Consider the following 72089-nt stretch of genomic DNA (forward strand, 5'->3'; position numbering starts at 1 on the left):
ATCATTAAATACATTTTAGTCTATAGATATATGCAATGCTTTAAAGAATATGCATTTGCATGAATATGCAAATTATGTAAATATTGACCCCTAAACTGCCATAACCTACATAACCTAAAGCTATCAATCAAACATCATGTGCGAATCAGACAATCTTATCCAAGGAATATGTGCACTACAGTATATCAGGGTACTCCATTTGGAAAAAAGCACCCAACTGTGCTTATTGAAGCAGGACCAGATATCTTTAAGGTGTATCAGCTCACCAACTCCTGCTTGCAGGAACAATCCCAGGTGCCTTAATAGATAACCAGTAAAGACATGCTGTATTAAACAGGCATACTAAACACTACTTGTTAAAATTATTTATTTAAAAACAGTTAAAACAAAGTATACAAAGAGAGAAGCGCTCTACCAGGAACGAACAACAGCTCATTAGCTAGTTCTATGGTGATTTACCACCCGGAAGCAGCCTCTTTTCCTTAAGTATATCAGTCTGATCCCGCCAAGTAAGGTCAGTCCCAGCCCCGAAATACCAGGCAATTCTCCTCTGAACAAGGAACATGACAACCCCAGACGATCGTTTCGGCCTCCTATGGGCCTCGTCAGTGAGGTGCATCCACATTCCTCTAAGCACACTGGGCAAGGAGTCCACGTCTGGTTTCCCCCATCACCCATAGGGAGACTTCCCCAGGGTCATATTAATTTGCATACAAAGAGGAGAAGCTCTCTACCAGGAACGAACAACAGCTCATTAGCTAGTTCTATGGCGATTTACCACCCGGACGCAGCCTCTTTTTAGACCAGTGTGCTTTTCACAAAGGAAAACTTTCCTTAAGTATATTAGTTTGATGCCGCCAAGTAAGGTCAGTCCAGCCCCAAAATACCAGGCAATTCTCCTCTGAACAAGGAACATGACAACCCCAGATGATCGTTCATCAGCCTCATATGGGCCTCGTCAGTGAGGTGCTGCCACATTCCTCTAAGCACACTGGGCAAGGAGTCCACGTCTGGTTTCCCCCATCACCCATAGGGAGACTTCCCCAGGGTCATATTAATTTGCATACAAAGAGAGGAGCGCTCTACCAGGAATGACAACAGCTCATTAGCTAGTTCTATGGCGATTTACCACCCGGAAGCAGCCTCTTTTAGACCAGTGTGCTTTTCACAAAGGAAAACTTTCCTTAGTATATCAGTCTGATTCCGCCAAGTAAGGTCAGTCCAGCCCTGAAATACCAGGCAATTCTCCTCTGAACAAGGAACATGACAACCCCAGACGATCGTTTCAGCCTCCTATGGGCCTCGTCAGTGAGGTGCAGCCACAATCCTCTAAGCACACTGGGCAAGGAGTCCCACGTCTGGTTTCCCCCTTCACCCATAGGGAGACTTCCCCAGGGTCATATTAATTTGCATACAAAGAGAGAAGCGCTCTACCAGGATACGAACAACAGCTCATTAGCTAGTTCTATGGCGATTTACCACCCGGAAGCAGCCTCTTTTAGACCAGTGTGCTTTTCACAAAGGAAAACTTTCCTTAAGTATATCAGTCTGATCCCACCAAGTAAGGTCAGGTCCAGCCCCGAAAATACCAGGGAACATGGACAACCCCAGACGATCGTTTCGGCCTCCTATGGGCCTCGTCAGTGAGGGCAGCCAAATTACTCTAAGCACACTGGGCCGAAAAGATCGTCTGGGGTTGCTGTGTTCCTTGTTCAGAGAGGAATTGCCTGGTATTTTGGCGCTGGACTGACCGTAATACTACAGGAAAGTTCTACTCTGTGAAAAGCATTACTGTGCTAAAAAGCTGCACCCAGGTGGTAAATCGCCATAGAACAGGCTAACAATGGATTGAGCCAGTTGTTCGTTCCTGTGAGTGCACTTCTCTCTGTATGTATTTAGTCTCCCTATGGGAAAAAGGGGCAACCAGACGTGGACTCCTTGCTCAGTGTGCTTAGAGGAATATGGCTACACCTCACTGACGAGGCCCAATGAAGGCCGAAACGATCATCTGGGATTGCTGTGTTCCTTGTTCAGAGAGGAATTGCCCTGGTATTTCGGCGCTGGACTGACCGTAATAGGCGGGATCAGACTGATATACTACAGGAAAGTTCTACTCTGTGAAAAGCATTACTGGGCTAAAAAGCTGCACCAAGGTGGTAAATTGCCATATAACAGGCTAACAATGGTATTGAGCCAGTTGTTTGTTCCTGTGAGTGCACTTCTCTCTGTATGTATTTAGTCTCCCTATGGGAAAAAGGGGCTACCAGACATGGACTCCTTGCTCAGTGTGCTTAGAGGAATATGGCTACACCTCACTGACGAGGCCCAATGAAGGCCGAAACGATCATCTGGGGGTTGCTGTGTTCCTTTTTCAGAGAGGAATTGCCTGGTATTTCGGCGCTGGACTGACAGTAATAGGTGGGATCAGACTGATATACTACAGGAAAGTTCTACTCTGTGAAAAGCATTACTGGGCTAAAAGCTGCACCCAGGTGGTAAAATCGCCATAGAACAGGCTAACATTGGTATTGAGCCAGTTGTTCGTTCCTGTGAGTGCACTTCTCTCTGTATGTATTTAGTCTCCCTATGGGAAAAAGGGGGCAACCAGACGTGGACTCCATGCTCAGTGGCTTAGAGGAATATGGCTACACCTCACTGATGAGGCCCAATGAAAGGCCGAAACGATCGTCTGGGGTTGCTGTGTTCCTTGTTCAGAGAGGAATTGCCTGGTATTTCGGCGCTGGACTTACCGTAATAGGCGGGATCAGACTGATATACTACAGGAAAGTTCTACTCTGTGAAAGCAATTACTGGGCTAAAAAGCTGCACCCAGGTGGTAAATTGCCATAGAACAGGCTAACAATGGTATTGAGCCAGTTGTTCGTTCCTGTGAGTGCACTTCTCTCTGTATGTATTTAGTCTCCCTATGGAAAAAAGGGGCAAGCAGACAGTGGACTCCTTGCTCAGTGTGCTAGAGGAATATGGCTACACCTCACTGACGAGGCCCAATGAAGGCCGAAACGATCGTCTGGGGTTGCTGTGTTCCTTGTTCAGAGAGGAATTGCCTGGTATTTTCGGTGCTGGGAACTGACCGTAATAGGCGGGATCAGACTGATATACTACAGGAAAGTTCTACTCTGTGAAAAGCATTACTGGGCTAAAAAGCTGCACCCAGGTAGTAAATCGCCATAGAACAGGCTAACAATGGTATTGAGCCAGTTGTTCATTCCTGTGAGTGCACTTCTCTCTGTATGTATTTAGTCTCCCTATGGGAAAAAGGGGCAACCAGACGTGGACTCCTTGCTCAGTGTGCTTAGAGGAATATGGCTACACCTCACTGACGAGGCCCAATGAAGGCCGAGAACGATCATCTGGGGTTGCTGTGTTCCTTGTTCAGAGAGGAATTGCCGGGTATTTTGGTGCTGGACTGACCGTAATAGGCGGGATCAGACTGATATACTACAGGAAAGTTCTACTCTGTGAAAAGCATTACTGGGCTAAAAATCTGCACCCAGGTGGTAAATCGCCATAGAACAGGCTAACAATGGTATTGAGACAGTTGTTCGTTCCTGTGAGTGCACTTCTCTCTGTATGTATTTAGTTAAAACAAGTAGTGTATGCCGGTGGAGGCCCACACAACAGGTGTCTTTCCTTATTTATGCAACATGTTTTCCCGTCTAAACAAGGCATAAATTACTGTTGCAACTCTGTCTTTAAAAATACAGCAATCTCCAATCAAAATGGTGTTTGTCTTAATCAGAGGGGCGTGTGTGGCCCTTATTTAACCTTTTTACATACAAACAAAAAATGTATACATACATTTATATATTCATAAAAATGTAAATACAATTTGAGTGTATAATTTCCATATACGTATGTATACACACATTGATACACATTGATAAATGTAAAGACATGAACATTCATCACCTATTTTAAATATGATAACCAATTATTTTTAACATTGACATTTATAACACTTTTAAATACTTATATAGGCTTATATATTATTAAATGCAATATTATCCAATAGCATGAGATTTATCTGCATAAGTATATCACACATCGACCACCTGTGTCTCACAAAATGATCATGCCCATATACTCATCCAAATAGTGGGGATTAAATCTTCAAAACCCTCCCATTATCCAACTCCAATTAAGGAATATTATGAATAAAATTTACCTCCAACCACTGTGTGTCACAACACACCTTCTAAAACAGAGCTGACACTTCCTGGTAGTGTTTGTGTCACGTGACGGATAAGGGACCCATCCTCATCTCTCTACATTAGACGGATCCAGATAGAACCAATCACTAAATGTTTCACAATACTGGAATGACTGACAATCATAACTCCTATCCTACGAGTTACATTGTAACTCCAATATTAATCTCTGTCTCTATATAAAATATATACTTGCTGATGAAGAATAGGCATTCAATAAGCAATTATGTTGGATCCATTCATGTTCTAAAACCAAACCTCTTGGGTATTATTTCAATATGGACTACCTATCTCGTATGTATATATGACGTGGTATGAAAAAATATTTTCCCATATTTTACACACGTGAGTCAATAAAAAACAACTACCCTATGTGTGTGCTTCCTATATTAGGGAAATGTGAATAAAACTAATTACTAATATATGACCATGCCCCTAAAAAATAGCAACAAATATAACAAAGTTAGTACATAGTAATATGATTGCAAGGTAAAATTACTATGTATTTCTCTTCTGATGTGTTCTTAAATGATATATAATGTGATATGGCATAATAATTAAAATAGTAAAACATATACTGTATGTGCAGATATAATAAATCTATTTGGGGAAAAAAACTAGTGTTAAACATGTGGTGGACGTATGGCAGTTTATTAGTAATGAAGAATAAACATGAAAAATATGATTATATTAGACTAGTTGATAAGTCTGCCCAGAGGGCAGTCTTTATGTGAAAAATTAAACCCCTTAAGCTACAAAAAATAAAAAAGTAAAAATACAGAAAAAAATAAACAAAGCTATCCAAAATAATAAAATTAAACCTAAACTAATACCCCTATAAAAATAAAAAATCAGCCCCAAAATAAAAACACCCCTAATCTAATACTAAACTACCAATAGCCCTTAAAAGGGCCTTTTGTAGGACATTGCCCTAAAGAAATCAGCTCTTTTAAGTCCCACCTAACAGTAAAACCCCCCACCCACCAAACCCCTCAAAATAAAAAATTAAAAGGGCATTCAGCTCTTTTTCACTGCCCTTAAAAGAGCATTCAGCTCTTTTGCAATTTGCCCAAAAAAAACTTAATCTAAAAAACAACCCCCCCCAAAAAAAAACTAACACTAAAGCCCCAAAGAAGTCCGACGGAGAAGGTCTTCTTCCAGGCAGGTCTATCATCTTCATCGACAGAGAAGGTGTCATGGAGCGGAGGTCCAGAGCAGTCTTCCCAGATGTGGCGATCGTCAGCGGTGGTCATTTGTTGCGGCTTCGACGGTCCTCAGCAGCGGCAGTCCTCAGCGGCAGCAGTGGTCCTCGGCTGCATGGAGGCTCCTCTTCATCAGATGTCCTTGGTATACTAAATATTGAATGCAAGGTACCGCAATCAATTTGGGGTACCTTTCATTCCTATTGGCTGAATTTTTCAAAACAGCAAATAGGATTAGAGCTACTAAAATACTATTGGCTGTTCAAATCAGCCAATAAGATTTCAGTAGCTCTCAATCTATTGACTGCTCAATTTTCAAAACAGCCAACAGGATTAGAGCTACTGAAATCCTATTGGCTGTTCAAATCCGCCAATAAGATTTCAGTAGCTCTCATGCTCCATTGGCCTTCGCTGCATCCTGGTGGATTCCGAAAATGGCAGGGTGGATCCTGGTGGATTCCGAAAATGGCACCACCCTGCCATTTTGGAATCCAGCTGGATGCAGCTTCACTGCATCCAGGTGAATTCTTTTGGCTGCGCTCGCAGCCAACATTATTTTGAGGATGCGTGCACAACTGCCGACAGCAAAGGACATGTTACAAATGCAATTATAGTATAAGTAGACCCACTATGATAACATATAGCTAACAAATCTATGGAGGTTGTTATCATGCATATGGATTTACAATCTCTCAATACAATCTGATATAATCATTTTACTGAAAAACTGCAGAATCAGTTACTTTATTTAATCCATTGGGAAATAGTGACTGGAAATGATATATCCAGTATGTCTCCCTCTGGCATAATCTGGTATATCTACTGTATTATGTTTATGGGATATAGGAATAGTTTCATTGGGAGTTATATTGAACATGCATTGGTTGTCCTTCTGTTATATTGCATTATGTCTGGAAACACTATGTTTAAGGGAGCCTTTTTTGATATTTCTGAGGTGTTCGATACACCTCATTCATACTTTTCTTGATGTGCACCTTAAATATTGGAGACCACACTTACAAGTAAGTACGTATATTACAAAGCAAGTATTTCAAGTAATATTTGTTTTGATCTCAATCTTCTCTCCTGTTCTTTTGGATATAATATAGGATGTTTTATGAGTTATAAATTGACACATTGAACATCTTGTATGGCCACATTTATGGAAACCTATTTTGTTATATGATTTTTTTAGATAAAATGTTTATTTATCAAAGAAAATTTCTTAGAAGCTACCACCGTACTAGGGGTTAGTTTCTATTTTAGTGTACATGCTCTTCTATATACTATCTTGGGGTGAGTCTATAAGTTGTTTTTTTTTCTTCAAAAAAGGATCTTTCAATAAAATGGGCCAATGTTTTCTAAGAATTTGTTTGACCAATCTATGGTTAGAATTATATTGTGTCATAAACAAAGGGGCCGTAATTGTATCATCTGATTTACAATCATATTTTTCCTTTGTATTTAACATATAGGGCCTGCATTACAAAGTACAGTTACACTCATAATAACACGCATACAATGCAATCCTGTACACAGAATACATTGCCCTAGAATGAACACAAAACACCAGTGTGGAACACTATATTGAAAGAATATGGGCCAGATTACAAGAGGTGTGCTATTTTTTCCAAGCAATAACACAACCAGAAGTAAAGGTTTTAGCGCACGTATTAGAAGTTGAAAGTAAAACTTTGGCAAGCAGAAGGCAAACCCGGTGTGCTCTAACTATCTTTGGATATGGCAATCTTGCTTATATTCTCCTCATAGACTTAAATAAAGAGTGCAAAAGAAAAACCTAACACTTACCTCTCGATAGCTGACATGGGTTATTAATATTTTACATTCCAATGTTCTTCACATACAGGAAAATTGTATTTTTATTTTAAATAGATATTTCTATATATTTATATCTATATATACACCTATACCTGTTTATATATACATACATATATACTATAAGCTTTCACTGTGAAAAGGAATCACAAAACAAAGGCGCCTCCTAGTGTGATATAGTTGGTACAAATGGATGTGATGTGAATACAGATATATAGGTATAGATATATATTTTTTCATTAAAAGTATCTGATATATCTAGAAATATATATTTTAAAAATAAAAATAAAATGTTTTTCTATGTGAAGCACAATGGAATGTAAAATATGCGTGTAACGCTTTGGATTGCACGCTGTGGGTCTAACATGGTGTCGGGTTAGCGCACATGAACAATAAGTTATCTTAAGGCATGTTATGTATATAGTAAATATTTATATAATATATATATATATATATATATATATATAATTAAAATAATTATTCATAAATATTATAGTTAGTGTAACAAAGTGCCTTGCAAATGTATTCACCCTGATATTTTTTCCAGTTGTTTTGCATTACAACCTGGAATTAAAATGGATGTATCATTTAATTTAAACAACATGCCTACCACTTTAAAAATGCTAAATATGTTTTTATTGTGATACAAGCAAGAAATAAGACAAAAAAAAAAAGAAAATCTGAGCGTGCATAACTATTCACCCCCTCAAAGACAATACTTTCTAGAGCCACCTTTTGCAGCAATTACAGCATTACAGATGAAAGTCTCTTGGGGTACATCTCTATAAGCTTGGCAAACCTAGCCACTGTGATTTTTGCACATTCGTCAAGGCAAAACTGCTCCAGCTCCTTCAAGTTGGATGGGTTCCGCTGGTATACAGCAATCTTTAAGTTATACCACAGATTCTCAATTGGATTGAGGTCTGGGCTTTGGCTAGGCCATTCCAAGACATTTAAATGTTTCCCCTTAAACCACTAGAGTGTTGCTTTAGCAGTATGCTTAGGGTCTTTGTCCTGCTGGAAGGTGAACCTCCGTCCCAGTCTCAAATCTCTGGAAGACTGAAACAGGTTTCCCTCAAGAATTTTTCTGTATTTAGCGCCATTCATCTTTCCTTCAATTCCCAGTCCCTGCCAATGACAAACATCCCATTCTCTGATTTAAGCTTAAGTAACTGAACAAAAAAAGCAATACTTTATAAGCACTCATATTGAGACCCAGGAAGACATGTTATAACATGTGTGCGTGTGTGTCATACACTAACCATATTCCATTATGGTTAAGATATATTGATGATGTGGTCTTCCTGTTGGAAGGTCCCCAAAATAAATTGGAAGAATTCTTGAATATATTAAACAATAATAACTTCAATATTAAATTAACCTGAGAGAAAAATTCAGAGACTGTAACTTTTTTGGATTTAAAAATCTCAAAAAATACTTAGGGGGAAATTAGTACTAACATGTACAGAAAAAAGACAGCCACAAATAGTCTCTTACATTCCACCAGCGTACACGGTCCGCACACAGTAAAATCATTACTGATAGGGAAATTACTACGCACTAAGAGAAATTGCTCTGATAACCAAACCTATCAGAAAAGAGCAAATAATTACAAAACAGATTGAAATTGAGAGGCTTTAGCAGTAGAAGCATCAAGAAGGCCAGACAAAGAGCTGAGGCCACAAATAGGAAAAAATTGCTATTCAAAAATAAGAAAACTAAGGATGAAGCTACAAGGCTAATTCTAACTTACTCCCCTCATACAAAAGAGATATTAAACATCCTAAATAAACATCTAGGAATACTGATATCTGATCCAATCTTGGTAAGATTATAGGAACCAGAATACAAGTTGGATACAGAAGAACAAACAATCTAAAGGATATGTTAAGCTCAATTCATTTTGAGTAGAGGAGAAAAAAGCTTAATCCTCTCACATCTGGGAATTTTAAATGCAGGAATTGCTCAATCTGTAAACATATATTGCCATTTAAATCAATAACTGATAGATTTGGGAAGACCCATAAAATGTAATCACACATAAACTGCAATACTGAAGTGGTAATTTATGGAGTTACATGCAGCTGCAATGTGTTCTATATCGGAATGACCTCAAGAAAATTGAGAGTAAGAATGCTAGAACATATGAGCATTATTAGAAATGCAAAAAAAGACTCAAAAGAAAAGAAAAATCTTACTAATGTAGCATCACATTTTCTCAAGTACTATCAAGCAAAAACTTTGGAATTTCGCTGTTTTGGAATTCAAAGTCGCTGGATATATCTCTTAAATTCAGTACAAACAAATGGACTTAATGAGAACAACAATTTCTTTGCATATGTTACGTATAATCTCCAAGAAATTATGAAACATCCATGTATTGTTTTTTGAATACCAAGGAATGTATTCTTCCATCTTCTATGTATAATAAACTTCTCAGACTATCACTATTATTATATCATATTTTTTTAATTAAAATTTTCCTTTTCACTTTATCTTCACTTTTGAACAAACATTTCTCCACATAAGCACTTCACTCTCACAATTGTAATTATAAAACGTCACATTGGCATAAAACGTACACATCTTCTCATTCACACTTTTATTACTTTTTGACTGATTAGCTACAACACATATTAAGACACAGGCGCCATGTACTAAGGCGTCAATTTTTTTGCAAAAAACGTATCGAATTAACCCGCCGGCATTCGCACCATGCGGATGTAACTTCGTTACATGAATGTACTAAAAACCAAGCCGTAAAATTTCGCGTCTACTGTGTGTCGAAGACAATCGGATTATTGATAACTTTGAAGCTTCGTTCGGCGCGAAAGAGCAAAGTTAAGAAGCAGTCTGCGACCTGATTTGTTTAGTTCTCTATCCACGTGACGATCTAGGTGTCATAATCGTCAGACAAGCAGCAACGTCTGGCTGCTGACATGTATAAGAATGTGCATTTTCCCAGAAATCTTAGAATATTGTTTATTTACTTTTCGGTATTCACTTTGACAAGATGGCTTGCTGAATGAACCGGTGGCAAAAAAATGTAAGGCTGCCAACAGTTTTAATAGTCCGGGTATGGCTTGTGAACGCGCTGTCATAGGTTCCAGGTATTCTGCTATTTCATTGTAAAGTTCCATAATAGCTTCTCTGTCTAAACGGAATCTCTGGATAATCTCCCGATCAGAAATGCTTTCCAAACCCATACATGGAAGGAAAACTCTAGGGACTCGGATTCTTCTACCTCTCCTACTTTGCAATCCATTGTTGTCAACCGGTGCCTGTATAGCCCTTCTTCCTCGTAATTGAATCAATCGGAAAAGAAACATGTGTAAAAGTGTCTCCATCTTCATTCAGTGATCCAAAAACCAATAATGATACAATAGTAGTCAAGTCCTTTCACTTATATACTTCTACCTGGGGTCCGGTTAATACCCCCTATAGTTTTCTATTGTATTCGCTACCTAAATAGTCGCGAAGCAAATCACGCGAAGTTACAGTGAAAGTTGGAGCGGACGGATTAGTTGTAACATTCATAATTTCCGATTACAGCGAATTTACGTGCGATTGAACATGTAGTAAGTGGAAAAACGATCAGTTGCGTAAAATTACGATAGCTGAGGAAAATAGTGTTTTTTCGACCCGATCGCAGATTGGTACATACGAGAAGCAGATCGAGAGCGAATTTTGACGCGGAAATACAGTCGGACGGTCACTTCGAAGCTTAGTACATGGCGCCCACAGTCATATTTTTAAAATACCATGAGTATTTTTCCATATAGTATATTTACTATACTATAATAATTATTTAAAGGCACTTTTAGACCCTGCATTTACTTATAGGCTGTTAAAATGGATATATTAATCACTTATATATCACTTCCATATTCTCACTTATTTCCCTGTTCAATATATGTCTCACACACTATAGTGTTATTTTTATTCTTTATTTTGGTTTCTATTACCAATCTAATAACCTGAGTTTGCTCAATACTTATAAGCTAGGATAAATCATTTGTAATATCTAGATTTTCTATATATCTCCATATTTCCAGGATGATATACCAACTAATATGGATAGAACATAATTCCTCACATTTAGTTAATGTCCCCTATATCTGTCAATGATATGTCAATCATAGGATCGCTTGGATATCCTAAAGATCCGATTTGCCATATGCAAATGAGGAGGTGGGACCGACGTCATAAAAAGCAGATGCGGCGCCTCGTCTTTTTATAAAGCCGAAACATCTCAAGGAGGGGAGCGAGCTATTGGGAGCTCCAATGTTGTTTTTTAAACTTGCAACAGTTACCTACCTATACTTATAATTTAAAATTATTTATACGTATTTACCTTGATCTTGGCGCCTTAGCCACGGGTAATAGTCACAATAAATTCCCAAGAAGCACTATTCTAATAATAGAATTAACTAATTTACCAAGTCAGCAACTATTATTATATATGTATGGCGGTTCAGCCTAACTTAATGTGATTTAGTATCTGATGTGTGGTATCTATATATAGGAGCAAATGGTCGCTCACATATACCCATTTATGTAATATAAGTTTTCCATGTAAAATACAGATTACTAGACTGTCAGTAAACTTTATTGTTATAGCTCCACTGGGACTAATTGCAACAGTGTATTTAATGAGCTAACAGAACATGATACTTGATGTGACATTACACTGGATAACTTGTCTCAAAGTAATAATATCTATGCAGTCCTACTACTACAAGACAGTTAATAGTGGAAACTATCTATTTTGATTGTATCATAGCTGACAGTCAGTACCTTTTAGTATACACAAGTGGAAATTAACTATTTGATATTTAAGTGAGGCTTTATTATTTAGCGGTCCTTTTTCCATATTTGTGCAGCTTGATACATACTACCATTGTATTCCCTTACTACTGGGGCTCATATAGTTAAGGCTGAGTAACTGCAAGCATTTTAGTTTTAACATGAACCCATTGTTTTAATATTTTTCTAATAAAGTTTTACGTTTAAATTCATTCATGACGCACAAGTACATATGTTATAACATGTCTTCCTGGGTCTCAATATAAGTGCTTATAAAGTATCGCTTTTTTTGGGGACAATAAACCTACCAAATAATGTTGTATAATTCTGCACTTTAACCCCTTATACTGTTTCGTGCAGTTTTTTATTAAAAATATAAAGATGTTTATATTTTTATTTATAGTTACTACTCTCCTCTTTATGTTGGGGGCAATTGGGGCAATGTTTTTTCATCAATCAGAGATCTGATCCCTGGTTAATGATTTCTAGTGCAAAGTGAAACCACGAGCTTGCAGTCACATTAACCAGCCACTTTTATAGGCTGGTTATTTAACGCTCGCCTTTAAAGAGGCAAATTTGCATTCCTCTTGTAATAATAATAATATTATAATATAATAATAATTATAATAATAATAAATATAATAATAATATATAATATAATAATAAATAGTTAATTTTTTAAACAGGGATTGGCAAATATTTATATTTCATTAGGAAAATAACTGGGAAATTTTATTTGGCAATCCTGAGGAGAGCTGTCTTCAGTATCAACTTACTAAGTAGGCCACTTACAGCGGAGATTGTTAAAGAAGTTTCATTCATTACAATTCATGAGCTAGGTAAGAAGACTATATTTATTTATTTTCTGTGCCTTGGCTTCTTTTCATTTTTTAAAATTTGCAATATGATTTCAATTATTGATGTAGAGGTTTGTGAAATTAGTAAATCTTTTGTATGGCTAACACTGAGAATATAAAGTATAGCATTATTAACAGAACTAGTTGGTAAGCCTGCCCAGAGGGCAGTCTATATGTTGTAAATACAACCCCCCAAGCTACAAAAAAATAAAAAATAGAAATGTAGAAAAAAATAAACACATTATCCAAAATAAAAAAATTAAACCTAATCCCTATGAAAATAAAAAATCCCCCCCAAAATAAAAACATCCCCTAATCTAATACTAAACTACCAATAGCCCTTAAAAGGGTTTTTTGTAGGGCATTACCCTAAGTTAAACAGCTCTTTTAAGATTAAAAAATACTAAGCCCCCCTAACAGGAGAAAAAACCCCTCCACCCACCAAACTCCCCAAAATAAAAAAAACTAACACTAAAAAAACCTAAACTTCCCATTGCCCTGAAAAGTTAATTTGTATGGGCATTGCCCTTAAAAGGTCATTTAGCTCTTTTTCACTGCCCTTAAAAGATCATTCAGCTCTTTTTTAAAGTGCGCAAAAAAATAAAAAAAAAATAAAAAAAAAAACCTAACACTAAAGTCCCAAATATGTACTCACTTTTCCTGAAGTCCGGTGAAGAAGGTCTTCTTCCAGGCGGGCCCATCATCTTCATCCACAGTGAAGGCGGCGCGGAGCGGAGGTCTGAAGTGGTCTTCCCAGATGTGGCGATCCTCGGAGGCAAAATGCAAGGAACCACAATCAATTTGGGGTACCTTGCATTCCTACTGGCTGAATCCTATTGGTTGTTCAAATCAGCCAATAAGATTTCAGTAGCTCTCATTCTATTGGCTGCTGAATTTTTAAAAACAGCCAATAGAATGAGAGCTACTGAAATCCCATTGGCTGTTGAAATCAGCCAATAAGATTTCAGTAGCTCTCAACCTATTGGTTGATTTTGAAAATTTCAGCCAATAGGAATTCAAGGTACCCCAATAAATATGGGGTATTTTGAAATCTTTCTTCAGTGTGCGGCGGACGATCGCATGAAGTGGAACCTCCACGCTGCCAACATTCCTTTGAGGATGCGTGCGCAACTGCCGACGGCGACAAACATTACAAACGCAATTATAGTACAGATTAACGTTATGCTATTGTGAAGCAAACAGAATTTTGGAATTCTTCTGAACACTTTTTATACTGACAAACAGACCAACTTATTCTGCTGATGCACATGCCCAATACAGAAGTAGTTTACTGGACCATGACACCAACAAAAGAGAGCTACTGAATCTAAAAAAAATCCTAAGGATCAAGTAGTTGCCCAGTATTTCCCTGACCTTGTTCACCTTTTATTTTGTCTTTTATATTAAAAGGAGATAGCTCTTTTTTAATTTATAATAGAGATGAAAAATTAATAAAGCCTAGTTTACGAGTGGAGTGCAAACGATATTGAGTTTTCTTGGCTGTTTGCTCGCAAGTTAAATTTAACTCATATTACAAGTAAAAAGTAAATGCGAATGCGGGAGCGCAATCGTGATTTATGCTAGAATGATTACCGGAACTTTAGAGCTCTGGTTAACTGTTACGCTTGAATAAAATACATTGCAAAGTACAGTTACACTTATAATAACAGTATCTAGAAAAAAAATGTTAAAAAAAAGCTATAAAAAGTTATAAGGGTGCAAACATATGAGTTCTCAGGTGTTAGAGAAAAAAAATAGACTGTAAAGGGCTTTCACATAGAAATACCTACATATACATGTCTAAATGTGTATATGTATGTGTATATATGTGTGTACATATGTATTTATATGTGTGTCTATGTATGTACAGATATATATGTAAACATTTAGCACACATGTATACAAATATATATGTGCTATGGAGACTTTTGAAGTCAAGTAGATGAAAACATGAATAATCATTTATCTAATACTCATATTTAATAAAGTGTAATAATGTGTATTTAATGTATATATTTCACATTCCAATGTTCTGCACATAGCAGAAAATGTTCTAAGTATTTTAAAATAGATATTCCTATATATATCTGTATACACATCTATGCCTATATATAGTCATGTATATAAATTAGTATATATATATATATATATATATATATATATATATATTTAAATATTTCTTTAAAAATGAATAGAACATATTCTGCTATGTGGATTATGAAATAAGCAATATTATCTTCTTATGTTGCGCTTTTAAATAACCACGATCATGTTTGCGTGACTTGCAAGTGTTTTTTCAACTTTTCAAATGTGAGATTGTAATACAAGCGCAAAAAAAATACTTCTAGCAGTGTTAACACTCAAACACAAGTGCAAACTACCGCTCCACACGTAATCTGGCCCTAAATTAGATGTCTACCCATGTCCCATGGATGGAAAGATTAAACTTCTGCGCATGAGTTTCAGTTCCCCAAAACAAACACTAGCTTTATAAAAGCTTAGATTATGCTCTACTGTTTAAAGACTAGCCTGGTAGCAGTATCTCTGTGATCTAAATTCATTTTAGATATAAAATATAATACATTTTATTTTGATTCTTGAAAAATTATTCCATGTTTACTTGGAACCTATTTAAAACATAGAATTAATATAACATGGGAGTCGATCACAATCTATCAGAGATTTGCTCCTGAAATGTCTTTTTGTCTTTTCCACCTCATTGGCCGTCAAGTGATCACAATGTAATATTATTTGTATGTAAAAAGACCACAGCCACCAACTGATTTTCATCAAAAAAGTTCCTGAAAAAATCTTTTCGTGTGTAAAGTAAAATAGAAAGTGGGATGTTGCCCAAAACTGACTGATACAATAACTCACTCACACCTTTTAAGGTTACAGAAAATGTCTATTCATGTAACCCCTTTGTTCACTGGGCAAGCAAAATACTTTTTTACATGTGCTACATTAAAGTATTGTTACCTAAATCCATCCTCAACATTTAAAAATAAACCATATAAATGCCATATCTATCTTGGCATGATGGGCATACTTCTACAGTCACTTCAGGACCCCAACAAACAATTTTTAATTTTTATTTTAATATTTTATTATAAGTCACAATCCACTGTTGTGAATATCACAAACAGTACTGGTGTCTTTAAAATCAGATATTAAAAGCATAGCGCACAAACCAAACTTTCTTAGAAAACTATTGTATTCCTTTCCATCCATATTGGATTTTATTATACTATTTATCCACATTAATTTTTAATAGAATTTGTAATATCACTACTATTTCAAGCTTCTATGTTCTAATATATATAATTGTTTTATTGCAATTGTATTTATCTTTTCGCTTTTGGTTATATTTCAACCCATCTTCCTGTTCCAATTAATCATGTTAGCAGTACTTTTGTGCCAACCTATTTCAGCAGTTTTGAAAACACACACTGACTTCTTTCAATAGGCATATCTCTTTTTTACCATTTTTTTTAATGCCAATATTTTTGCACAGAAAATTGCACACCCATACACACAAAATATATAAAAATACATGTATAAAATATATATAAACAAGACCACTTTATTTACATTTGCCTATATATATATAACAGCCACACAATGCAAGCTTTCAAATCCAAACAAACTGAAAACAAAAAAAGGGTGCACAGGAATATGTAATCACCCTAGACATATACAAAACACGGAAGGGAACTGCACTCTCATACCGGACCGGGTACACATCCTATGACCCTGCAACATGCTCAGCCCTGGGTGCCACTGGCACTCACAGGAAGCTGTGCTGTCCCCAGAGCCACAAGCAGTTAACCCCAGACAGGTCTGGGTGCAAGAACCATAGGGAAAATTACAAAACAAATTAATACAACACACAGAGAAAACCCAGCACTCACTTACAAGCTCTCAGCTAAGATTTAAAAGCAAAAATGGAAAGGTTAGTCACCGCATCTGGCCAAATGGGACAAGCTCAGGTACCACGTCAAGGTCCTCTCCAATACCTGAGACCCTAAAACAGCCACACAATGCAAGCTTTCAAATCCAAACAAACTGAAAACAAAAAAAGGGTGCACAGGAATATGTAATCACCCTAGACATATACAAAACACGGAAGGGAACTGCACTCTCATACCGGACCGGGTACACATCCTATGACCCTGCAACATGCTCAGCCCTGGGTGCCACTGGCACTCACAGGAAGCTGTGCTGTCCCCAGAGCCACAAGCAGTTAACCCCAGACAGGTCTGGGTGCAAGAACCATAGGGAAAATTACAAAACAAATTAATACAACACACAGAGAAAACCCAGCACTCACTTACAAGCTCTCAGCTTTTCGGGTCTCAGGTATTGGAGAGGACCTTGACGTGGTACCTGAGCTTGTCCCATTTGGCCAGATGCGGTGACTAACCTTTCCATTTTTGCTTTTAAATCTTAGCTGAGAGCTTGTAAGTGAGTGCTGGGTTTTCTCTGTGTGTTGTATTAATTTGTTTTGTAATTTTCCCTATGGTTCTTGCACCCAGACCTGTCTGGGGTTAACTGCTTGTGGCTCTGGGGACAGCACAGCTTCCTGTGAGTGCCAGTGGCACCCAGGGCTGAGCATGTTGCAGGGTCATGGGATGTGTACCCGGTCCGGTATGAGAGTGCAGTTCCCTTCCGTGTTTTGTATATGTCTAGGGTGATTACATATTCCTGTGCACCCTTTTTTTGTTTTCAGTTTGTTTGGATTTGAAAGCTTGCATTGTGTGGCTGTTTTAGGGTCTCAGGTATTGGAGAGGACCTTGACGTGGTACCTGAGCTTGTCCCATTTGGCCAGATGCGGTGACTAACCTTTCCATTTTTGCTTTTAAATCTTAGCTGAGAGCTTGTAAGTGAGTGCTGGGTTTTCTCTGTGTGTTGTATTAATTTGTTTTGTAATTTTCCCTATGGTTCTTGCACCCAGACCTGTCTGGGGTTAACTGCTTGTGGCTCTGGGGACAGCACAGCTTCCTGTGAGTGCCAGTGGCACCCAGGGCTGAGCATGTTGCAGGGTCATAGGATGTGTACCCGGTCCGGTATGAGAGTGCAGTTCCCTTCCGTGTTTTGTATATGTCTAGGGTGATTACATATTCCTGTGCACCCTTTTTTTGTTTGGATTTGAAAGCTTGCATTGTGTGGCTGTTTTAGGGTCTCAGGTATTGGAGAGGACCTTGACGTGGTACCTGAGCTTGTCCCATTTGGCCAGATGCGGTGACTAACCTTTCCATTTTTGCTTTTAAATCTTAGCTGAGAGCTTGTAAGTGAGTGCTGGGTTTTCTCTGTGTGTTGTATTAATTTGTTTTGTAATTTTCCCTATGGTTCTTGCACCCAGACCTGTCTGGGGTTAACTGCTTGTGGCTCTGGGGACAGCACAGCTTCCTGTGAGTGCCAGTGGCACCCAGGGCTGAGCATGTTGCAGGATCATGGGATGTGTACCCGGTCCGGTATGAGAGTGCAGTTCCCTTCCGTGTTTTGTATATGTCTAGGGTGATTACATATTCCTGTGCACCCTTTTTTTGTTTTCAGTTTGTTTGGATTTGAAAGCTTGCATTGTGTGGCTGTTTTAGGGTCTCAGGTATTGGAGAGGACCTTGACGTGGTACCTGAGCTTGTCCCATTTGGCCAGATGCGGTGACTAACCTTTCCATTTTTGCTTTTAAATCTTAGCTGAGAGCTTGTAAGTGAGTGCTGGGTTTTCTCTGTGTGTTGTATTAATTTGTTTTGTAATTTTCCCTATGGTTCTTGCACCCAGACCTGTCTGGGGTTAACTGCTTGTGGCTCTGGGGACAGCACAGCTTCCTGTGAGTGCCAGTGGCACCCAGGGCTGAGCATGTTGCAGGGTCATTGGATGTGTACCCGGTCCGGTATGAGAGTGCAGTTCCCTTCCGTGTTTTGTATATGTCTAGGGTGATTACATATTCCTGTGCACCCTTTTTTTGTTTTCAGTTTGTTTGGATTTGAAAGCTTGCATTGTGTGGCTGTTTTAGGGTCTCAGGTATTGGAGAGGACCTTGACGTGGTACCTGAGCTTGTCCCATTTGGCCAGATGCGGTGACTAACCTTTCCATTTTTGCTTTTAAATCTTAGCTGAGAGCTTGTAAGTGAGTGCTGGGTTTTCTCTGTGTGTTGTATTAATTTGTTTTGTAATTTTCCCTATGGTTCTTGCACCCAGACCTGTCTGGGGTTAACTGCTTGTGGCTCTGGGGACAGCACAGCTTCCTGTGAGTGCCAGTGGCACCCAGGGCTGAGCATGTTGCAGGGTCATAGGATGTGTACCCGGTCCGGTATGAGAGTGCAGTTCCCTTCCGTGTTTTGTATATGTCTAGGGTGATTACATATTCCTGTGCACCCTTTTTTTGTTTTCATTTTGTTTGGATTTGAAAGCTTGCATTGTGTGGCTGTTTTAGGGTCTCAGGTATTGGAGAGGACCTTGACGTGGTACCTGAGCTTGTCCCATTTGGCCAGATGCGGTGACTAACCTTTCCATTTTTGCTTTTAAATCTTAGCTGAGAGCTTATAAGTGAGTGCTGGGTTTTCTCTGTGTGTTGTATTAATTTGTTTTGTAATTTTCCCTATGGTTCTTGCACCCAGACCTGTCTGGGGTTAACTGCTTGTGGCTCTGGGGACAGCACAGCTTCCTGTGAGTGCCAGTGGCACCCAGGGCTGAGCATGTTGCAGGGTCATAGGATGTGTACCCGGTCCGGTATGAGAGTGCAGTTCCCTTCCGTGTTTTGTATATGTCTAGGGTGATTACATATTCCTGTGCACCCTTTTTTTGTTTTCAGTTTGTTTGGATTTGAAAGCTTGCATTGTGTGGCTGTTTTACGGTCTCAGGTATTGGAGAGGACCTTGACGTGGTACCTGAGCTTGTCCCATTTAGCCAGATGCGGTGACTAACCTTTCCATTTTTGCTTTTAAATCTTAGCTGAGAGCTTGTAAGTGAGTGCTGGGTTTTCTCTGTGTGTTGTATTAATTTGTTTTGTAATTTTCCCTATGGTTCTTGCACCCAGACCTGTCTGGGGTTAACTGCTTGTGGCTCTGGGGACAGCACAGCTTCCTGTGAGTGCCAGTGGCACCCAGGGCTGAGCATGTTGCAGGGTCATAGGATGTGTACCCGGTCCGGTATGAGAGTGCAGTTCCCTTCCGTGTTTTGTATATGTCTAGGGTGATTACATATTCCTGTGCACCCTTTTTTTGTTTTCAGTTTGTTTGGATTTGAAAGCTTGCATTGTGTGGCTGTTTTAGGGTCTCAGGTATTGGAGAGGACCTTGACGTGGTACCTGAGCTTGTCCCATTTGGCCAGATGCGGTGACTAACCTTTCCATTTTTGCTTTTAAATCTTAGCTGAGAGCTTGTAAGTGAGTGCTGGGTTTTCTCTGTGTGTTGTATTAATTTGTTTTGTAATTTTCCCTATGGTTCTTGCACCCAGACCTGTCTGGGGTTAACTGCTTGTGGCTCTGGGGACAGCACAGCTTCCTCTGAGTGCCAGTGGCACCCAGGGCTGAGCATGTTGCAGGGTCATTGGATGTGTACCCGGTCCGGTATGAGAGTGCAGTTCCCTTCCGTGTTTTGTATATGTCTAGGGTGATTACATATTCCTGTGCACCCTTTTTTTGTTTTCAGTTTGTTTGGATTTGAAAGCTTGCATTGTGTGGCTGTTTTAGGGTCTCAGGTATTGGAGAGGACCTTGACGTGGTACCTGAGCTTTTCCCATTTGGCCAGATGCGGTGACTAACCTTTCCATTTTTGCTTTTAAATCTTAGCTGAGAGCTTGTAAGTGAGTGCTGGGTTTTCTCTGTGTGTTGTATTAATTTGTTTTGTAATTTTCCCTATGGTTCTTGCACCCAGACCTGTCTGGGGTTAACTGCTTGTGGCTCTGGGGACAGCACAGCTTCCTGTGAGTGCCAGTGGCACCCAGGGCTGAGCATGTTGCAGGGTCATAGGATGTGTACCCGGTCCGGTATGAGAGTGCAGTTCCCTTCCGTGTTTTGTATATGTCTAGGGTGATTACATATTCCTGTGCACCCTTTTTTTGTTTTCAGTTTGTTTGGATTTGAAAGCTTGCATTGTGTGGCTGTTTTAGGGTCTCAGGTATTGGAGAGGACCTTGACGTGGTACCTGAGCTTGTCCCATTTGGCCAGATGCGGTGACTAACCTTTCCATTTTTGCTTTTAAATCTTAGCTGAGAGCTTGTAAGTGAGTGCTGGGTTTTCTCTCTGTGTTGTATTAATTTGTTTTGTAATTTTCCCTATGGTTCTTGCACCCAGACCTGTCTGGGGTTAACTGCTTGTGGCTCTGGGGACAGCACAGCTTCCTGTGAGTGCCAGTGGCACCCAGGGCTGAGCATGTTGCAGGGTCATAGGATGTGTACCCGGTCCGGTATGAGAGTGCAGTTCCCTTCCGTGTTTTGTATATGTCTAGGGTGATTACATATTCCTGTGCACCCTTTTTTTGTTTTCAGTTTGTTTGGATTTGAAAGCTTGCATTGTGTGGCTGTTTTAGGGTCTCAGGTATTGGAGAGGACCTTGACGTGGTACCTGAGCTTGTCCCATTTGGCCAGATGCGGTGACTAACCTTTCCATTTTTGCTTTTAAATCTTAGCTGAGAGCTTATAAGTGAGTGCTGGGTTTTCTCTGTGTGTTGTATTAATTTGTTTTGTAATTTTCCCTATGGTTCTTGCACCCAGACCTGTCTGGGGTTAACTGCTTGTGGCTCTGGGGACAGCACAGGTTCCTCTGAGTGCCAGTGGCACCCAGGGCTGAGCATGTTGCAGGGTCATGGGATGTGTACCCAGTCCGGTATGAGAGTGCAGTTCCCTTCCGTGTTTTGTATATGTCTAGGGTGATTACATATTCCTGTGCACCCTTTTTTTGTTTTCAGTTTGTTTGGATTTGAAAGCTTGCATTGTGTGGCTGTTTTAGGGTCTCAGGTATTGGAGAGGACCTTGACGTGGTACCTGAGCTTGTCCCATTTGGCCAGATGCGGTGACTAACCTTTCCATTTTTGCTTTTAAATCTTAGCTGAGAGCTTGTAAGTGAGTGCTGGGTTTTCTCTCTGTGTTATTTATATATATATATATATATATATATATATATATATATATATATATATATATATATATATATATATATATATATATATATATATATATATATATATATATATAAATAAACACAGCCACTTTATTTATATTTACTTCTTTGCAAATCCATCTGGCAATGTGTATATAAACACGCCTTGCCATTGAAATTCAAATGAATAAATACTTTTAATGTACCTGTACATTAACTACATTAAAAATGCTAAATTTTACAAATATATGTTTTAGCATTTATAAAATTAGTTTTCTTAAATCACTGTTGCCTTTTAGGACATTTTAAAGCTATGCTTTATAATGTGATATTTATATGGGAAGTGAGCATTGTACAGAATGGGTAAAAGGGCTGAGCCCGGATGACAGAGAGGAGCAAAAGGGGTTGATCCTTATATAGAGACTGGGATGGTAAGAGGGAAAGGTGATAAGAAATAGCTTTTGTCATAAGTTGCACCAGGGTGAGAGAAAGAGAGTTTGAGAGATACAAAATATTTTATAGGGGCTGAACTAGCACAAATTATAGATAGTAGATAGTGTCTAGATAACCTTAAATAGACAGTATATTCTGAGTAGAACCAAGATATTTAGATGGTGGTTGGATCATAAGCCTCAAACCACCTTAAAGGGACATTTAACACTAAGCAAATTTATTGCACATCCCTCCTTACCTTTTGGCTCCGGTTAAGGGTCAGCTTAATGCTACAGGCTACAAAGATATTTTAGACATTTGAGTGGTTCCAATTGTCTGGCAAGAGCTGGGGAAGTGTCAGGGTTTTTTCCTGTTTTCTTTGCCATGTGCTGCTTGCAGCCATTTTACTCACCTCTCTTGCTGACTCTGGTGCATACTGTGTGATGCTGCTCAATTTCTGCACTTCCTTTTATGGCCAGACTGGTGTACATCATCAGTGTGAGACAGGATACAGTCTCAGAATTGTGATGTCATCACATACTATTTAATGGGCCTCTGTTCAGTATGCTTTGCCCTTGCGTTGTCTCAGACCTGTTTGTGAGAGCTCCTGTGTATTACCTGGCTGTCTGATGTCCCTCCTGGTTTCTGATCCTTGGCTTGTTCCTGACTCTTCTGTTCTCCTTGTTCCTGATTCCGGCTCGTCTGACTACTCGCTTTGGCTCCTGACTTGGCTCAACTGACTACCAGCTCTGGTTTTGGTTCCTGGCTTGTTATTTGACTTGTGGACTTTTTATTATTTTTTGTTATTAATAAAGGTGTGATTATTTTTGCACTTCTCATCTCAGTCGGATTCCTGGCACCCTGCCATTACGCAAAGGCCATGAATCCTGATGGTGCTAATAATCCACCTTTACTTGCCATAATTTCCAGGATGGATGAACAGGATCACCTCTTGGATCAATTTGCACTAGCTCTGCAAACCCTGCTGACTTGCACTGCACATTTGGACCAAAGTGTCCCGCAAGTTATGGCTGCTCCTGTTTCCGCTGCTGCACCTAGTCCTACCAGGAGCATATCCAGTTCTGCACCTATACCTCAGCATTATGGAGGCGATCCTAATCAGTGCAGAGGGTTTTTGAACCAGGTGGGCATTTACTTTGAGATGTTACCTCAGGCATTTCCCTCTGACAGAGCTAAGGTGGGATTTCTCATCTTGTTACTCTCTGACACCGCTCTTGCCTGGGCTAATCCCTTGTGGGAGACTAATAAACCTGTGATTTCAAATTACCCTGAATTTGTGGCCTCCTTTCAAAGGGTATTTGATGTTCTGGCTCGCTCTTCCTCTGCTGCTAAACAACTCTTTTCCATTCAGCAAGGTACAAGATCTGTTGCTCAGTATGCCATTGAGTTCCGTACGCTTGCGGCAGAGGTAGGTTGGAACAATGAAGCCCTTGTTGCCACCTTCTTTCATGGGCTCTCTGATGCGATTAAAGTCGAAGTTGCTGTCAGAGATTTACCAGAAGATCTCAAGGCATTGGTGTTCTTTTTGATCCTAATTGACATCAGACTAAGTGAGAGGTCCTCTTTCAAGGAGCGCTTGCGGAAGCCTCCTGTTCCGTTGTCTCCTACGTGTTCGTTCCCACCCATGCCTCCCTCTCCTCCCATGCCTCCTGGTCCCCAGTGACCAGGTACTGCTGAGCTGATGCAGTTGGGATTCACGCATCTCTCCGCAGTGGAGAGGGCCTTTAGGAGGAGGGAGGGGCTCTGCCTCTATTGTGGGTTACAGGGCCACCTTTTAAAGTCTTGTCCTACACGGCCAGGAAACGCTCACACCTAAGGTCCTGTCGGGGGCAGACCTTGGGTGGTTTATCCTCGTCCCCGGAACTGCTAAAGGAGAAACCTTTGGTTACGGTTGTCCTTTCCTGGGTGGACTCCTCCATAGTCACCCAGGCTCTTGTTGACTCTGGTGCTGCAGGCTATTTCATTGACAGTGCTTTTGTATCAAAGCACTCCATTCCTGTTTTACCTAGGTCCATTCCGCTTGCTGTTGAGGCCATTGATGGCAGGCCCCTTCAGCCCGCACTCGTTACTCACAAAACTGCTCTGTTATCCATGGCTGTTGGGGCTCTCCATTTTGAAACCATCCAGTTCCAGGTGATAAACTCTCCACATTTTCCGGTTGTTCTGGGTTATCCCTGGCTCCAAAAGCACAATCCCAGTCTCGACTGGCGCAGGTCTGAAATTTTGTCGTGGTCTCCGCAATGAATTTCCACTTGTCTTTGGAAACCACTTAAAGTATTGTGCACTTCTTCGGTATCTCATTTGCCATATAGGGGTCTTAATCATCTTACCATTAAGAATGCCTACCCTATTCCGCTCATTATGGGACTCTTTGACCGCCTCAAGGGAGCTACAGTCTTTACTAAACTTAATTTGAGAGGAGTGTACAATCTCGTTAGGACTTAGGATCAAGGAGGGCCACAAATGGAAAACAGCATTTAACACCAGGAGCGGGCATTATGAGTATCTTGTAATGCCCTTTGGCCTATGTAATGTTCCTGCTGTTTTCCAGGAATTTATTAATGATGTCCTACGAGATATGTTGCAACAGTGTGTTGTGGTGTACTTGGACGACATCCTCATACACTCACCCACACTTGAGGCTCATCGTTCTGATGTTACACAGGTTCTTCAGAGACTATGTGAGAATGGCCTGTTTGTAAACTCGAGTAATGTTAGTTCCATCAGACTCAAGTAACCTTCCTAGGTTATGTTATCTCCATTGCAGGGTTCTCCATGGATCCTGACAAGTTATCTGCAGTACTGAAGTGGCCTCGCCCAGTTGGTCTTCGGTCTATTTAACATTTTTTTGGGTTAGCCAATTACTATAGAAAGTTTATTAAAAACTTTTCTTCCTTGGTCAAACCTATCACAGACATGACCCGTAAAGAGAATGATCCACTCCATTGGTCACCTACTGCCATTAAGGCCTTTGACAGTCTTAAGACTGCCGCTCCAGTTCTGGCTCATCCTAACCCTGTCCTGCCTTTCATTCTTGAGGTCGATGCATCTGAGACTGGAGTAGGTGCCTTCTTGTCTCAACGTCCTACGCCTGATGGTTCCTTGCATACGTGTGGTTTCTTCTCTAAGAAATTGTCTCCAGCGGAGTGCAATTATGAAATTGGCGACAGGGAATTACTGGCCATAATTTTGGCACTCAAGGAATGGAGGCATCTACTCGAGGGTACTAGTGTGCCAGTGCTCATTCTTACTGACCACAAGAATTTAACTTATCTATCTGAAGCAAAACGTTTGTCACCCCGAGAGCCAGATGGGTGCTATTTTTGTCTCGGTTTAATTATGTGGTCTCCTACCTGCCTGGTAGTAAGAATGTTAGGGCTGATGCCCTCTCTCGACAATTTTCCCCTCTGTCCAAGGAGGAGTCTGTACCTACTCCAGTTTTACCTCCTGACCATATTTTGGCTACCATACATACTAATTTGACTTCTCCCTTGGGGGAGGAGATCCTGGCTGCACAAACCTATGCACCTCCTGAGAAACCTAGTGGTAAGTGTTTTGTTCCTGAGAATCTTCAAAGTTTTGCACACTTACCACTATCCTAAAGCCGCAGGTCACCCAGGCAAGAACCAAATTATTTGGCCTGTCACTCGACAATTCTGGTGGCCAGGTCTTCGTTCTGATGTTGCTGCGTATGTTGCCTCCTGCTCAGTTTGTGCACAGAATAAGACTCCTGGACATCTTCCTGTGGGTCTTCTTCAACCTATTGCTAATGGTGAGCGTCCTTGGACACATCTTTCCATGGACTTCATTGTCGAGCTCCCTGTTTCCAATGGCAATACTGTTATCCTTTTCTAAAATGTCACATTGCATTCCCTTGAAGAAGTTGCCTACCGCTCAGGAGCTTGCTTCAATTTTTGCCCGGGAGGTCTTCCGTTTACATGGGTTACCCCAGGAGATAGTGTCAGACCGGGGTAGCCAGTTTGTCTCCAGATTTTGGCATTCCTTTTGTGCTCAAATGGGGATCCAGCTTTCCTTCTCCTCTGCATATCACCCTCAATCCATTGGGGCTGCGGAACGGTCTAATCAAGCTCTGGAACAATTCCTCCTTTGCTATGTCTCAGATCACCACAATAATTGGTCTGAACTGTTACCTTGGGCAGAGTTTGCTCATAATAGTGCTATTAATGCTTCCTACAAGTTATGCCCATTCATGGCGAATTATGGGTTTCAACAATCCTTGTTGCCCGATTCATTCATGTCTCAGGGTATTCCAGCTTTGGAGGAGCATCTCTGGCAACTCCGTTCCACGTGGGTGTAGATTCAGGATTGCCTTCATCATTCTATGCAGCACCAAAAGTTCCAGGCTGATCGTAGGCGTCTGCCCGCGCCTTCCTACGAAGTTGGTGAGAGAGTTTGGCTGTCCTCCCGCAACTTGAATCTTCGTGTGACTTCCAATAAACTGGCTCTCCATTATGTTGGTCCTTTTCGAATACTCAGACGGGTCAATCCTGTGGCCTACGCTCTTAGCCGTCCTCCTGCAATGCGCATCTACAATGTTTTTCATGTCTCCCTCTTGAAATCATTGGTTTGTAATCAGTTTACCACTGTGTTGCCTCGTCCCCATCCTATCTTTGTTGACAACCATGAGGAGTATGAGGTCAGCAGCATTATTGACTCTCGTATGTCCAGGGGCCGTGTACAGTATTTGGTTCACTGGAGGGGCTACGGTCCGGAGGAGTGGGGGTGCTGTCAGGGTTTTTTCCTGTGTTGTTTGCCATGTGCTGCTTGCAGCCATTTTACTCACCTCTCTTGCTGACTCTGGTGCATACTGTGTGATGCTGCTCAATTCCTGCACTTCCTTTTATGGCCAGACTGGTGTACATCATCAGTGTGAGACAGGATGCAGTCTCAGAATTGTGATGTCATCACATACTATTTAAAGGGCCTCTGTTCAGTATGCTTTGCCCTTGCGTTGTCTCAGACCTGTTTGTGAGAGCTCCTGTGTATTACCTGGCTGTCTGATGTCCCTCCTGGTTTCTGATCCTTGGCTTGTTCCTGACTCTTCTGTTCTCCTTGTTCCTGATTCCGGCTCGTCTAACTACTCGCTTTGGCTCCTGACTCGGCTTGTCTGACTACCAGCTCTGGTTTTGATTCCTGGCTTGTTATTTGACTTGTGGACTTTTTATTATTTTTTGCTATTAATAAAGGTGTAATTATTTTTGCACTTCTCGTCTCAGTCTGATTCCTGGCACCCTGACAGGAAGGCCCTTTCTGTGGAATGCCACTTTGCACAAACTGAGGTCCCTGAAGACATGGCTTGATTAATTTTGTGTGGAGGAACTCAAATGGCCTGCGCAGAACCCTGAACTCAACCCTATTGAACACCTTTGGGATAAATTGGAATGCTGATTGCGAGCCAGACCTTCTCATCCAACATCAGTGCCTGGCCCCACAAATCCTTTTTTGGTTGAATGGACATACATTTCCAGAGACACGCTCTGACACAATATGACACAAATAACAGAAGGTGCCTCATAGAGTAGGAGTAAGATGCACCAAAAAGAGAATATCATCAAAAGAGAGATGGAAACTAACAGAGTTTGCAGCACTAACATGATAAGTTGGGCTGAGCACTACCTTCTTAGATCATTAAAGAAGAGTACATCTGCCTATTTAATTTTTTTTTATTAAAATACAAAAAGATTTCCCAAATTCATATGTTTATGCATAAGCATAAAATGTTTATATTCTTGGTGACATTTTAGGGACTGGCTCCCCTTCCTCAGAAACGTCACCAAGAATAATAAAATTGTGATAAATTTGGCAAAATTTCCAGGGATTACGGTCCTTCTTTTTCTATCATATTTTTCACCTGCACCTTTGTTGTTGATTTAGACTCAGGCTGTGAAATTGCATCTATCTATCTATCCATCTATCATCTATCTCTATCATCTATCTCTATCTATCCATCTCTCTCTCTCTCTCTCTCTATCTCTCTCTCTCTCTCTCTATATATATATATATATATATATATATATATATATATATATATATATATATATATATATATATATATATATATATATATATATATATAGATGATAGATAGATAGTCAAGATAGATAGATAGTGTCAATTAACAAAGTGTGCACATGAGGATAATTACTTATGCAAGTAAGTGGTGTTGAAAGGGTACAGCAGGTACCCCTATTGTTTGTTAACAAGAGGTTTGCTTTTTTCTATGGGGACGTCACATGCTTTGTGAAAGCTTCAGCATTATACTGTGCACTGCTCTAGTCAGGTGTCATGTGACTGTGCCCCCTACCGTGCATTTGCATGAGTGCATTCTGCTGAAGCTATGGCCTGGATAGCACCTTCCATATATGTAAATGCCCAGGGAGGAGCTTGCTGCATACAAAACTATGCCTGAATTAAAGGGGTTAATGGGGGTTAAAACAGAAACCTTTTTGAAGGTAAGCTTTGGCTGCATTATATATTTAGAAACTTATGTTAGTTCATACTATTTTATGTCCCTTTAAGAGCTGCTTTGCATCAACTCTGAAACTTTGTGTGTCAGATATTAAAAGACCAGTAAATACAGTAGATTTGCATAATCAACAAATGCTTGATAAAAAGACAATGCAATAGCACTTAGGGGCTGATTTACTAACTATCGGACGGACATCCATTGTAGTGGATCATGTACGCCCGACATCGCTAAATGTAGACAGCATACGCTGTCAGTATTTAACATTGCACTAGCATTCCTAGTGAAATGCTTGTGCAATGCTGCCCCCTGCAGATTTGCGTCCAATTGGCCGCTAGCAGGTGGTGTCAATCATCCCGATCGTATCTAATCGGGATGATTGCTGTCCACCGCTTCAGAGGTGGTGGACGAGTTAAGGAGCAGCGGTCTTAAGTTCTTAACTCCTGTTTCCAGCAAGCCTGAAGGCTCGCACAGAAACAAATACATTCTGGGCATGGTAAATCGGCCCCATTGTCTGAACTTTAAATATGTAGTTTATGATTAATATGTAGTTTAGATTTTTTATGATAAATGTCAGTTATGTCTATTTCCACTCCCCCTGTATGATGTGACAGCCTTCAGCTAATAACAAATGCATATATGTATATTCTGTGAATTCTTGCACATGCTCATTAGGTAGTGATGTCGCAAACCTAAAAATTTGGGTTCGCGAACGGCGAACGCGAACTTCCGCAAAAGTTTGCGAACGGGCGAACCGCCATAGACTTCAATAGGCAGGCAAATTTTAAAACCCACAGGGACTCTTTCTGTCCACAATAGTGATGGAAAAGTTGTTTCAAGGGTACTAACACCTGGACTGTGGCATGCCGGAGGGGGATCCATGGCAAAACTCCCATGGAAAATTACATAGTTGATGCAGAGTCTTGTTTTAATCCATAAAGGGCATAAATCACCTAACATTCCTAAATTGTTTGGAATAATGTGCTTTAAAACATCAATTATGATGTTGTATCGATCAGGTAGTGTAAGGGTTACGCCCGCTACACAGTGCGCAGTGTAGGTGATATACCTGCCCTGACCATGCTTTGCAGACCAGGTATCAGTGATCAGATGGACCCTTGCCCCAACACTGTGTGCCAGACATGCCATTATAGCAGACTTATATGGCTTTGGCGTTGCTTTTTGGTAATTAGAAGGCTGCTAAATGCCACTGCGCACCACACATGTTTTATGCCCAGCAGTGAAGGGGTTCATTAGGGAGCATGTAGGCAGCTTGTAGAGTTAATTTTAGCTTAAGTGTAGTGTAGTAGACAACCAAAAGTATTGATCTAGGCCCATTTTGGTATATTTCATGCCACCATTTCACCACCAAATGCGATCAAATAAAAAAAAATTGTTGACTTTTTCACAAACTTTAGGTTTCTCACAGAAATTATTTACAAACAACTTATGCAATTATGGCATAAATGGTTGTAAATGCTTCTCTGGGATCCCCTTTGTTCAGAAATAGCAGACTTATATGGCTTTGGCGTTGCTTTTTGGTAATTAGAAGGCTGCTAAATGCCACTGCGCACCACACATGTTTTATGCCCAGCAGTGAAGGCGTTAATTAGGGAGCATGTAGGCAGCTTGTAGAGTTAATTTTAGCTTAAGTGTAGTGTAGTAGACAACCCAAAGTATTGATCTAGGCCTATTTTGGTATATTTAATGCCACCATTTCACCGCCAAATGCGATCAAATTTAATAAAAACTTAAATATTTTCGCAATTTTAGGTTTCTCACTGAAATTATTTACAAACAGCTTGTGCAATTATGGCACAAATGGTAAATGCTTCTCTGGGATCCCCTTTGTTCAGAAATAGCAGACATATATTACTTTGGCGTTGCTTTCTGGTAATTAGAAGGCCGCTAAATGCTGCTGCGCATCACACGTGTATTATGGCTAGCAGTGAAGGGGTTAATTAGGTAGTTTGTACGGAGCTTGCAGGGTTAATTTTAGCTTTAGTGTAGAGATCAGCCTCCCACCTGACCCCCTGATCCCTCCCAAACAGCTCCCTTCCCTCCCCCACCCCACAATTGTCCCCGCCATCTTAAGTACTGGCAGAAAGTCTGCCAATACTAAAATAAAAGGTTTTTAAACAAAATTTAATATTTTTTTTAGCATATTTACATATGCTGTGGTGTAGCATCCCCCCTTAGCCCCCAACCTCCCTGATCCCCCCCAAAACAGCTCTCTAACCCTCCCCATCTGCCTTATTGGTGGCCATCTTGGGTACTGGCAGCTGTCTGCTATTATTTCACAGTCAAAAAAGTGTTGTTTTTTTTTAAATGTACACTACTGTTACACCAGATATGAGTGGTGGCACTGGGCAAGTGGGCACAGTATACGCTGTGAGCCTGACACACACGCTGGCAGGCAGGCAGGCAACTGCAATTAGATTACACAGGGAAAAAAAAAAAAAGCAGACTGATGTTCTAGCCCTAAAAAGGGCTTTTTGGGGTGCTGTCCTTACAGCAGAGATCAGATGAGTCCTTCAGGACTGTAGTGGACACTGAATACACTAGCCTAGCTATCGATTTCCCTATTAAATCAGCAGCAGCTACACTGTCCCTCCTCTCACTAAGAATGCAGCTTCCAAATGAATCTAAAATGGATGCTGTCCAGGAGGTGGGAGGGTCTGGGAGGGAGGGTCTGCTGCTGATTGGCTGTAATGTGTCTTCTGACTGTGAGGTACAGGGTCAAAGTTTACTCCTTGATGACAAATATGGGGCGGATCGAACATCACATATGTTCGCCCGCGGAGGTGAACGCGAACTATTCGCGACATCACTATCATTAGGAGATGGTGACTCAAAATGTGTAAATATAAAAACTGTGAACATTTTATTAAAGGAAGTCAAATTTATCTGAATCATAAAAGTTGAATTTTGAATTGAGTGTCTCTTTAACCCTTAACCCTTTAATGACCAGACCATTTTTCAATTTTTTTTACCCTTAAGGACAAGGGCTATTTTTACATTTCTGCAGTGTTTGTGTTTAGCTGTAATTTTCCTCTTACTCATTTACTGTACCCACACATATTATATACCGTTTTTCTTGCCATTAAATTGACTTTCTAAAGATACCATTATTTTCATCATATCTTATAATTTGCTATAAAAATTTTTATAACATATGAGGAAAAAGTGGAAAAAAACACACTTTTTCTAACTTTGACCCCCAAAATCTGTTACACATCTATAACCACCAAAAAACACCCATGCTAAATAGTTTCTAAATTTTGTCCTGAGTTTAGAAATACCCAAGTTATAGGGCAATAAATACAAGTTGCACTTTGCTATTTCCAAACCACTTTTTTTCAAAATTAGCGCTAGTTACAATGGAACCCTGATATCTGTCAGGAATACCTGTATATCCCTTGACATGTATATATTTTTTTTTAGAAGACAAACCAAAGTATTGATCTAGGCCCATTTTGGCATATTTCATGCCACCATTTCACCGCCAAATGCGAGCAAATACATTTTTTTTTACATTTTTCACAATTTTAGGTTTCTCACTGAAATTATTTACAAACAGCTTGTGCAATTATGGCACAAATTGTTGTAAAAGCTTCTATGGGATCCCCTTTGTTCAGAAATAGCAGACTTATATGACTTTGGCGTTGCTTTTTGGTAATTAGAAGACCGCTAAATGCTGCTGCGCACCACACGTGTATTATGCCCAGAAGTGAAGGAGTTAATTAGGTAGCTTGTAGGGAGCTTGCAGGGTTAATTTTAGCTTTAGTGTAGAGATCAGCCTCCCATGTGACACATCCCACCCCCTGATCCCTCCCAAACAGCTCTCTTCCCTCCAGGGCCGCCACTAGAAATTTTGGGGCCCCTGACTTAACCATTGATCAGGGCCCCACCCCCACCCCTCCTTTGACACGTGCAGCTTTTGACCAAGTGACTAAAACGTATATGCACTTTATTCTTAAGTGTCTATTTAAACTTGGAAATGTTGTAAAGGTAGTAACATACACTGACACACACACACACACACACACTCACACTCACACATAAGGATTCACATATAGACACTCTAGCAAACACGCAAAGAAACTCAGAAACAGACACCCAAACAGACACTTAGCACTTGTTTACATTGACCTGACAAGTAATGAGGTAAACTACAGTTTTGTAAAAAAAAAGGAGATTTAGAAAACAAAATATGGAATTCTTATTATCTTTTTGTAAAGGAAGATGCCAACTAAATGATGACAACAGCATGCAGTGGCTGAAAGGAAGGGCCCTGAACTGCCTAAACAATAATTTAAAGGTTAAATGGTAGATTGGTGACTTCCGGAAAGGTCTCATTAGTCTCAAAGTCTGTAGAAAAATGTGAATAATCAGTAGTAGGGTCAAAATGTCCTAAAAAGGAACAGACAATGGACACACACACACAAACTCAAACTTGTACATACACCCAAGGAAACATCAACAGAGACAGCCTCAGAAAAAACACAAAGACATACACACACACACAAAGACACCCACAGAAAACACAGAAAGACATACATACACCCTCACAGAGACACCCACAGAAAATACACACCCTCACAGAGACATCCACAGAAAACACAGACATAGATACACACACACACACACACCCTCACAGAGACATCCACAGAAAACAGAGACATACACACCCACCCTCACAGAGGCATCCAGAGAAAATACACAAAGACAAACACACGCCCACCCTCACAGAGACACCCATAGAAAAAGCTCAAAGACATATGCATTCACCCTCACAGACATCCACAGAAAATGCACAAAGACATACACACCCACGCTCACAGAGATACCAACAGAAAAAATACATACACACTCATAGAGACACAAACCAAAGCACAAAGACATAAACACAGACACCCACAGAAATACTCACAGGAGGAAACATTTATGCACCTTGCATCCCCTAAATCAACAGTGTTTGACATGCATGATAAAAAAAAATGCAGAAATTAAGAGATCACTTTTTAAAGAATCATATTTGTAAATGTGCAAACAAAAATAATTCTGTGAATTCAAAATTGTACATTAATGATCTGGGTAGATGGCTAGATGAAGAAAAGTACTTTTAAAAGGTTGACATATGTTTGTTTGATATTTTCCCCAACCAAGAGCACCACTTCAAATATAGTGTACAAATGTTCCCATCTGTCAGCTGTACTTGTGGATTTTGAAAATGCTGTACTCTATATGGTCTTGGTGGAACCATAAGCTGTGGTACTCATACCATTAGATCTGGTTAAATGCAGGATTTAAGCTTGTTGGTATGCATTTCAAAATTAAGTCAGCTGTAGAGTAAACTGAACAGTTTTAAGTTAACCTGTCTCATTTCCAACACTGAGCAATCTTAGGCCTAGATTTGGAGTTTGGCGGTTAAAGGGCTGTTAACGCTCCGCGGGCTTTTTTCTGGCCGCACCATAAATTTAACTCTGGTATCGAGAGTTCAAACAAATGCTGCGTTAGGCTCCAAAAAAGGAGCGTAGAGCATTTTTACCGCAAATGCAACTCTCGATACCAGAGTTGCTTACGGACGCGGCCAGCCTCAAAAACGTGCTCGTGCACGATTCTCCCATAGGAAACAATGGGACTGTTTGAGCTGAAAAAAAACCTAACACCTGCAAAAAAGCAGCGTTCAGCTCCTAACGCAGCCCCATTGTTTCCTATGGGGAAACACTTCCTACGTCTGCACCTAACACTCTAACATGTACCCCGAGTCTAAACACCCCTAACCTTACACTTATTAACCCCTATTCTGCCGCCCCCGCTATCGCTGACCCCTGCATATTTTTTTTAACCCCTAATCTGCCGCTCCGTAAACCGCCGCAACCTACGTTATCCCTATGTACCCCTAATCTGCTGCCCTAACATCGCCGACCCCTATATTATATTTATTAACCCCTAATCTGCCCCCCTCAACGTCGCCGACACCTGCCTACACTTATTAACTCCTAATCTGCCGAGCGGACCTGAGCGCTACTATAATAAAGTTATTAACCCCTAATCCGCCTCACTAACCCTATCATAAATAGTATTAACCCCTAATCTGCCCTCCCTAACATCGCCGACACCTAACTTCAATTATTAACCCCTAATCTGCCGACCGAATCTTGCCGCTATTCTAATAAATGTATTAACCCCTAAAGCTAAGTCTAACCCTAATACTAACACCCCCCTAAGTTAAATATAATTTACATCTAACGAAATAAATTAACTCTTATTAAATAACTTATTCTTATTTAAAGATAAATACTTACCTGTAAAATAAATCCTAATATAGCTACAATATAAATTATAATTATATTATAGCTATTTTAGGATTAATATTTATTTTACAGGCAACTTTGTAATTATTTTAACCAGGTACAATAGCTATTAAATAGTTAAGAACTATTTAATAGTTACCTAGTTAAAATAATAACAAATTTACCTGTAAAATAAATCCTAACCTAAGATATAATTAAACCTAACACTACCCTATCAATAAATTAATTAAATAAACTACCTACAATTACCTACAATTAACCTAACACTACACTATCAATAAATTAATTAAACACAATTCCTACAAATAAATACAATTAAATAAACTAGCTAAAGTACAAAAAATAAAAAAGAACTAAGTTACAAAAAATAAAAAAATATTTACAAACATAAGAAAAATATTACAACAATTTTAAACTAATTACACCTACTCTAAGCCCCCTAATAAAATAACAAAGCCCCCCAAAATAAAAAATTCCCTACCCTATTCTAAATTAAAAAAGTTACAAGCTCTTTTACCTTACCAGCCCTGAACAGGGCCCTTTGCGGGGCATGCCCCAAGAATTTCAGCTCTTTTGCCTGTAAAAAAAAACATACCATACCCCCCCCAACATTACAACCCAGCACCCACATACCCCTAATCTAACCCAAACCCCCCTTAAAGAAACCTAACACTAAGCCCCTGAAGATCTTCCTACCTTGTCTTCACCATCCAGGTATCACCGGTCCGTCCTGGCTCCAACATCTTCATCCAACCCAAGCGGGGGTTGGCGATCCATCATCCGGTGGCTGAAGAGGTCCAGAAGAGGCTCCAAAGTCTTCCTCCTATCCGGCAAGAAGAGGACATCCGGACCGGCAAACATCTTCTCCAAGCGGCATCTTCGATCTTCTTCCATCCGGTGCGGAGCGGGTCCATCTTGAAGCAGGCGACGCGGATCCATCCTCTTCTTCCGTTGTCTCCCGACGAATGACGGTTCCTTTAAGGGACGTCATCCAAGATGGCGTCCCTTGAATTACGATTGGCTGATAGGATTCTATCAGCCAATCGGAATTAAGGTAGGAATTTTCTGATTGGCTGATGGAATCAGCCAATCAGAATCAAGTTCAATCCGATTGGCTGATCCAATCAGCCAATCAGATTGAGCTCGCATTCTATTGGCTGTTCCGATCAGCCAATAGAATGCGAGCTCAATCTGATTGGCTGATTGGATCAGCCAATCGGATTGAACTTGATTCTGATTGGATGATTCCATCAGCCAATCAGAAAATTCCTACCTTAATTCCGATTGGCTGATAGAATCCTATCAGCCAATCGGAATTCGAGGGACGCCATCTTGGATGACGTCCCTTAAAGGAACCGTCATTCGCCGGGAGACAACGGAAGAAGAGGATGGATCCGCGTCGCCTGCTTCAAGATGGACCCGCTCCGCACCGGATGGAAGAAGATCGAAGATGCCGCTTGGAGAAGATGTTTGCCGGTCCGGATGTCCTCTTCTTGCCGGATAGGAAGTAGACTTTGGAGCCTCTTCTGGACCTCTTCAGCCACCGGATGATGGATCGCCAACCCCCGCTTGGGTTGGATGAAGATGTTGGAGCCAGGACAGATCGGTGATACCTGGATGGTGAAGACAAGGTAGGAAGATCTTCAGGGGCTTAGTGTTAGGTTTCTTTAAGGGGGGTTTGGGTTAGATTAGGGGTATGTGGGTGCTGGGTTGTAATGTTGGGGGGGGGTATGGTATGTTTTTTTTTACAGGCAAAAGAGCTGAAATTCTTGGGGCATGCCCCGCAAAGGGCCCTGTTCAGGGCTGGTAAGGTAAAAGAGCTTGTAACTTTTTTAATTTAGAATAGGGTAGGGAATTTTTTATTTTGGGGGGCTTTGTTATTTTATAAGGGGATTAGAGTAGGTGTAATTAGTTTAAAATTGTTGTAATATTTTTCTTATGTTTGTAAATATTTTTTTATTTTTTGTAACTTAGTTCTTTTTTATTTTTTGTACTTTAGCTAGTTTATTTAATTGTATTTATTTGTAGGAATTGTGTTTAATTAATTTATTGATAGTGTAGTGTTAGGTTAATTGTAGGTAATTGTAGGTAGTTTATTTAATTAATTTATTGATAGGGTAGTGTTAGGTTTAATTATATCTTAGGTTAGGATTTATTTTACAGGTAAATTTGTTATTATTTTAACTAGGTAACTATTAAATAGTTCTTAACTATTTAATAGCTATTGTACCTGGTTAAAATAATTACAAAGTTGCCTGTAAAATAAATATTAATCCTAAAATAGCTATAATATAATTATAATTTATATTGTAGCTATATTAGGATTTATTTTACAGGTAAGTATTTATCTTTAAATAGGAATAAGTTATTTAATAAGAGTTAATTTATTTCGTTAGATGTAAATTATATTTAAGTTAGGGGGGTGTTAGTGTTAGGGTTAGACTTAGCTTTAGGGGTTAATCCATTTATTATAGTAGCGATGAGCTCCGGTCGTCAGATTAGGGGTTAATAATTGAAGGTAGGTGTCGGCGATGTTAGGGAGGGCAGATTAGGGGTTAATACTATTTATGATAGGGTTAGTGAGGCGGGTTAGGGGTTAATAACTTTATTATAGTAGCGGTGCGGTCCGCTCGGCAGATTAGGGGTTAATAAGTGTAGGCAGGTGTCGGCGACATTGAGGGGGGCAGATTAGGGGTTAATAAATATAATATAGGGGTCGGCGGTGTTAGGGGCAGCAGATTAGGGGTACATAGGGATAACGTAGGTGGCGGCGCTTTGCGGTCGGAAGATTAGGGGTTAATTATTTTAAGTAGCTGGCGGCGACGTTGTGGGGGGCAGGTTAGGGGTTAATAAATATAATATAGGGGTCGGCGGGGTTAGGGGCAGCAGATTAGGGGTACATAAGTATAACGTAGGTGGCGGTCGGCAGATTAGGGGTTAAAAAAATGTAATCGAGTTGCGGCGATGTGGGGGGAGCTCGGTTTAGGGGTACATAGGTAGTTTATGGGTGTTAGTGTACTTTAGGGTACAGTAGTTAAGAGCTTTATGAACCGGCGTTAGCCCAGAAAGCTCTTAACTCCTGCTATTTTCAGGCGGCTGGAGTTTTGTCGTTAGAGCTCTAACGCTCACTTCAGAAACGACTCTAAATACCGGCGTTAGAAAGATCCCATTGAAAAGATAGGATACGCAAATGGCGTAGGGGGATCTGCGGTATGGAAAAGTCGCGGCTGAAAAGTGAGCGTTAGACCCTTTAATCACTGACTCCAAATACCAGCGGGCGGCCAAAACCAGCGTTAGGAGCCTCTAACGCTGGTTTTGACGGCTACCGCCGAACTCCAAATCTAGGCCTTAGTCTGAGAGTATAACATGTTATGCAGATGTAAAAATCTTAATATAATAAATAAAATGCCTCCTTGTATCTGGAAAGTCCTTGCATAAAGGGGCAGTAAACTGGAATGTAATATATATATATATCATTTGTGTATTGAGGAGGAAACATTTCTGCATGGTTTTAAATATAGAATTTCTACAGCATTGTCAAATAATCATAAATACACTGCTTCTAAAAAAATGTGTTTTTATGGACCCCTGGCCCCACCATACAACTACTACCACACTGAAGTTACAATCTTAAATTGCACAAAGAAATAAAAAACATTTGCCAAGTAAGTCCTACCTCCTCTGCAAATGAAAGTGATCTGCCGTCTGACTCAGGCACACACTGTACAAACAAAGTGCCAAGTCTGTCTCACATTGTGCATAGTGGTTTAGTGCACACTCAGAAATCCTCTCAAATGCTAATACTTTACTCCTTGTAATAACATTTCCCATGCTCAATTAGCACTCTGCTGTAGTTTTTTTTTTAGTTCTTGCCTCATGGGGCCCCCCAAGCCCATTGGGCCCCTGACAGGAGTCACCCCTGTCAACCCCTGATGGCGGCCCTGAATATAGGGGTCGGAGGTGTTAGGGGCAGCAGATTAGGGGTACATAAGTATAACGTAGGTGGCGGTAAAAAAATTTAATCGAGTGTCGGCGATGTGGGGGGACCTCGGTTTAGGGGTACATAGGTAGTTTATGGGTGTTAGTGTACTTTAGAGTACAGTAGTTAAGAGCTTTATAAACCGGCGTTAGCCCAGAAAGCTCTTAACTACTGACTTTTTTCCTGCGGCTGGAGTTTTGTCGTTAGATGTCTAACGTTCACTTCAGACACGACTCTAAATACCGGAGTTAGAAAGATCCCATTGAAAAGATAGGATACGCAATTGACGTAAGGGGATCTGCGGTATGGAAAAGTCGCGGCTGAAAAGTGAGCGTTAGACCCTTTTTTGAGTGACTCCAAATACCGGAGGTAGCCTAAAACCAGCGTTAGGAGCCTGTAATGCTGGTTTTCACGGCTAACGCCAAACTCCAAATCTAGGCCTGAGAGAACGAATCACATTTTAAAATAGAAGTGCATTTAAAAGTGTCTTAAAATGGCATGCTCTATATAAATCATGCAAGTTTAATTTTGATTTTCCTATCCCTTTAATTGCCACTAAGCATTAAGTAACGGTCACACATATATAGTATAAATGTTATAATTTTTATTTAAAAATAGGTATGTATGAGTGTAATACTTTATTTTAATATATTTTAGATGTTTTTATGAAAAAAATAACCTTTACACTTTACTTCAGGTATCAAGTCATACTAATTATTTTAGAACTCTCTGGGCTTTCACTCGAGTGCAACTAGTGATGACTGTTGCGCTAAACATTCTCTGGTAAATCTGATTTACTATGGGTTTGTAATATCAAGTTACTCGCTAATTTATTGCTTATCGTGTCGAGCGCTAGCATGAGCGCATCACTTGTAATCTGGCCCTGTATGTGAAACTCATTAAGTAATATCAATTAAAACAGATTGGAATAGCTTAGAAAATGTTTTTACACAGCACTCCTTTATTGATCATAGAAGGAGAAATCTTTGGTATGCTCAACTTAGTATTCATTAAACACTACATTTCATTAAAATGGATGCAGGCAGGTTTTAGAATATACTGTATGCTTAGACATAAAAAAACATGTCTTTTTTAATAATATGTGGACAAGGTGTTCCTGCAAATAAACTGCCAAAAAGCAATACAGTTTCAATACAGATTTGTATGCTTTAGGGCCAGTTAGTGATTGATTAAACATAACCAAACTCCTAGGCATAATAAACAACTACAATATCTCTTCAGCACGGTATTACCCTCTTCAGTGCTATTAAATATGACAGCTGAAACTCAATATGTGCCTTAAAGCACTTTAAAAAGGCACATCATGTAAATGAAGTATTCATTGCATTTCAATCACATAGAAACATAAAAATCCAGAACTGTAGAATTTGACACCACTTTGAAACCAGAGGACTCCTACATATTCCAATAATCCTACAATAATTTTCTGTATTTATGGCTACCAGGCCTTGGGCCATTCTAGACATCAACAATGCTTTATGTACAAAAATATTATGTGCAGAAAATGTATGTCTTTTGAACCTATTCCCTAGTTTAAAGTAATTGGGCTCTATTTACTAATGTTTGAAATCTGCTTCAGAGCCCTAACGAGCGTGAAACGATAGTTAAGTAGCACTGATCTTAAGACCGCTGCTGCTTAACCTGTCCGCCACATCAAGGCTGGACTGGAACCAAAATAGGTCCATACATTTTAAGGCAAAGCAGCCCACTCCTACCCCATTTTTTATATAACTGCCCACATACTGTACATACACTCATATGCATGCAAACCACACATAGATACGCTCATTAGCACACACACCAAACATAGATATGCTCATAAGCATGCACATCACACATACACACGCTCATATGCACGCACACCACACATATACACAAGCATATGCATGCACTAAACACAAAAAACTAATGAGAAAGACAGACAGAGAGGGGAGAGAGAGAGAGAGAGAGAGCTTTATGCTTAGGATTTAGCTTCTGTCTAAAAGCTTCCTGTACCTGTCAAGATGATATATGCAGTGTTCAGCACACGGAGCTAAATTGCACCACATAAAGCTTAGATTCCTCTGCCTCTCAATTCTAGCAGTGCAGGAGGGGAAGACATGCTACTGAAGGGTGACTGGGGAAGGAAGCCAGTTACGTGCTTTTTTGCTACAGTCACTTAGGCTGCATCTGCCAACTGCTTCTTGTTCTTCCTTCTCCCCCTTGAGACTAAAGTTACAGCCCTACAGTAATGATAATGTTTTTGACTAGTAACTAACCGACTACGCTGCACTCAGGAACTTCCTAAACACAGATATCTATGCATTATATACCACACGGTGTGTTTAGGAAGTTCCTGAGTGCAGGTGGTCGGTTAGTTATCATTACTGTAAGGCTGTAACTTTAGTCTCAAGGGGGAGAAGGAAGAACAACAAGCAGTCGGCAGATGCAGCCTAAGTGACAGTGGCCAGGCAGCAGATCGGAAATTGGCAATTAAAAAAAAAAAAATATTTGATGTTGTGCCGTGTAGCGTTGCGTGCATGCACACCGAGCCCCTAACTAAATATACAGCAGAGCAGTAGTATAAGTTACACGGTGTGATCAGACCCCATAAATAAAATAATACATAAGCCTTTACCGTCTTTTAGCAAACAAACACTGGGGCACCACAGCAACAAACAAAGTAAACACTGCAGCGCTGTCCGAAGTCTGAGTCAGTGGGTGGGGCTAAGGTAACCAGCGGCCCACCATTCATTTGCCTCGGTATGCCCTATGGATTGAAATCATCCAGATCTGATCCGTGCTTGTGCAATGTTAAATGCGTATGCTGTCGCAGCATGGCCCGGCCAATGATAACTGGAGACCATTAACTCATGTTCTGGAATTTCATTTTTTCTACTGAACATTATGAAAAGCCATACATATAAATGGATTAATGGCATCAGACCATCCCTACTCAAGCAAAATGTATTAAGGTTGTGAAATATTTTCTTATAATTGTTTTAAACATGTTTTTGTTTCAATAGGATAAATATTTTGTATTAGTCCTAATTATTCATCTTTTATTTAAAGAATAAATTATGAAAGTTCAGTTGGGTAATATCCAGTGTATTGCTTTAATGCTCCTCTCCACATCTAGATACCCACCATATGCTGTACCAAACAAAGGCTCAATGACAAGGCATATCTGAATAGTAACCAAAGTTCTTGTGTTGACTGCAAGTTTGAGACTTTTGTAAACTAGATAGTAAGTCAGTTACTGCTATCTAGATTTAATTCAGTGCTAAAAAGGAATGTATTTATGGACACATTTAAACTGTTTACATTTTGTTCTACTGTTGGTATTTACATCCTGGAATTAAGAGACACATGAAACCACCATTATGTTCAATTGTGGGACTAAATATACCTACTTCTGTCTATGAGGCCTATTTATCAAGCCGTCAAAGACAAATATGCTGGAATTCCGCAGCGTAATTGTGGCGAGCCTGATTCGCCCTATTTATCAAAGCCTACAGACCGGCAAAAGTTGAAATTTGTGATGTAACATACGATCCACAGGTCTCAGTCCGACACAGATTGATGCTTACGTCATTACAGATGTTCCAAATACAAATTCGACACTATCTGACAACTTTTGCAAGTTATCAAATTTCTAATAGGTACGCTCGCCACTATTCCGGCCCAGCGTACCTGGTTTTCAATCCGCCACCCTGGAGGCCGCGGATGCCATAGGAATCAATGGGAGTCTGAAAGCAGCGAAAGCTCATATTTGATGCTGCCAGATATCCCATTGATTTCTATGCTAGAATAAAAGTAACGTTTACACCTAACACCCTAACATGTACCCCGAGTCTAAACACCCCTAATCTGCCACCCGACATAGCTGACACCTACATAATGTTATTAACTCATATTCTGCTGCTCCCCGACACCGCCGCAACTAAATAAAATTATTAACCCCTATCCCGCCGCTCCCGGGCCCCACCGCCACCTAAATAATGTATTAACCCCTATCCCGCCACTTCCGGACCCCGCCGCAACTAAATAAATGTATTAACCCCTAAACCCCTGGTCTCCAACATCACTACCACTTACTAAACCTATTAACCCCTAAACCGCCAGCCCCCCATATCACCATAAACTAAATTAAGCTATTAACCCCTAAACCTAACAACCCTTTAACTTTACATTAAATATTAAATTATCCCTATGTTATAATAAATTTAAACTTACCTGTAGAATTAAAATAAACTATATTAAACTACTAATTAACCTACCCTAACTATTATCCTACAATTACATTAAACTATATTAAACTATTAATTAACCTACCCTATTATACTAAGATTACATTAAACTATATTAAACTACTAATTAACCTACCCTAACTATTATCCTACAATTACATTAAACTATATTAAACTATTAATTAACCTACCCTATTATACTAAAATTACATTAAACTATATTAAACTATTAATTAACCTACCCTAACTATTATACTAAAATTACATTAAACTATATGAAACTTTTAATTAATCTACCCTAACTATTATGCTAAAATTACGTTAAACTAACAATTAAATTAACTATATTACATATTTAAAAACCAAACCCTACTCAAATTATTTAAATCTAAGTTACAAAAAAATAACAACTAAGTTACACAAAATAAAAAACACTAAGTTACAAAAAAAACAAACACTAAATTACACAAAATAAAAAATAAATTATCAAATGTTTAAACTAATTACACCTAATCTAAGAGCCCTATGAAAATAACCCCCCCCCCAAAAAATAAAAAAACCCTAGCCTACAATAAACTACCAATGGCCCTTAAAAGGGCTTTTTGCAGGGCATTGCCCCAAAGAAATCAGCTCTTTACCTGTAAATTAAAATACAAACACCCCCCCAACAGTAAAACCCACCACCCACATAACCAACCCCCCCAAAAAAAACTATCTAAAAAACCTAAGCTCACCATTGCCCTGAAAAGGGCATTTGGATGGGCATTGCCCTTAAAAGGGCATTTAGCTCTTTTTCCATCCAAAGTCCCTAACCTAAAGATAAAACCCACCCAATAAACCCTTAAAAAAACCTAACACTAACCCCCGAAGATCCACTTACAGTTTTTGAAGTTCCGCTTGAAGGATCCATCCAACCGGCAAGAAGTCTTCATCCGTGCGGCCTCTTCTATCTTCATCCATCTGGCGACATCTATCCTCAACGAAGCGGCAGAAGTCCTCAGCGAGGCCAGCAAAAGTCTTCATCCAAGCGGGCCGAAGTCTTCATCCAATCGGGCAGAAGTCTTCATCCAGACGGCATCTTCTATCTTCATCCATCCGGCGCTGAGCAGCTCCATCTTCAAGACATCCAGCACTGAGCATCCTCTTCTGACGACATGAACAATGAAGTTTCCCTTTAAATGACATCATCCAAGATGGCGTCCCTTACATTCCGATTGGCTGATAGAATTCTATCAGCAAATCGGAATTAAGGTGGAAAAAATCCTATTGGCTGTTGCAATCAGCCAATAGGATTGAGCTCACATTCTATTGGCTGATTGGAATAGCCAATAAAATGCAAGCTCAATCCTATTGGCTGATTGGATCAGCCAATAGGATGAAAGCTCAATCCTATTGGCTGATTGCAACAGCCAATAGGATTTTTTCCACCTTAATTCCGATTAACGTCATTTAAAGGGAAACTTCATTGTTCAGAAGACATCATCAGAAGAGGATGCTCCGCACCGGATGTCTTGAAGATGGAGCTGCTCTGCGCCGGATGGATGAAGATAGAAGATGCCGTCTGGATGAAGATAGAAGATGCCGTCTGGATGAAGACTTCTGCCTGGTTGGATGAAGACTTTGGCCCGCTTGGATGAAGACTTCTGCAGCTTCGTTGAGGATGGATGTCCAGTCTTCAAAAACTGTAAGTGGACCTTAGGGGGTTAGTATTAGGTTTTTTTAAGGGTTTATTGGGTGAGTTTTATTTTTAGGTTAGGGACTTTGGGCGGAAAAATAGCTAAATGCCCTTTTAAGGGCAATGCCCATCCAAATGCCCTTTTCAGGGCAATGGGGAGCTAAGTTTTTTTTAGATAGGGTTTTATTTTGGGGGGTTGGTTGTGTGAGTGGTGGGTTTTACTGTTAGGGGGTGTTTTTTTTTACAGGTAAAAGAGCTGATTTATTTGGGGCAATGCCCCGCAAAAGGCCATTTTAAGGGTTATTTGTAGTTTATTGTAGGCTAGGTTTTTTTATTTTGATTGGGCTATTAGATTAGGTGTAATTAGTTTAAATATTTGATAATTTATTTTTTATTTTGTGTAACTTAGTGTTTTTTATTTTGTGTAACTAACGCCTAGATTTAGAGTTTTTGCGGTTGAGGGGGTGCGTTAGCTACGTGTCTTTTTTTCTAAAGCACGTTGTTTTTAATGCTGGTATTTAGAGTTTAAAAACAACCTTCTAACGCTACTCCTAACGCATCTATTTAATACGCGTAATCACGCCCGCGTTAGACAGTCTCCCATAGAGATCAATGACAAATCAAACAAACACTCTTTTTTCACCTAACACTCGATCTCGCGAGAAATACCCATTGCTCGGTCATATGACGTATACCACATAATGCACAACAAAAACACACAGCAAATGTACTAAAAGCAATCACAAAACATAGCACACACGCATTACACATTCATAAGCGGGGGGAAAAAATTACACTAAACGAGGAATACACATATACAAATACTAACTCAAAATGAGCATGTGCAAATTCACACAACTAATACACATTGCACGCATACTAATTACTAACAAAGCACACCTGAACACAATTTACAAGGCAAACCGGTACATCATTAAACATTTACATAGGGTATATAAGCACCACACAAGCATGGCTTCTCTTTGACTGTGTTGCTGGTGGGGTTTTGGAGAATTAGAGAGATTTAGTGCCTTATTGTGAGTAAGTGTTAGTGTGAGAGAGGGAGTTAGTGTTATTGTGCGGGTTAGTGGTAGTGTGAGTTAGTGGTAGTGTGAGTTAGTGGTAGTGGGAGTTAGTGGGAGTCTGAGTTAGTGGTAGTGTGAGTTAGTGGGAGTGGGAGTTAGTGGTAGCGTGAGTTAGTGGGAGCGTGAGTTAGTAAGAGAGCGATAGTGAGCGACAGTTGGTTTTGGTGAGTGTGCGAGTGTTTTTTCTGTATACGTAACATATTTACACGCAAACACATACAATACATACATACAGTTATCAATAACGCTACATACACTCTGTACCCCATACCCTCTCATACTACACTCCATACCCCAATCCCTGTAGTCCCATTCCCTTTCATCCCATACCCCATTCCCTGTAATCCCATACCCCATTCCCTCTAATCCCATCCCCTAGTTACATTTAGTTTACATATCCTCCTTTTAGTCTTCTTATACATTTTGGTTGGTTAAATACTCCTTACCCTCTTTTATTTATATCCCTTTCACACTTTCAGTACTTTTTTGGTCTTTTTATTTATTTATTTTGACCCCCTTTCATTTGGGCACAGTCACTTTTTTTGAGTAGTTAGGGCTTAGTTTAGGGAAGAGATTGAAGAGGAGGGCAGGCAGGAGATTAGTCAGGGGAGAGGGGGGAGGAGAGGGAGGGGGGGAGAGGAACAGGACAGGAATGGGGGCAGGAAGCGGGGGAGGAAGAGGTGGGTGGACCCAGCCACTTGGTTCAAGATGAACAAGTGGCTGGGCCCAGTGGTGGACAGAGTAGGGCTTCACATTCCAGGAAACAGAGGGCACCATCACAGGGGAAGGCCAAGGCGACTAGGGAGGCGAGGTTTACTATGGAGAAGAAGGAGGCCCTCATAGAGTCGTATATATGGACAGGTATAGGAGGCTGCAAGCTCAGAAGACCACCCCGAGTGACAAGAGGAAGCTCTGGCGGGAGATAATGGATGCAGTGAATGCAGTGGGGGGCCATAACAGAGATATGGACTCGATTAAACATCGCTACCGGGACTGCAAGATGGAGCTTAATTTTTTTTTTACTAGGGAGTACCAACATGCAACTGGGACCGGTGGTGGCACTCCAATTAACGTGGAGTATTCCAGATGGGAGGAAATGTTGCCTCCCAGCATCTCCGAGGTGGCCATAGTCGGGATCGGAGGAATCGATACCGGGAACCTGCCACTCTCATCTGACGGTAAGCTCATTTAAGAATCTATTAACATCCAAAATAAAGAATGTATTTAAGGATATGGTTAATGCTATTACGCTGTTTAACACATTATTACGTAAACGCATTCACAATTACCTTGCGATTACATTAGGATCTAGGCTACAGGTTAGGTGTGCATTTAAACAGACTGAAAACAAACGCAAAAACATTCAGATTGACCAGATAGATATCACAAACACGTTTTGGAAAATGTGGAAATCATATTGATTGTTAGATTTCAAAGTGGATTAATGAGGCTGCATTTTTAATTCTATTGTAAGCAAAAGCATTTACATCTTTATTTGGAAATATGCTAATGTATACATTTCTTCCTTTTTGAAATATACAGAGTCTGGGGAGGAGGCATCACAGCAACTACAGGCTCCTCCTTTTCCCAGGTATGAGAGTGGTGGGGATGAATCGCCACCTCGGAGAGAAATGGAAGAGACCCCCCCTGCACAAGAAGAAGAGGCCCCCCCTGCACAAGAAGAAGAGGCCCCCCCTGTACAAGAAGAAGAGGCCACTGAAGCAGAAGAAGAGGCCCCTCAAGCACCAGCAGGCCGCCGTGCACCAGCAGGCCGCCGTGCACCAGCAGGCCGCCGTGAACAACAGGAGGAGATAGCCGAGGTGCAGGTGTTGCTCGATTTCATCGAGCAGATGCATGCCTCCCGGATGGAAAATATCTGAACTTGAAGTCAGATGACAGAAGATCTTCGTGCCCTTTGAGAAGGACAAAGAGAAATTATACAGGTCTTTAGAGGTGTTGAACAAGGACAAAACCGGAGTGTGCAGATTCTAGAAGATATGTTTAATTTCTTCCGGGAGGCGCATGCTGGTCCATCTGCTGCTGGGCCATCTGCTGCTGAGCAATCTCATCTTGGTACTCCTCCATCTCCTCCTCATCTTGGAACTCCTCCATCTCCTCCTCATCTTGGTCATCCCAGTACTCCTCCTTCCCCTCTTCCCACAACATCTCTGATGAGAACTCGTCAGAGGGGTCAGTTGCCCCCCCAGAGCCTCAGTCTCGTGAGAAGAGGGGAAGGAAGAGGAAGTAAGTATTTTTGGAGATATATGTTTGTTTTGTATTTATTTAATGTGTAATGGATAGGTATGTGATGATGTGGTTTTCATACACTTGTGGACCACACTCTGTATATAATCTGCTTCTATGGGACCGGGTCCATGGAGGCAGATTGTTTGCAGAGTGTGGGTTACAAGTGTGTGGACACCACATCATCACATACCTATCCTTATTCATGATATTGATTGGTTTCTGTGATGTGATGTCCAAACTGTTTCCCTAATCTCAAACAAAATGACCATTACAATTATACATGATGGCATATTACTGTTTGAATGCCAATAACACAGCTTAAAGGGACAGTCAGAACATTATTGTTTACAAAGAAAACACTGTATTACGCATTATCAAGTTTGAAACAAAAACATGGAGAAATACACGTGTGACTTATGTGATTACCCTTGTATCTATGCCTCTGGAAAATGTCAACTTATTGATGTTATTTTGACAGAACAACATTTTAGACAATCAATGATCAATCCAGGGTAAATATGCTGTATGAGCTCAAGGTTTTCTATATGAAAATGCTATCAAAATGCCCTCTAGTGGTCAAAATGCATTCCGATTAGATGTACTCTTCAAGCTCTAAGAAAGGCGCACACAAAGCTCCTAGGTTTAGCTAGCAACTAAGAATAACAAGAGAACTATGATAAATTGTTGACAAACGTTTGAGATAATTTTTTACAAAAATGCATTTCTCATAATGAAAATCATTATTGGTTTCCAAGACTGTTCCTTTAAAAAAAGACATATGCTAACATATACTAATCTTTTGTGATTGTTGGTATATCTACATGTACTTGTTCAAACAAGAGATATTGGAATAGGATTACTATTGACGTGTTAAATAAAGTCTATTTTCTTAAAGAGACATTATTGTGTTTGAATTATTTTAGAAAGACATTTTATTTACAAGGAATATGGTTTCAAGTCCTTTTATGAGTGAATAAACAAATATATGCTCACAATAATATATTTGGAGATTAACCAATGTAGAACTCATACATGACACAATACTCAACATTTTCATTAAAGGGACAGTATACAATCTTTTTCAGAGAACTGCATGTAATAGACATTACTAGAAACAACAAGATGACCACATACTGACATCAAAATCAATAAGAAAAAGGTTTAAACACTTTCTTAGAAAATCTGTTTATCTATATTGAAAAGATAGCTGGAAAGCCCATTCCAAGTGGAAAATAAGACAATACCCCTTCATTTGCATATGAAAAGACCCTTTACACAAACAGGAGCAAGCTGGAGAAGGTAGCTGATGGTACTCACATCAAACTTTGAGGCTTGGCGAGGAGTCAGAAAATCACTGCAATGTTATTTGAACATAAGCAAAAATATACATTTATTTTTTTAAAAAAGGACTATATAAATAGAGATAAAAAAAAAATTGTGTTTTTAAAATGAGTGTATAATGACCCTTTAATACAAAATATGACTACATAACATCTAGAAGAAGTAGGCATCTCATATATTTAGCATATGATAAAGATAAATGCATATTGATTACTTTATTCTATTCTAATACAATAGCGCATATTTCGGAATTCGATATGTTGAAAATTAAACACAACACACTCATTATTCATAAAAAGGAACATATTGTTGACAAAAATATTAAACAAGATGGACTATATTCATGGATTTGCACTTGCCTCAAAATATCTTATGCACGAAAACATTTTTCTTTCATTCGTTTATTCAACCAGACAGCTATCAAAAGAGAATGTTGTTTTCTTTATCAGCTATGGGTCAACAATGTAAATGATTCACACAATCCATACTCGCCATGGTTTTAAACTTGGCTTCTCATTCACAGACGTGGGTTACGTGAAAATTCGAATATTGCGGGACTACGTAATACAATCAGACGGTTTTTACACCTTGGAATGTGACATATTAATTAACATGGCGCATCCTTGATCGCGTAAAAACGCCATCCAATAATAGGCGCATCCTTGATCGCGTAAAAACGCCATCCAATAAAAGGCGCATCCTTGATCACGTAAAAAACGTCAGCCAATACAAGGACTCATTGGACAGCCTGGCAGGTGATGTCTTAAGCAACATGGCGCATCCGAGATCGAGTAAAAACTTCAGCCAATACAAGGACTCATTTGATAGCTTGGCATATCAATAAGAAACGTATTTATATTTTAGAAACTAGTATGTGTCTATATTGCTAGCTAGGAATGTCATGCTAGATAACGTAATACTGTGATATATGAAATAGAATCCATTAGTGAAAATAAGGAGATATTTCATTAGAAGCAGAGGATTATTAACTAAACTATTTAGCAAGCAGCATGGTTTAAGTAGACATGAAAAAAACATTTTAGGTCACACGATTATGTACGACATTGCAATTTGAAATACATTGTAACAATAAATGAAAATCTTTGGATTATTGTGTTTCATGTCCCTTTAACTGAGAATTAATGCTAGGAGATGCATTCGGAAAATAGGGATGTGTTATATATTATATGTTAAAGGGACAGTCAAACCCAGAAATGTTGTTGTTTAAAAATAAAGGTAATCCCTTTATTACACATTCCCCATTTTTGAACAACCAACACAGTTATATATTAATATACTTTTTACTTCTGTTATTATCTTGTATCTAAGCTTCTGCTGACTGCCCCCTTATTTCTGTTCTTTTGATAGACATGCAGTTTAGTCAATCAATGTTCACTCCTAGGTCACTTTACATGCATGAGCTCAATGTTATCTCTATGAAACATGTGAAATAATGCCTTATAGTAGTCAAAATGTATTCAGATTAGAGGCAGTCTTCAAGGTCGAACAAATTAGCATATGAAGCTCCTAGTTTTAGCTTTCAACTAAGAATACCAAGAGAACAAAGCAAAATTGTTGATAAAAGTGAATTAGGAAGTTGGTTAAAATCACATGCCCTATTTAAATCATGAATCATCTTTTGGGACTTGACTGTCCCTTTAACTATAGCTATGGTGTCCATCTTTAACATTTAAAAGGTACACATGATAAATACATATGTCATTGATGTTTTCAGATATGTTTATATTGTTTTGGAATAACAATAATGACACATGTATTGATCAAACGTGTCACTTATTCAAGTTGAAATATGGTCAGCCTACCTATAGCCATATATCGGAGGATAATTAAAGTGACAAAATATTAATAGAAAGATATTAATCATCTAAAATATGCGCATTACACACAGTGATTGATTTGGTTACACTACTACAATAAGATATAATTGAAATTGGAATACATGTGCTGTCAACATTCAAATAAGAGTCTTTTTAAAATAAGATTATATGTCCTTGTTCATGTAAAAAGGACAAAAACGCATTAGAAATGCAGATCCATTCCTTAACAATTGTGGTCAGCATCACTTAAAGGGACATGAAGTACAAAAAAATATGTTTCAGGATTCACAGAGAGGATACTATTTACAGAAAAATACAACTTTACAGAGATTAACTCATTCTATCAATCCTGGGATCATTTGTTAAAGGTGCATCAATTCACAAATAGTTTACAAATGAACACATGGATGTGAAATTAAAAATATACATATATATATATATATATATATACAAACAGCAAGATATACATCACAGTCCTTGGAGGGAGTTGACAAGGGCCAACAAAGGCCAGCATAGCCCCATTGGAGCCATTTGACAAGGTAAAAGAGTGAATCACAGTCCTTGGAGGGAGTTGACAAGGGCCAACAAAGGCCAACACAGCCCCATTGGAGCCATTTGACAAGGTAAAAGAGTGCATCACAGTCCTTGGAGGGAGTTGACAAGGGCTAACACATCCCCATTGGAGCCATTTGACAAGGTAAAAGAGTGCATCACAGTCCTTGGAGGGAGTTGACAAGGGCCAACAAAGGCCAGCATAGCCCCATTGGAGCCATTTGACAAGGTAAAAGAGTGCATCACAGTCCTTTGGGGGAGTTGACAAGGGCCAACAAAGGCCAGCATAGCCCCATTGGAGCCATTTGACAAGGTAAAAGAGTGCATCACAGTCCTTGGAGGGAGTTGACAAGGGCCAACACAGCCCCATTGGAGCCATTTGACAAGGTAAAAGAGTGCATCACAGTCCTTGGAGGGAGTTGACAAGGGCCAACACAGCCCCATTGGAGCCATTTGACAAGGTAAAAGAGTGCAACAGGCACAAAAATAAACAAAAAAGGCCAAATGGCAACAGTAAAAAACAGAACAGCAACATGTGGACGGAAGATTCTTATCTGCGCCCTTGAAGCATCTCCAGATCCTCCACTTATTGGGCATCCTCTTCATCGTCCTGTGCCTGTCCAGCTCTAGATTCAAGCGTTGACTCTACACGCATCATACGTTGTAGAGTCAAACGCTGAACCTGTAGCTGGGCATGCACGGTGTCGTTCATCCCTCTCAGGACCACTGCGTTCCTCAACACGGCCTGCTCTATGCGTGCTAGAGCTTCTAGCATGATCCATGTTGAGTCACAGCCTAAAATAAAGAAAATTACAAATATTAATGATAATTACACAACATAATACAAAATGAGCAAAGATACATTGTCCTCATAAAGACAAATCATTCTTTAAATTAATTTGTGGAAATTGATTATTTACACATTAAATATGTTATTCAGACATAAACCATTAAAGGGACAGTTTACTCAAACATGTTCTCCCCTTTAATTGGTTTTCAATGATCCACTTTTACATCTTGAGTGTATAAAATCTTGTAAAAGGATTTCCATTGTACTTACATTGGCAATTTAAATAGTTTAGTTATACTGTGGTATCCACACCTACCCTTAAACATTTTAGCGTTGAGGCCAAGCTGTGTAAACATAGCAACCAGAAGAAATTACATTCCCACTGGGTTATACAAGAGATCATGTATGAAATTTTTTAAAGAAATTGTTGGATCCAAGTAGTGGTGATTGGTATATGTAGTGATATCAAATTAAAGGGACACTGAACCAAAATATTTTCTTTTTTGATTCAGATAGAGCATGACATTTAAATCAAGTTTTTAATTTACTCCTATTCTTAAAATGTTATCATTCTCTTGCTATCTTTATTTTAAATGCAAGAATGTACGTTTATATGGCAGGCCATTTTTGGTGATCAACCTTGGTTGTCCCTGCTGATTGATGGATAAATTCATCCAAGAATAAAAAAATTATGTCCAGAGTTCTGAATATTTTTACAAATTATATGCATTTTCTTTTTTTACATAAAGATAGCAAGAGAACGAAGAAGAATTGATAAGAGGAGTAAATTATAAATTTGCTTAACATTGCATGCTCTATTTGAATCACAATAGAAACAATTTGCCTTCAGTGTACCTTTAAATATCTTATAATGTTGATTTTGAATGATACTTACAGCTGTGCTTGGGAAGGACAATCCGACACCCAGGACAATGAAGGTTGAGACAGGGGGAAGGGATGGGATTGGGCTGGGGAGGGATGTGCTGCCACTCTGGGGTAGCCCGTACAGCTGGGGAGGGGTGAGTTGGGGGCTGGGCAGGTGGGGTAGCTGTATGGGCCAAAATACAGGGAGAGCGGCGAAGGGGGGCTAAGGGGCATTTTTTGGGAGGGACAGGACAGGCAAAATGGAAAGGGCCGGGAGGGTCTTGGGCCTGTTGAGGGGCCTGGGCCAGGGCCTGGGAAGGGGCAGGGGCCTGGGCAGGGGCCTGGGAAGAGGCAGGGGCCTGTGAAGGGGCAGGGGACTGGGCAGGGGCAGGAAAATGATGCCCAGAAGTGGAGGCTCCATCGGAAATATATAATAAAAATATATTAACATCTCATACATCATGAAATCAAATCAAGGCATTTCAACTTGATTATGTTTTTAATATACTTAGAAGTGTGTTTGAATTTCTAAACAATGATGACATAAGGATATGGTATGCATATAGGCACTCAGATGAATAGCAATGACTGTCTGTACAATTCGAAAATGATTATTGTGGTTTGGCCTGGAATATGCATGTGACATCATGATGGCATGAATTAAAAATCAGACAAAAATGAAAGAATAATCAAAGCATATGTTCATGCTGCATGAAATAGAAAGGGGGCAGTAGTGTATTCTAAAAGAAAAAGAATATTACTTTTTAAAGTGCAAAAGCTGTAGACTTTGATTTTCTTCAATAAAATGTTTTACATAAAAAAAACATGTTGGATACATGTTAGATATATTTCACATACCGTCAGACTCCAAGGGAGCCTCTTCCTCCTCCGTCCCACATGTTACATCAATCTCTGTAAAACGTAACATGTTGTGTACACGTTAAGATCAGAAATTATAACATATGTTACTGTTGCTCAAAGACACACATCAATGTTGCATTAAAGATATACACAGCCAAAGTTATGATTTACATCATTTTGATGGAGCATACAAATGACATTAGATTTGTTATTCTCAATGATTCATATTTTCAATTTATTGTCTGTATTATTTTTGAAATCATAAAAGCAGAGTACATAGAACATTTAAGAGTTCTCATGTGTGTATCACTTGATGATTGTTGTCAAAATTGAAAATCTAAACAAACATATGCTATCCATCTTCTGAATAACAAAGGTGTAGACTAAGAAGCTTTGAGATCTTAATCTTTCAATATTAAAATAAAATTGATATATAATCAGAGGAGTAAATTATATGTTTGATTTAAATGTAATGCATCATCAGAATCATGCCCATAATATTGATTACCAATACACCTTCAATGACATATAAATGAGTCAATGGACTTACCAGAAGACTGCAAAGGCAGCTCAGTGTCGGTGCTGGATCCCTCTGGGCTCCCCACAACAACTCTCTCTATGAATGATATAGATATATATTAGTGAACACAGTTTGGACATCACTAAATCACATCTGTATCGATTTATAAGAATAATCAACTTAGAAATGTGAAGAATAGAGCAGTAATCTGAAGAATAAATGCATGATTGAATCAAGGGGATTATGAATAAAATGATGTATTTAACATATGTTTCATTTCTGACTATATTAGACATCAAATTCATCTCATATGATTCTATTGCATATCTAAATATACCCATTTATCAATGTTCTTCAAAGAATACACACAAACAACATTTGGAATAACAACTGTCGACAAATATAAACAAAGACATGTGGCACATCGAGCCATTTGTGCAGTGTACAGTAATCTTGTTTAGGACACAACACATATTGATCACAATACCAAACAGAATTTATTTTTCAAAATATGTAATCATGGTGCTGTTAGAGTATGCTTATATCTATAAAGTAAGTCCAACAGTGAATATGTGAATTATATATCAATATTGTTTCATCCAAAGAATGTAAGGATTAATTAATCTATTGTTTATTAAAGGGACACTGGCATCAATTTTTACAATCAGTGATTTCACTTTTCAAATTGTTAAAAATAATTTTACATTGACTCCTATTATAATATTTATTTGGCAACATTTTAATCTTAAAGGCAGCTAAGCAATTATTGTTATCAATAAATATTGGTCGTTGAAGGTATCCACCAATCAGCAAGAACAACCCAGGTTGGTCAACAAAAATGGACCTGCAGGTAAACTTACATTCTTGCTTTTCAAATACATTTATCAAGAAAATATTGAAAATATGATTCTAGGAGTCAATTATAAAGTTGATTAATATTGCATGCTCTATCTGAATGACAACAGTAATAATTTTTGCTCAGTGTCCCTTTAATATAAAAAGATATTGATTTGACAATGTCACTGTTAATGAATTCTCAAGTCCATATGTTGATGTAATGAATGGGATGGAGCATGCAATTACAATCTAATATGTTATTTAAGGATATCCTCAAGATTCTTTAATTATCCTCTCTTAAAGGGACATGAAGCTCAAAATGTGTAATTGGATAATTTTTGCATTAAAATCAAGCATGTGATTTGTTAATAATTGATAATAGACTTATTTTGGACTTGTTTGCTTCATTGTGTTATAATCTTTTTGGAAAGGAGCAACTATGCACTACTGTTATCTGAACACATGATTTGAACATATGAAAATAGGCCAATTTCAGCATAAAAAAACAGCCGGTTAATCCCAGTAATGCATTGCTTAACCTAAACCGACCTAGATATGATTTTAGAATAACGATAACAATAGACTGAACCAATTTAGCTAATCAAATGTTTATAAAAAACTGGAAAATCACGTGTCTAAATCATTAAATGTAAAATTTAGTTGTCATGTCCCTTAAATGACTCGAAAAAATAAAAATATGTAATGTCTATTTTAAAAATCGAAACATATGCAAAAATGTGTGAATGTGGTCAAAATGTATCCCAATAATATCAAGCAATACACAGGGGAAGAATATAAATTGGCCATTAAAAGAATCTTACAGTAAAATGAAGATATCAAGAATAGAAGGGATATCTTCAAATAGTCCAAATTTTAGATTTGTATTACAATGTAATCCAAAATTTGTTTTTTGATTCTTAATTTAAAATATTAAAAAAATAGAATTTGAGGATCCATATAAATATCAATCAATGTGGATGTATTATGTAATGTTCTGTCCATGTTTCTAAGACAAATGTCAATTAAAATGAGACATACCATACTGTAACAAGCCCTGGCTTGAGGTTCCAGCACCAACATCCAGGGGGTCGATCCGATAAAAATCAAGCAAATCGGCATCTTCAATCTTCTTTCTTCGCTCCTCCGCCGCGGAGCATCCATCCGGCACGACGACTTCCCGACGAATGAGGTTCCTTTAAATGACGTCATCCAAGATGGCGTCCGTCCAATTCCGATTGGCTGATAGGATTCTATCAGCCAATCGGAATTAAGGTAGAAAAATCTGATTGGCTGATTGAATCAGCCAATCAGATTCAAGTTCAATCCGATTGGCTGATTGGTTCAGCCAATCGGATTGAACTTGAATCTGATTGGCTGATTCAATCAGCCAATCAGATTTTTCTACCTTAATTCCAATTGGCTGATAGAATCCTATCAGCCAATCGGAATTCGATGGACGCCATCTTGGATGACGTCATTTAAAGGAACATCATTCGTCGGGAAGTCGTCGTGCCGGAAGGATGCTCCGCGGCGGAGGAGCGAAGAAAGAAGATTGAAGATGCCGATTTGCTTAAAGACATCGCAGATGGAAGAAGACTCTCTGCCGCTTGCTTCAAGACATCGCCCGGATGGAAGAAGACTTCACTGCCGCTTGCTGGAAGACATCGTTTGGATCGGATGAGGAGTTCGGCCCGGCTGGGTGAATACAAGGTAGGGAGATCTTCAGGGGGGTAGTGTTAGGTTTATTTAAGGGGGGTTTGGGTTAGATTAGGGGTATGTGGGTGGTGGGTTGTAATGTTGGGGGGTGGTATTGTGGGGTTTTTTTTCAGGCAAAAGAGCAGTTTTCTTTGGGGCATGCCCCCACAAAAGGCCCTTTTAAGGGCTGGTAAGGTAAAAGAGCTTTGAACTTTTTTTAATTTAGAATAGGGTAGGGAATTTTTTTATTTTGGGGGGCTTTATTATTTTATTAGGGGGCTTAGAATAGGTGTAATTAGCTTAAAAATCTTGTAATCTTTTTTTTATTTTTGTAATTTAGTGTTTGTTTTTTTTGTAATTTAGTTTAGTTTGTTTAATTGTATTTTTAGATAGATATTTGTAGTTTCTTTAATTTATTGATAGTGTAGGTGTATTTGTAACTTAGGTTAGGATTTATTTTACAGGTAATTGGGTAATTATTTTAACTAGGTAGCTATTAAATAGTTAATAACTATTTAATAGCTATTATACCTAGTTAAAATAATTAACAATTTACCTGTAAAATAAATATAAACCCTAACATAGCTATAATGTAATTATTAATTATATTGTAGCTATCTTAGGATTTATTTTATAGGTAAGTATTTAGATTTAAATAGGAATATTTTAATTAATAATATTAATATTAGATTTATTTTAATAAGAGTTTAGTTAGGGATGTTAGAGTTAGATAGGGTTATTATACTTTATATATATATAATATAATAACGATATTAACTATATTAACCCTAATATAATTAGGGTTAATATAGTTAATATAATATAATAACTATATTAACTATATTAAACCTAATATAATTAGGGTTAATATAGTTAATATAGCTGGCGGCGGTGTAGGGGGATTAGATTAGGGGTTAATACATTTATTATAGGTGGCTGCGGTGTAGGGGGATGTAGATTGTAGACAAAAGAGCAGTTTACTTTGTGACAAAGCCCCGCCAAAAGCCCTTTTAAGGGCTGGCAAAAGAGCTGAATTCTTTGGGGCATGCCCCGCAAAAAGCCCTTTTAAGGGCTGGCAAAAGAGCTGTTACTTTGGGGCAATGCCACGCAAAAAGCCCTTTTCAGGGCTATTTGTAGGGTTAGACTTCGGTTTAGTGGTAGGGATAGTTTAGTATTTCAGGGGTTAAATAATTTAATATAGCTGGCGGCGGTAAAGGGGGATTAGATTAAGGGTTAATAATTTTACAATAGATAGCGGCGGGGTAGGGGCTCACTTTAGGGAGTAGGTTTAGGGGGTAGGTAAGGTATATGGCGGCGGTGTTAGGGGCTCACTTTAGGGGTGTTATAGATTTAATATAGCTGGCGGCAGTTTAGGGGTTAATAATTTTATTAGGTTGCGGCGGGCTCCGGGAGCGGCGGTTTAGGGGTTAATACACATTTTATTGTTAGGATAGTGAGGGGGGATAGCGGATAGAGGGTTAGACGTGTCGGGCTATGTTAGGGAGGCGTGTTAGACAGTGCGGGTGATTTAGACTTTAGTCAGGTTTTGTAGGCGCCGGCAGTTTCTAACGTGCCGTAAGTCACTGGCGACGCCAGAAATTTGTACTTGCGCAGATTTCTGGACATCGCTGGTTTATCAGACTTACGGCACTTTAGCATCTGACGGCGCAGTATATGGGATAGCTCGAGTTGCGAGCTGAAACTGCGGGCGACGCGGGTTCCCTCGCTTGCGCCGCAAACTACGATCTATATCGGATCGCGCCCCAGATCTGTAAAATATTAAATGAGGATTGGATATCATTAATTCAAATCAGGCCATGTTGAAAACCTTTTCTTTTTTTAAAAATCAGTGACAAACTAATAATCGTTTTTTATTCACATGAGTTCATTGTTTCCTCAATTAATGTCATCAAAAATATATCCTGTACTCTTATTTTCAATCTGTTATGTTGTTGACTGTAGCTTTAATTCATTTGTTGTGTTATTTCATTCTCATCAATTGATGGACATAGTTCATTGTTTATTTTGATTTTGCTAGTATATTTTTTAAATGTAGAAGATTGAAAATAAGGATACTGTATTCTTCACATATATAATAATTAACATATACATTTGACCAACATGTGTAAAGCGATGCCAGTTACAGCAAACACATGTTCACGTGTGTGCGCTATTCTATTTTTCGTGATCATTGCGCAATGATTCCAAGCGGAATTACGCATCCGTGATTTGACCAACATGTGTAAAGCGATGCCAGTTACAGCAAACACATGTTCACGTGTGTGCGCAATTCTATTTTTCGTGATCATTGCGCAATGATTCCAAGCGGAATTACGCATCCGTGATTTGACCAACATGTGTAAAGCGATGCCAGTTACAGCAAACACATGTTCACGTGTGTGCGCAATTCTATTTTTCGTGATCATTGCGCAATGATTCCAAGCGGAATTACGCATCCGTGATTTGACCAACATGTGTAAAGCGATGCCAGTTACAGCAAACACATGTTCATGTGTGTGCGCAATTCTATTTTTCGTGATCATTGCGCAATGATTCCAAGCAGAATTACGCATCCGTCATTTGACCAACATGTGTAAAGCGATGCCAGTTACAGCAAACACATGTTCACGTGTGTGCGCAATTCTATTTTTCGTGATCATTGCGCAATGATTCCAAGCAAAAATACGCATCCGTGAATCAAAATTAATTTTGATAGAGTAGTGTGATGAGTATTATTTCATAAAGACTTCAAATATATTTGCAATTGGGTGTATTACGAGATGCAAATCGTATATTTGTTAATATTGAACAATAACAAAGAATATTTCTAACTGTCTTAGGATTCGATAGTTAATGTATGAAATGGCAGATGATAGTGATTTCACGAATGCGCAATTCCCTTTTTGCTCTGTGACGCATATTCTGTAGAGCGCAAGAAACATCATTCCTATTTCATGTGTGACTAATCTAAATTCAGATATCTAAACATCATATGTAGCGTATGTTGTGAGATCTATATAGGTTGAATATCTGACTATATACACATTTCTTAAAAGTCTAATCAAATATTAATATATTATATGAAGTTGGATAGTTACCTGGTTCAGATTCTCCGTCCGCTCCTCCCAGGCCACCGGACGGAGAAGCAGCTGCACTGGCCCCCGGGTCAGGACTTTCAGATCCAGCAGCTGTGAGGGAAGAAGAGGAGGCAGAGGATGGAGAGGATCGAAATCTGCTGGGGACCCGGAGACTGAGGAGCTTGCATAAAGTCACCTCATAAGGGAGTAGGTAGAGTTTCCGCGGGGGCTTATTTTTTTTGCCACCTCTTTTACGGGCTTGTACCCACTCCCTTATGAGGTCGACTTTTTTGTACAATCGCAACCTCATATCTCCGAATCTCCGCATGATCTGATCCTGGCTCCTCTGGACGCCACACACCAATTGAACCGCATTGGTGATAGACGCCCAGAGGGCCTTCTTAACATTCACATCTGTCGACCTCCTCTTGTTCCCAAACAGCTGTGGATAAAAGTCCTGGACGGCGTGGACCAGTGCAGCACTCTCCTGCTTGGTGAACCTGGGAGGTGTCATGCCTGCTGGGTTGTAGAATATATTTTGTAAAATAATATATACTGCCTGCAGGCATTAGAGAACTGACAAAGATGGCAACGTGTAATGGACTTTTATATGGTGAAGTAAACATGAGATGCACCATGGGACATGGTATCTGTACATCTGATTGGATCAAACTTTGAAATATTGTTATCATGTCTGTGAGACCATCCTGACTCAAGTTGTGTTTGTGTGATGAACTCTGATTGGCCGTTCCTTAATGTTTCATATCTTAGTAACTTCCATACACATACCTCCTGGGGGTGATGTTACTACATTTTTTCATGTAGACTTATTTGTAACTCATGGGGCTGTTATGCGAATGTGTGACGCAGATTTAATATACATGATCCATTGAATATTAATGTTTAAATTTTTAAAAATAAAATACTGTCACATTATTAAATGTTGTAGACATTTGTATGTTTAATATCGTTCTGTTTCTTTAATACAAATACGTTTTAGTAATACCAATTTTACATTGTATGTATTTATTGTTCATTAAATCAATTTTGTGACTTATTGGGAAGTATTGACATTGCTCTATTCAATGTATTTATAATGCACATCGATTGTGTGCTATTGCGTGACATTTGACTAGAATATTTAAAGATGCGAATCTCGTGTTGCCAGATACGTTTCCCACGCGACATTTCTGAAATGCGTAATTTCTGGTTCTAATGTCCGTAACTTGGATAATCTGTTTATAAATGTTAAAATACACGTTTGTTTCTTATTAGTAAATAAACCTCGAGCTTGTATTTGTCTGAACTGCTCACATATGTTATTGTGTAATGGCGTCTTTATTTTTAAAGAGACATTGCAACAATATATTTTATTAAAATGATCCGGAGAGAGAATAAATGTTTATACTTTAAAATGTAACTCAATTTATCTTTTTATTTAGATATCCTTAACAGAAGAAATTTCAATGCACATGGTTGAGCCAATCACATAAGGCGTCTCTGTGCATCCACCAATCTTCATCTACTGAGCCTGTCTCGATATGCTTTTCAAGAAAAGTATCTCATGATAATGAGATAATAGAAGTCAAAGACACTCTTTAAATCGCAAATGGATATTTTGTGTTCATGTCCCTTTAAGGAGACATTTCCCAATAATTCTTGAAAGATCATAAACCTATGCACCTCCCTTTCTCAAACTTAGTATAACATGTGACTAAAGCATATTTATTTTACCTTCTGGATTGTTTTCCCCACTGTGAATGAAATATATTCTAATGGCTGTATTTAGCCGTCTTCAGCTTAAAGGGACATTAAGCTATATGTTCTTTACTGATTTTGATGGATAATAGAATATTAAAACAACTTCATATTTAGTTTTATTCTCTCATTTGCTTTTTAAAATTTATATTCTTGGCTGAAAAGCATAGCTAGATAGGCTCTTTTGATGCTGATTGTTGGTTGCACATAGATGCCTTATGTCATTATCTAAGCCATGTGCATTGATATTTATTTATCAAATGATATTTAAAGACTGAATGTAATTCGATAATAGTACATTAACATTTGTTTTCAAATAAATTTGTATTGTGTAAAATTCAATAACTGATATATTTTTGGAATGTCCCTTTAAGGACCAAACCATTAGGAATATGTGGAGTTAACATTGTAGAAATAAACTAAAGGGGAATGAAAATACATATAGATATGTGATATCTAGCCAAGAGGTAAGATGAATAATTTTATGAAATTATATTACAAACTAGCTATAGTTAAATGACCCCTCAAATGACTCCACTAGAACAGAAAAGTAATCAATATGGCATACAATAACTAGCTTGTGCTAAAATGAAATTAACTGACTTAACATTTTAAACATATAAAATAAATTTGAAACTATATTTATTAGAATAATGTTTTTGTATACCTAAGGAAGATACAAAATATTATAAAACAAATTGAACATTCAACTACACTGTCACTTTAATGTAAGTTAACCACTTTACTTTGTTAAAAGTGAAAAGAACAAAGTTGTTATGTCGAATTCAGACTACATATCCTCATAAACATTTTCAAATTTTACCATCTATAAATTACACAATAAAAGCATTGATGGATTTAACTCCCAAATTATTTTATAAAAGATACTTGACTTTAACATTATCTGAATAAGTGGATTTTCGATTATTAATTCAATCCATGAGGCATAATTTTATATCAGGCATGTGCTTGTCAAATAGACAACTACCAGTCATGGGAGTCAATTATTTTGTAACTTGTCAGATTAGATGTATATATTTATTATAATATGTTAAAAAGATGCTCTTTAAATAAAATAAAAAAAAATGTTTAGTCTTAAAAAATATTTATTGACAAGAAAATAAATGTAATTTTTTAAAATAAAATAAATAGAACAAGTGTAATTCATCACAGATGAAACTCTGAAAAAGAAAATAAAAAATAAACATTTGCTATTTCATACACACGTCTTAAAATATTTATTAAATAAAATAACTTTAAGATCATCTTGTGTCTATGCTCTAACATTTTTTAAATATTTTGAAAGATATTTTACCAAAAAAAAAAATTCATACATGAAATCTATACCTATCCATCATTTAAAATACCATTATATTGTCTAATCAATATTACATTTAAATATCAGCATTTAAAATTATACAAAATAATGCATATAAATAAAAAAAACTAAAAAAAATTATGCTGAACATAAATGTAATATTTCATGTCCCTTCAAATAATACCTCTATATCAACTATCATATGTATTCCTTTGTCTGATTGTTCATAATTGGATTCCTCTGTAGCACAAAGTAGGGGTAATGTATGTAAGCTACAAAACTTCTAATATAGGACATGTATCTTTTCCTCATTTTTAACATTCTTCATCCTGTGATTCTTAACTAGCATGCATTGTGCAAACCAACCTGGATTATGCATGGTCTTTGAAAGTCAATTCTCTTGAAAATAACAGTTCATCTTCGTTAGGTGTCTTATTCATCATTTCAAAATTAGAGGATTGTGAAATACCATCTAAAATAAAAAAATAATCTAAGTGTCTCCAATAGGATGCCTCCACAGCCTTAATCCATCAAATTGTTGCCACTTACCATGTGAACATGTCTTTGTATGGTTTTCCAGGTCAGCACATTTGAAAGACAATGCCAGACATGATCCCATTGGTATTCTTCACTTTCAATCTTGGATTCTTCACTTTCAATCTTGGATTCTTCACTTTCAGTCTGGGAATTCTTCACTTTCAGTCTTGAATTCTTCACTTTCAGTCTTGAATTCTTCACTTTCAGTCTTTAGATGAAGTCATCTCCTTAATGGCAGAAAAAGTGTGAATCAAACAATTAATAGAAGTGTGTGAATTAGTTCTGCACCCCTCTCCCACCCCCCGGCCTAGATTTAGAGTTCGGCGGTAAAAGGGCTGTTAACGCTCCGCGGGCTTTTTTCTGGCCGCACCATAAATTTAACTCTGGTATCGAGAGTTAAAACAAATGCTGCGTTAGGCTCCAAAAAAGGAGCGTAGAGCATTTTTACCGCAAAAGCAACTCTCGATACCAGAGTTGCTTACGGACGCGGCCGGCCTCAAAAACGTGCTCGTGCACGATTCTCCCATAGGAAACAATGGGGCTGTTTGAGCTGAAAAAAAACCTAACACCTGCAAAAAAGCAGCGTTCAGCTCCTAACGCAGCCCCATTGTTTCCTATGGGGAAACACTTCCTACGTCTGCACCTAACACTCTAACATGTACCCCGAGTCTAAACACCCCTAGCCTTACACTTATTAACCCCTAATCTGCCGCCCACGCTATCGCTGACCCCTGCATTACACTTTTAACCCCTAATCTGCCGCCCCCGCTATCGCTGACCCCTGCATTACAGTTTTAACCCCTAATCTTCCGCTCCGTAAACCGCCGCAACCTACGTTATCCCTATGTACCCCTAATCTGCTGCCCTAACATCGCCGACCCCTATGTTATATTTATTAACCCCTAATCTGCCCCCCACAACGTCGCCGACACCTGCCTACACTTATTAACCCCTAATCTGCCGAGCGGACCTGAGCGCTACTATAATAAAGTTATTAACCCCTAATCCGTCTCACTAACCCTATCATAAATAGTATTAACCCCTAATCTGCCCTCCCTAACATCGCCGACACCTACCTTCAATTATTAACCCCTAATCTTCCGATCGGAGCTCACCGCTATTCTAATAAATGTATTAACCCCTGAAGCTAAGTCTAACCCTAACACTAACACCCCCCTAACTTAAATATAATTTACATATAACGAAATAAATTAAATCTTATTAAATAAATGATTCCTATTTAAAGCTAAATACTTACCTGTAAAATAAACCCTAATATAGCTACAATATAAATTATAATTATATTTTAGCTATTTTAGGATTAATATTTATTTTACAGGCAACTTTGTAATTATTTTAACTAGGTACAATAGCTATTAAATAGTTAAGAACTATTTAATAGTTACCTAGTTAAAATAATTACAAAATTACCTGTAAAATAAATCCTAACCTAAGATATAATTAAACCTAACACTACCCTATCAATAAATTAATTAAATAAACTACCTACAATTACCTACAATTAACCTAACACTACACTATCAATAAATTAAATAAACACAATTGCTACAAATAAATACAATTAAATAAACTAGCTAAAGTACAAAAAATAAAAAAGAACTAAGTTACAGAAAATAAAAAAATATTTACAAACATAAGAAAAATATTACAACAATTTTAAACTAATTACACCTACTCTAAGCCCCCTAATAAAATAACAAAGCCCCCCAAAATAAAAAATTCCCTACCCTATTCTAAATTAAAAAAGTTACAAGCTCTTTTACCTTACCAGCCCTGAACAGGGCCCTTTGCGGGGCATGCCCCAAGAAGTTCAGCTCTTTTGCCTGTAAAAAAAACATACAATACCCCCCCCCCAACATTACAACCCACCACCCACATACCCCTAATCTAACCCAAACCCCCCTTAAATAAACCTAACACTAATCCCCTGAAGATCTTCCTACCTTGTCTTCACCATACCAGGTTCACCGATCCGTCCTGGCTCCAAGATCTTCATCCAACCCAAGCGGGGGTTGGCGATCCATAATCCGGTGCTGAAGAGGTCCAGAAGAGGCTCCAAAGTCTTCATCCTATCCGGCAAGAAGAGGACATCCGGACCGGCAAACATCTTCTCCAAGCCGCATCTTCTATCTTCTTCCATCCGGTGCGGAGCGGGTCCATCTTGAAGCAGGCGACGCGGATCCATCCTCTTCTTCCGATGTCTCCCGACGAATGACGGTTCCTTTAAGGGACGTCATCCAAGATGGCGTCCCTCGAATTCCGATTGGCTGATAGGATTCTATCAGCCAATCGGAATTAAGGTAGGAATTTTCTGATTGGCTGATGGAATCAGCCAATCAGAATCAAGTTCAATCCGATTGGCTGATCCAATCAGCCAATCAGATTGAGCTCGCATTCTATTGGCTGTTCCGATCAGCCAATAGAATGCGAGCTCAATCTGATTGGCTGATTTAACTAGGTAACTATTAAATAGTTCTTAACTATTTAATAGCTATTGTACCTAGTTAAAATAAATACCAAGTTGCCTGTAAAATAAATATTAATCCTAAAATAGCTATAATATAATTATAATTTATATTGTAGCTATATTAGGGTTTATTTTACAGGTAAGTATTTAGCTTTAAATAGGATTAATTTATTTAATAAGAGTTAATTTATTTCGTTAGATTAAAATTATATTTAAGTTAGGGGGGTGTTAGTGTTAGGGTTAGACTTAGCTTTAGGGGTTAATACATTTATTAGAATAGCGGTGAGCTCCGATCGGAAGATTAGGGGTTAATAATTGAAGTTAGGTGTCGGCGATGTTAGGGAGGGCAGATTAGGGGTTAATACTATTTATGATAGGGTTAGTGAGGCGGGTTAGGGGTTAATAACTTTATTATAGTAGCGGTGCGGTCCGCTCGGCAGATTAGGGGTTAATAAGTGTAGGCAGGTGGAGGCGACGTTGTGGGGGGCAGATTAGGGGTTAATAAATGTAATATAGGGGTCGGCGGGCTTAGGGGCAGCAGATTAGGGGTACATAAATATAACGTAGGTGTCGGTCGGCAGATTAGGGGTTAAAAATTTTAATCGAGTGGCGGCGGTGTGGGGGGACCTCGGTTTAGGGGTACATAGGTAGTTTATGGGTGTTAGTGTACTTTAGGGTACAGTAGTTAAGAGCTTTATAAACCGGCGTTAGCCAGAAAGCTCTTAACTCCTGCTATTTTCAGGCGGCTGGAATCTTGTCGTTAGAGCTCTAACGCTCACTGCAGAAACGACTCTAAATACCGGCGTTAGAAAGATCCCATTGAAAAGATAGGCTACGCAAATGGCGTAGGGGGATCTGCGGTATGGAAAGGTCGCGGCTGTAAAGTGAGCGTTAGACCCTTTAATCACTGACTCCAAATACCAGCGGGCGGCCAAAACCAGCGTTAGGAGCCTCTAACGCTGGTTTTGACGGCTACCGCCGAACTCTAAATCTAGGCCCCCATTTCTGAAACGATTTCTGTCACTAGCTTACTAAGTGTGTGTAGCATCTTGTGTTATGTTCTATCAATCAAGCGTGAAGATGAGTCATATTGAGCAGACCTAACCTCTAATGTGTGACTTTGAATCTGACTTTGAACCATAGTCTTGCTAGAGGATCCCTTTCTGAGTATACAAAATTTAAGTAATGTGTCAACTAAATACTAGTTTTGAAAATGTATGCCATATGATGTATTTTTGTTCAAAATTCCTGCCAGCCACAGTCCATACATTTATACTTACCAGCTGATGTTGTCTTTAAAAACCAGGTGGCAAAGATTCGTAACAGGACCCAATGACCAGAGCATAACCTATATTAATAAATGTAAAAATTGGAATAATTTGATGAACAATCCTAACATGTTAGCACAATTCTCTACTTGTCATTTCCCTAGAATTCACATATATTGACAATACTCCAATCTAACTTCTATTATTTACCGTCTGAAGTGGCGGTTGATGATGTCTGCTCTGACATTGAGCCCCTCATCCCGGAATGGCCCCTCTAGAACAGGCTCGTCCTCCTCATCTTGGAGGAGGCGTCAGGGCGCCTGGACGGCCTGCAGCATCCCAGCCCGCTGTGCAATATTATGCAGGACGCTGCAGGCTATAACGATCTTTGCCACCTTCCTAGGGCTGTACTGGAGGGCTCCTCCCGATCTATCAAGGCATCTGAATTTCATTTTGAGGAGCCCAAACATCCTCTCGACTACAGCCCTAGTCCGCTTGTGCTCTCTATTGTAGCGTTCCTGGGCCTCATCAGTAGGGTTACGTAACGGCGTAATGAGCCAAGGCCGGCTCATGTAACCAGAATCACCTATAAATTATGAACATAACAAAATGACAATATTTAATTAAAATTAAAAATATATTCTAAAAAATTTCTTTTGTGTACACGAAAATCCAATAACCTAAATTTTTAAAATGAAAAATAATAATCTGGTTAAATATTTTTCTCTATCTGCCCATTTCAGCTAAGACATGCTACCTATGCGTATTTCGCATAAACCAGATCTTTGCTAAAATAAAAAAAATAAAGGTTACATTGCATTTAAGCTAGAACATGCTACATATCTGTTTTGAGCTAAAACTAGACATTTGCGGAAAGAGACAATGACATGGTTAAATTGCATTATCTATCTGGCCATTTAAGCTAGAACATGCTACATATCTGTTTTGAGCTAAAACTAGACATTTTCGGAAAGAGACAATGACATGGTTAAATTGCATTCTCTATCTGGCCATTTAAGCTAGAACATGCTACATATCTGTTTTGAGCTAAAACTAGACATTTGCGGAAAGCGACAATGACATGGTTAAATTGCATTCTCTATCTGCCCATTTCAGGTAAGACATGCTACATATCTGTTTTGAGCTAAAAGTAGACATTTGCGGAAAGTGACAATGACATGGTTAAATTGCATTCTCTATCTGCCCATTTAAGGTAAGACATGCTACATATCTGTTTTGAGCTAAAACTAGACATTTGCGGAAAGATAAAGAAATGGTTAAATTGCATCCTATAGCTGCACATTACACTAACAACAGTTTAAGACTACAGTGGCAATTGTCTAACTAATTAACCATGTTGTGCACAAATACTCACCAACGAGATACCCAGGGGGAAATTGTCTTTCCTCAAACTGACGCCACAGGGACGACAGAGAGAGGATGTGGGCATCATGACAAGCCCCGCCGAAATTCGCACACACCTGCATAATCCGCATCCGTGCGTCACAAACATACTGCACGTTGAGGCTATGGAAATGTTTGCGATTTCGGAAGGGCAAGTCATCGGCTGGAGCACGCAGCGCAATGTGGGTGCAATCTATTGCTCCCAAGACATTGGGCAATTCAGCTATTGCAAAGAATTCCCTCTTCAGGCGTCTCCAATCACCATCATTCTGAGGGAATCCTATGTAATGCTTACTAATACGTACCATGGCGTCCAGAAAGTGATCAAACACCACCGAGAATGTACCTTGAGACAGGCCATGCATGTACATCTCTCCTGATTGAAAACTCCCGGAGGCCAGGACGTATAGACAACTTAGCATCTTAGTGATGCCAGAGACAGCAGTCCTTATTCGTATACGTGGCTCCAGATGAGGTCTAAGAACATTGTAAAGGCCAATGAGCTGTTCGCGATTGAGCCTATACTTGTCATAAACCTCAAAGTCACTCATGTTTTCCAAGGTGGGTCTTACCCTGTAGACACGAGGACCTCTAACCAAACGAGCCCTTCGTCTCTCTTGGAGCCGAAGAGCCCGCCTGATTCTATGAACCGCTACATCGGCAACAGCACCACCAGCAGTGTCTATCAGATCATCATCCATATTTGCCAAGCTTAGCAGCACGAAGCCAAACAGCAGAGCAAACACAACACAAGGAGTAACAAGGTATGCAAAAACACAGAAGCGAATTGATACAATGTCGATCACAAGGGACCCTTTGGCCATGTTGTTTGGGGGATTTATAGTGCAATTAGTCCAATGGTAGTGAGTTCGTAATGATTGCTGATTGTATTCACTTGTTTGTATGTGAGGGGCTTGAATGCTTTCAAAGTGGGTGTTTTTTTTTAGGTGTTTGCTGAAATGTTGTTTTCCCCCAATGAATCGCAATGTGAAAGTGTAAAATCTAACATATACAGTGCATCTTCGTAATGTTTGTTCATATGCGTAATAAATACTTAATAAACGCGATCTTATAGTAAAAAGCACACGTACAGGCTAACATGAAAGTGCATACTTGTGTATAATGGCATAGAATGTGATGGATAAATGTTGCTGCAATCTTATTTGTAACCGATAAAGTAACAGCTGCCATCTGTAGTATTGTATATATAAGTGATTGGCGAGATGTGAATATTGTACGCGTCACTTTAAAATCGCAATAATAATTCTGAACTTCCGGCTGTCATCTGTAGTATTGTATATATAAGTGATTAGCGATATGTCAATATTGTACGCATCCCTTTAAACTCGCACTAATAATTCCGTACTTCCGGCTGTCATCTGTAGTATTGTATATATAAGTGATTTGCGATATGTCAATATTGTACGCATCCCTTTAAACTTGCACTAATAATTTTGAATTTCCGGCTGTCATCTGTAGTATTGTATATATATGTGATTGGCGAGATGTCAATATTGTACGCATCCCTTTAAAATCGCCATAATAATGATGTTCCAAACTCTGGTTTATGTATATGTTGTATTGTAGTATTGAGTGCTAAAGTTCTGAAAGGGGCGGTACAGTCCTAAAGCTGTAATGTGTATGGTTGAATCTTCTAATGACGTCATCATATAATCAACCTGCCTGTGTAGTTATGAAATCCTCATTGTGTTGTTGTATTTTACTACATTGTTATTGTGTGCTGATTAAAATATAAATGTGTGCTTTGTGGTTGCGTGATGCGTGTTATGTACACATATACATATATATTGTGATTGTGTCCCACATATGCTGACTTCTATAAAGCGGTCTCGCATTGTTGTTCCTTCCCAAAAAGTGACAGCTGTAATCTGTTCTAATGATGTTCTTATTATACGTAATTCCTAATGGTTTATTCTGAGTGAATCGTGATGTTAAAGGTACAGTAAAATCCATATGTTCTGTTTCGTGATTCCTAGAGAGAATGTAATGTGTTTTTCCCCCATCATATAAATGCACATGTATGAGTGAATGCTGAAAGTAATGTATGTGCATCCATGAATGATCATGTGTTAAGCCTATGTAGATATGCTGTTGCTGCAAGCATATGAGTTAAATAAATGAAATGCTATAATAAAGGTAAATTAGAGGAGTTTCCAATTGTCTACCGTTTGTGAATCCTGAAATGTTCCAATAATTTATCTGTCCGTTTAAATCTCATGTAATTGTTTAAAATGTTTGTTATTAGTGATGGTAATTTGTAGTTGATGTAATATAAAAGTATCACACAATTTAATGTTGTTGTGAATTTCCCATAAGTAAAAGCCATAACTCCATAGGGAAATAGCCATTTCTTGATCTATTTGTCATAGCTGGGGCTAACACAGGAAAACATGAG

Source organism: Bombina bombina, chromosome 2 (genome assembly GCF_027579735.1).
Source record: "Bombina bombina isolate aBomBom1 chromosome 2, aBomBom1.pri, whole genome shotgun sequence".
Taxonomy (NCBI): Eukaryota; Metazoa; Chordata; class Amphibia; order Anura; family Bombinatoridae; genus Bombina; species Bombina bombina.